A 60,948-nucleotide genomic window follows, 5' to 3' on the forward strand; every position below is an offset into this window, starting at 1 on the left:
CTTAATATTGACCACTTTGGGTTTCCGTACAAAAACGGATCTAAAAAGGATGATATCCAGCCCGTGGGATGTGTACTTCACAGTGTAGCCTGTGTAGAAAAATGTGCTATCTGGAGCATTCCCGCAGATACCAAAAGGGAAATGATTCCATCTCTGAATTCTGATATTTGATATCGGTGCCTCTGCAATGTTGCTCTCTAGTTTCATGCGCGCGTAAGAACACGGCATTGGAAATAAATTGAACCCACCGGTTGGGAGGGAGGCTTGCACTGAACGCCTGTCCTCGTAAGGTGAATTTTCCGGTTAAAACAGACACTATAAAGACGGGGGCATTTCAGACACGTTGTCCTTTCTAGTCATGTTCTCCACATGCCAACCGCACCTATTACGGTGATAATGAGACTTCTTCGTCGAGAACGATCTCATCACCGAGCTCGACTTGAAGTAGTCACGTCTTTCAAGTGTCGAGGAAAGACGCCTGTCAGCTCTGAGTGTGTGTGTGTGTGAGACAGAGAGAGAGGACAGGAAGGAAGTAAGTCATTCTATCCATGGTCTCCAGGGGATGCAAGGCAATTTGGGAAGCCGGTGACAGCACAGATTTTAAGTTTTATATCCGTCCCACCCACATCCCTCTTCTTCTGTCCTGTCCTCTCCCTCGTTCTCCTCTCCATGCGTCTGCATACGCTTTGATAAGCTTTGCTTTTAAAGCACTTTGTCCACCACAGAGTTCGTGACACAGGCTTTCACTCCAACACTTCCTCTCTCTCTCCCCGTCCATCTCTCCTTTTCTGCCTCTTTCCCCCCCCCCTGTTCTTTTTTTTTTTTTATCTCTGTCTGTCCCACTGAAGGTCCATCTCCATCACTCAGTCCGCCCTGCACACACACACACACACACACACACACACAAGCATACACACACTCAGACGCTTAAAAATTCTGTCCATGGTCCGCCACTTACAGACACAAAGGAGCATTGCGAGTGCTGGCAGGGGGGCTAAAAGCGTCCTCTTTGATAGGAAAAGCAATATGGATGGTACTGAGTGATGCAGACTGGTGCTACTTTTGTGCTCCACAAACACACACACACACACACACACCTTTAAATGCACAAATGGACATACTGATGCACACAGGTGCATAGACACAAAAACATCCAAGCACACGCTGAAATGTTGGCTAATATCAACCAAAAAAAAAAGCGCTCTCACACCATTAATGGACATCACTAGAGCGGACAGAATATGCTGGATCAAACCGAGAGATACCAAAGTAAAGCCAGCAGCACATATTCTGCCCACAGAACGCCTGTTGGCCTTCTCAAAGCTTCCAGCAGACGATGAGATGTTCAGCATTTCCAGTGGATCAAAAAAAAAAACCTCTGTTAGAGCACCTGAAGTCCTCACCGGGATCATGAAGCGGCGCCTAATCTAACGTGGAGCAGTCCGTCAGCGATCCACATCAACAAAATCACGGCAGACCACAAAATGACCAATTTTCCTCCAAGAGCCCACCGTTTTCATCGCTTACACTTTAACTGACAGTTCACTTGCTTTCAGTGCTTGTCAAATTACATTTCAACTCCTTTCGCCGCTCAGACATCAGCAGACTTTCAATTGATAATCCACCTGCTATCTCTTCAATTGTCCCTTCGCTTCAGCTACTTTCACTTTTAGCGCTGTGAAAGTGTTAAGCGGAGCAGAGAAGTGGAAGTGCGAGTGCGCTAAACGGACCAAAATAGCCCGGGACCTCTCAGGGTTTTAAATTACAAACTCAAATCTCAACTGCTTTCAGCGATCGCGCTTTAAATGTCCCCGACTCCTTTTAATGCTTACACTTTTGCAGACACTTCAACCCCTTTCAGTGTACATTTACAGTTGGAACCGGCAATTTTTCAGCATAAGCAACTCGTATTTTCTGGCTGGTTGTTTTGATGTGCGGCTAAAAAAACATAAAAGTGATGGGAGGGTTGGAGAATTCTTTTTTGACTCTAACCAATGGATTCCAGTGCATTCATACAGTCAGTGCAATATTTTCAGGTTTCAAAGAATGCGTCAACACCAAATTAAAAAGGTTTGAGCTTTTATAGCCACACTCCACAATTGCTGCAGGGGAAAAAAAAACAAAAAAACAACAAAACAAGAATTGTGTGACAGAATAACGCCTGCATTCAACATCACAAGACCCAATTCAACTGCGCTGGAGCTCCTCAGAGCAAAACACTCCCCGCAAAAAAACCTGAGCGAGAAATGTAAAAATACCGTTTCAGAACTGTTCTGTGGAGCCTCTGCTTTGATCTACAAGGAAAGCCTGTTTAAAAAATAACCACAACACAGACCCAGACTGTCTTTCAACTCTCTCCTGCCTCGTCTCCCATCTGGGTCTGCCTCTCTGTTCTGCACTCACCTGGGCAGGAATTTTTTTTTAATTTTTATTTTTTTTTTGGGGGGGGGGGTTCTTCCTGGCAAATGAAATGTCTGCCAATTCCACGGCAACTCATAACAGGCCAGGGACGGGCTCCGTCTGTTGAGCTGGCTCATTGATTGACTCCCATCCATTCATCCGTCTATCTACTCATACCTGCATGCACTGATTTGCTCATGTTTGTACTGTCAACTGGGCCGATGTCCCTAATCCAATCCAAGCCGAGGGACTGCGCCACCATTCCGGACATTTCCGACACGAGATGTCGAGCGTTTACACCGACAGCCGCTCTGCCGCCATGCGATGTTTCAATAAAGGCAACTTCAAGGCTCACAGCGACAGACGCTAAAGTCAACCCCGCGTGAGGAAAACGAGGCGAGGGGTGGAAAAATGTCTCATTTCATTCAAAAAAAAAAAAAAAAATGAGGCAACACTTTGCAACCGGTTAGCTTGCTGGCTAGCGCTTCCACTGGGATCGTTATCAAACCTCCTCGGGTGACAGAAAAGGGCGGCAGGGAAACCATTTTACCCCCCCCACCCCTGCCCCTGCCAGTGTAAGCAATGAATTCCTGGTGAAGAACAATGAGCAGGCATACATAGAGGGACACAGAGGCGTGACTGACTTGCCAACACTTCATTTGACTTTAACTTTAAACAGGTCTCAAAGCCGAAGCAGCCCAAACTGATGAAGACGCTGTCTATGTAGTGTGCGCAGTCATCACGTGAACGCTGTAAAATCGATTAAGATCCCCGAAGACAGCAGGACACAACAGGCTGTACAAATGCAGCGCAGCCCCCGTCCAGGCACACTTCTTCCTTCGCTCTCATCATCCTCACATCGTCTCAATAATACATGAATCGGCTCTGCTGGCGGAACAGCAGCTGGAGGACGGGGTGAAATGGCGTTTGTTGCTGCTTATTACTTGAAAAGACGATCAAGCACTTTGAATTGTGGGATATTTCACCGGGCTTTATATTTCCACCTCACGCCCTACTCCTCTAATTATCCATCTCTCTCACCCTCCTCTCGTCACCTCTGTCTGTCCACACACACACACACACACACACACACACAGAGTTATAAGAGTGTGTGATGTCACATAAACAGTCTCGCAGGATGAGGGGCCAGGTGATTTATCGAGGGCCTCAGCGCTGCCACAATAAGCTAGCTGTCAATACAATCACCGCTTCTGCCGGCGCGCGCACACACACACACACACACACACACACACACATACACACACACACACAGAGAGAGACGACCGCTAAGCTATTCATGGCTCTATCTCTTTCCATTGCTCTATTCGGCTGGCTAGACAGACACACACACACACACACACACACACACGCAGACTTCCATCCATCTGTTTTTCATTGCTCTATTCAGCCAGCTGGTCAGACAGTCCAGCGATGATAAACAAGAGGAAGGAATCCAAGCTCTCTCCCTCTTTCCAGCGTTTGCCCCTCTCACCCAAACACACACACACACACACACACTGTTGTAACCACAGATAGCATCAGCAGGAAGGAAGTGCACACACACACACACCACCTTGCACAGATGCGCACACCGCGGATTTTGCTGCTAACAAACACAACAGACTGTAATGCTATCATGATAAAGGGCGGCTCTTCCCTCCCAATTTTAAGCAGCCTGGCAATCGCTATGGTGATGCCGCATAACACACACACACACACACACACACACACACACAGACACACACACACACAACAAATGGTGTTAGCCACTAAAGGGATGTTTTGTATCTCCGTATCAAAGTTTCACACGGCTATTTCTCTTAGGCGTTATGGGGTTTCAATGACCGCAAGGGCTAATTTTGCAATCAACGATCAGTCAGCTCGGTCTCACTGCAGAACACTGGAGTATCACCTGGGGCTGGGAGCATTAGGCATGCATGTGTCGTGACATGTTCCTCCCGTAAACCCGTATAAAAAAAAAAAAGCGAATGCGCGGCGACACCTCATGCATATTTCAGGTCAGCGTGCACCGGTCGTGCATCTGGCCCTCTTTTTGTCCGGAGAGAGCTACGGCCGACACAACGGGAAGACTGCGGCGTGAGACGGAATCTGCACGACCCTGGATTGTGTGTCTGGTTACCTCTCCGTGGTTTAATGGCGGCGATATTGAGATATCATGGGTACAGGTGTACGTGAGGTTGCAAGGGCTCAGGGCTTTGACACAGTCTCCCTGATTGATGATTCAACCAGCGGGTGGACAGAGTAATGGGGTGAATGGCAGCAATGCACGGTGCTGTGTGAGGAAGGAATTATACTAATTACGGTGACTAGTACCGTTTATAGGGTGACATACTTGTTGCTCATTGGCCCAGAAAGGATTCAGGGATTTGATGACAATCCGGAAGTTTTCTTCACAGTTTTCTTGCTTTCAAGTTAGAAAGAAACCTTTCTTCCCTTTGTTTCATATCTCTCTCTCTCTCTCAACACACATAGTTTTAAGCATTGCTCGCTCAGCCACGGCGGGTCCCCCGGGATGTGACAGGGGCGTATTAGGCGGTGAGAGGTAGACCGCCAAGGGTGACAGGACAAGATTCATGCGCCGCAGTTTAACGGATGGCTGGATGCCGTCGTTTCCACCCCCCCCCCCCCACCCCCCCACACACACACACTCCCTCCATGTTACCGTGAGCTACCATAACCCACCAAACCAAGCATGACGAGCGAGCTCCGTCACCCAACAACAGCAACAGCAGACTCGACTAATCAATCCACAGGCAGAGAGCCAGGAGATAGAGAGATTATCCAAGACAATGGGAGAAAGAGAGAGAGAGAGAGTGAGGGTGAGGGTGGGACAAATAGCTAAAAAAATAAAATTAAAAAAAACCAAGAGAGGACCAAAATAGAACGAGATTCAGGTAGACAGACAGGTAGGAAAAGGGGGAAGAGAAAGCTGATGCAAGAGTGAGACAGAGGGAGAGAAAAAGGAGGAGAGGGAGAGGGGGTGAGGTTGTTGGGAGGGGGGGGGGGGGGGGGGCAGAGAGGGAGATTACGTCCGTCCTTGTCCAAAGAGGATAATGAGGTGAGTGGAGCTGAGCCGACCTAGTGTGGCAAATCCCAGCGCGCACCTGGTGCCTGGGAAGCGACGCACAGGACAAACACACACACACACAGCCTGACACACATTTGCCCGACCATCCTTGCGAGGACATACAGCCACAGGACATTCCTGGACGTGGAGGGGGTTCGATGGCTTATTCACGGACTCGTTGACCTCATGACCTCAGTTCAGGGGCTGCCATTTCACTAAAGTACATGTGTAAAAAACGGCCCCTTTCCGAGTGTTTCAGTATAATATGTTATTGGATTATTATCACCTACACCTTCACCAGCAAGCAGCATTTTAATGTGAACGAATTTATATGATAATAATATTATGTTACCACTTTGGTCCGGACTGAAATATCTTAAAAACCATTCACATGGATTGCCATGACATTTTTGGTGATTTGGGACAAGCACTCACGGTCCCCAGTTTGTATTCTAAAGAGGTTCACATTTGTGGTTTTGAGTGAAATGACTCAGACCATCAGAAAAGGGAAAGACTCCAGCATGTCACAACAAAACTGAACGAAAGAAAAGTACCTTGTAAATGTAATCACGCTGTTACTTTAGAACCACACCTCGGGGCAGGAACACCGGCTCAGAAAAAGGGGACGTTAAGCTAACTTACTGGCTAGTTAGCGACTGGCTAGGTACCCTTGGGCGAGAGTCCAGGGGGCTCACATTGTTTGAAATGAAATCACTCCTGAGCGGTGTTGGAAATGGTTTGTCAATTAGGAGGAGTCTATTTTGATGATGGCTGGTTAATTACTGTATCAAGCTGAAACGATAAACATTTGCTAACTCCAGTCTCTCAAATAGGAAGACGTGCAGCTTTTTTTTTGTCGTTTTATATTGACTTAAATTGAATATCTTTATGGTTTCTGACATTTGGTCAGGCGAAACAAGCGATTTTGAAGATGCGCCATGAGGTAATGAGAAACTGTGATGGCCATTTTACACACCTTACAGGTTAATCAGTAAATATTCCCTATCTGTCTAATGTGAATCCTGATGCACAGCAGTAGGACCTGGGCCGTGCTTGCTCTTCCTGGTAGAGATTCCACTCCGAATTTCCATTGTGCGATGGGCCTTTTAAAATGGCCGCTGTGGGAATATGGTTTGCCCGCCAACCTGCTGACCTCAGTTACTGCACCAACAGTGACTAATGGGCTAGAATCTCCCTTTAGCGCTTGATTATCATGAAATATTCTGGATGTTTCTATCACGCCGTGCTCACTGCCCCCGCTACCCCCCCCCCGGCCTCGAATCCGGGTCGTAAACCAACACTTGTGATGCACATGTGAGCTACAGCCGAGCAGAAGTAGATCGGAAGTTTTAACAGGCGGAATGACTTGAAGTGAAACATTTCCACTTCTTGTCAAAGCCTTCGCGCCAAAGCACACACACACACACACACACACACACACACACACACACTCACAGCATGCACTCACACAGGAGGTCGGGAAGGATATAATCAAAATGCAGCCTTCATAATAGCAGCTTCTATCCACCGGTGTAAAAAAAAAAACAGCAAAAGTGCCACATTTATTTAATAGGATAAATGTAAGATAACTGCCAGTTATACAGTACAAATGTTGGCCAACCAAATGCAGCTCAGTAAATGCACTAGCTTGACACACACACACACACACACACACACACACACACACACACACACACACACACACAGGGACTCAGGGACTGGGCCCAGCGCCTCTTGCTTCCCCTTTTTATTACGAGACGCTTGATCCATCATCCGGCATCAACTCCTGGATGTTACCGCGGGAGCGTGAAAGGGATCTTACATCTGTCTAAGAAGCCTCACCTAAAAACGGCCGGGCTCAGCTGGCGCTGGAGTGTCGCCGAAACCCCTCCACCGATCTGTGTTACATTTGCACTGACAGCCCTCCCCCCCCCCCAGGGGGGAGGGGGCTACAAAGACGGGAAGTATGTGTTGCTTGTTTACTGGTCACAGTTGGATCGCGGCCACGGGGCTACTGACGGGAGAGCCTCAGCTGCCCCGACAGCCGAGCACACCAGCCGGGGGTGAACCGATTGGCTAGTCGCTGCCTGATGGAAATATCACCACGCCGTTGCTATGATACTTCTGTGGGGACTTGAAGTACATATTTGTCTGAAATGCCATGTTAGTCCTCACCACTTTTGGATACTTTAAGGTGGTAATCCATCCAATTTTACAGTCATTTGACATAATTAATCTTTCTATCATCACTCCCAACAACTCATGTCCTCCGTTATGTATATCCCTCCAGTGCTCCAGTAAGAGAACCCTGGTTCTAGCTATGGACGGTTTCATGGTGTAGATCTTTTCTACCATTGTGAGTATTATGAGCTCATTTAAACATTGCGATAGAGAATCACGGCTCTGGTGCTTAATAGTGACTGGATGATGATTTTCCGATACTTAATGATTTCTCCTATAGTAAAAAACCACGGTTTCCCTGCTGGGACTTAAACGGTGTCCATGTCTCAGTGAGGTGTCTTTAAACTCGTTTACAGTCGCCTCATTTTACTTTATATTATTTCTGTCTCACGCTGTTTGGCACCAACACGCCTTGAGGGACTTACAGTGTGTGTGTGTGTGTGTGTGTGTGAACGGTGCTCGACGCTGGCTTTATAGCAGCCTCATGGTACTTTCATGTATTCTCACCTGCTTTGATACACCGGCCTATTATTACTATCTTATCCCTGTGGGGGTTACAGTAAACCTGTGCAGGGCTACAGTGAGTTTATGTGATCAAGCATCCTTTGTGCTGTTTCTCCATAACAAGGGATCACCGTAACGTTCCCAGTGGGCCCCGCCGCGCTGGGGCTTTTCAAAGTCTCCCTTCGTGTTTCTCAAAAGCTGCTGTAGTGGCTTCTGCTATTAACTGGCTGTCGGTCCAGGTCTGAGATTTTGGAAACTCATTTCTGTACAACAACAACAAAAAAAAGTAAACAACAACAACAAAACAGGTTGCTCGTAATGATTTCAGGATATGGAAGGGGTGGGGTGGGGGGGGGTGGGGTGCTCTTTGGTGGAAGAGTTTATTCATTCCAGTTCAACCTTTAATCTCTAAAAAGGGGAGTGAGCTGTCATTACCACGTGTAAAGGGTAAACAAAATGAGATTCTAAAAAAAAGGGGGGGGGGGGGGGTAGAAGCTGATAGTGTGGGCGAGACAGGACACGCGCGCGCACACACACACACACACACACTGGGTCTGAATGTCCCCAGTTGCTAAGGCCGCCCAGTCTCCACATTGAATTGAGTTTACTGGGGGGGGGGGGGGGCAGGAGAGAGAGAGAGAGAGCGAGAGAGAGAGACATGTGTTGCCAATACACCGATCAGGGGTCAGCTTGTGTCGATGACTCGCGCTGATCCAATCGCAGAGACACGCACGCAAACTGACGCACGCGCTAAATGCTGAGGAATGTCACGCCCCCCCCCCCCGACACACACACACACACACACACAACACACAACAGCACCACCCTGCCCGGTCGTAGTCACACGGAGTTTCTTCCTCAACAACACGAGGATGATGAGCAGCGGAGCGGGGGGGGGGGGGTTTAAAACTCTGCGCAGCACTGATCTCCTCCCGTCAGCAGTCGCGTGCGGCTGCTCTCGTGACAGGCACGTCGGCTGGACTTGTTTGACTAAAAGAAATTGCGCCCAACAACAACAGCAACAACAACAAAAAACCCCGCAAAAAACAAACAAAAAAAAACGCCAAGCGGGAGACTTAAAGTGTGCGGTGCGCATTCTCTTAACAGCCCCCCCCCCCCCTCCCCAGCCCTCTCTCCAGGGTCTTCTTACCTGACAACGTGCCATTCTAGCCGCTTGCCATCCCAGCTGCCTTTAATCCCGCCGAGCCGAGCCGAGCCGAGCCGGGCTGAGCTCCGTCGCGGCTGAACAGGTGAAACGCCTGGAGGTGTTTTCCTCCAAATTCCTCCAGAACCGTGCGTAACCGAGCCTCTGCTTATCCAGGTGAACGCGCAATCGCGGCGGATGTAGGTGCGTGTAGGTGCGTGTAGGTGCGTGTGTGTGCGTGTGTGTGCGTGTGTGTTAAAGCCGGACCGCGGAGGGCCACAGTGAAGAAGTGTGTGTCAGAGCGCTCCGGCCGTTTCTCCGCTCGCTGTCAATCACGAATAGTCCCGGTGATGTCCCCGGTGTTTGAGAGCCTCCCGGTGCCGCTTACAGAGCGGCCGAGACTCCTCCTCCTCCTCCTCCTCCTCCTCTCCTCCTCCGGCGGCGGCGCTCTCACCGTCTGGCTTGGTCCGGTGTATAACGGGCAAAGTCTCTCTCTCTCTCTCTCTCTCTCTCTCTCTCTCTCTGAGAGAATCTCATAAGAGCATCACAGGCTTACAAACTTAGACAAGCCCCTTCAGTGGTGGGGGGTGGGGGGTGGGGGGGGGGGTGAGAGTGTGAAACTCAGTACTGTACTGTAGTACCACACAGTGATGTACTGGAAGGTGAGTAAACTGCTGGATGGTGCGAGGATGATCCTGCATTCACTCATTCATTTTCCTTCAGTAAAAGCTGCAGTGCTGTAGCCAGGCCAACCATCCAAAGCCCCCCCCCCACCCCACCCCCCCAACTAACTAGACAACCCCAACTCCAACTAGACAACATTTTAGTTTTTATTGCGCATCTTCCAAAATCAAGTTATTTGCCTCAAACCAATTAGCGCACAGAAACACCTGCACAAGTACCTCAAAACTGTCCTTAAAGGGTCACCCCAGCTATTTTTGCGTTGCACCTCCACAAAGTTGGGGGACTCACAAGGGTCACATGGAAACATGAATGGTCAAAATCAAAGCAGCGCAGGCCGAGATATCCCGACTTTTAGACCCTCGAACGCTGGATCCTACAAATCCCACAATGCAACCCAACAGCCTTTGTCATTGGAACCTCCGCGACTGTTCAGGCCGAGGTGAAACGGCCTTTTTTGAGAGGATCTAACGTCCATATCGTGGCGTATTTTCGAGTGAAGGGTTTCGTCGACTTCAAGGCTCAACCTGAGATAACCCAAGCGACATCACCACGACATCATCGGGGGGGGGGGGCGTTATACAACCGTTTTCTCAGTCTGACCAGTGCTCCTTCACGACGAGTGAACTTGGCCGAGTACTTGAGTAAAAGAACGAGTAGCTGTCAACTGTAGCGGGGGAAAAAAGATACAATATTTCCCTCTGGAGTTTGGTGGGGGAAAAGCAGAAAGTAGCAGAAGATGGCAGGAGATAACCACCAAAACATTTATTCAGCACGACTTCCCAGCTTCTCGGCGACTTGATTAACAGGAATTTTGTCCCCCAGAAGAAGACAGCGAGAGGCGGTGAAAGCAGAGGATGCGGGCCCGCTCTGCACGGTGAGAAACCAGGAGCCGTTTCATCTCTCACCAAGCGTTAATGCTCCATCAATCAGCCTTATGGGCCTCTTCTGGACAGGATTTGATATCAAAAACATTCCAAACGCGGGCCCATCAGCTTGACTGATGATGCATTAACTTTAATGAAAAATTAAATGATTTCCAGTTCCTCCTTATCCCTTTTGGTTAATGCTTAGGGCGGTTTGTTAGTGATGGATCGCGCTCAAACGTATACGTGACTGCGTTATCTGAAGTAGTCGTATTTTGTAAATAACCGCCTTCACACCGCAAATGGCTTTAATAATCAGCCGCGGTTAGCTTTAGCTTCTCGCTCTGGGAGAGTGGGCGTGTGCGTGTTTTTTTTTTTAAAAAGACCACGGTCTCATTTTGAAATCAAGCCATCCATTTGATTGGAAGCGGGGGGGACAAATTGAAGCCCGACCCAACGCAAGCTGTTATTTTCACGGGCAGGCCAGCCCCCCCCCCCCCTTCGCTAAGTTCCTGATTCATGTGTTCGCTGTCGTCTATTGACTTTTAACCACGTCGCAGTCCCTCTGCGACGCAGCCCCGCGGCTTCCCGGCGCTCTGAAACATTCATCAAACCCAAACACTTGTAGCCCAGGTAAAATCACACAAAGCGGAGTTTGATTTTGGAATATCCAAATGAGATGAAACTTAAATGAGGGACAATTATTGAGCGCGAGGGTCGGCGCGAGGGGGGGGGGTGACTCGATCTCTGCTCCACTCCGCTAAGTGGATTTTTTTCTTCTCATGAATAGAATATCAGCTCATTTCCTGGGTCATCTGCTGCTCGGGTAATTGGCTAAAGGGCCGGGAGCACACTGAGCACATCCAACCTCCACGTCCAGGGCAACAACAAAAAAAAAGAGAAGAGGAAAGCGCTGTTTGAGTGTCACTTACGAGGCCTTTTTAAGCACATTTTCTTAGCGATGTCATGTAATTAGCATGATATTATGTGCTGTACTACAGTTACCCCACCTTTGATTACAATATTACCCACTTTTATTTCACATCTCGGGGGGGGGGGGGGGGTTCTCTTTCGCTGTCAGTTGTTAAGCTTTTGTTTTGTTTTAAGTGAAATTTATTCAGTCTCAATTTCGCTTGGATCAAGTGGATTCGCAGGAAACATCAGCCTCTCTGTTCACTGTCCACTCTCCAGATACAACTGTGTCAGGGCTGGATTAGTTTACTGCTAATGGTACACGTCCTGCTGCTGCCGCTGCTGCTAACCCTAACCCTAAAAGCATTTCACTGGCGAGGCGCGGCGTGGTTTTAATTGCGAAGGAGTCACGGAAAAACCAGTGAAAATCAGTTTTAAATACTGCGAGGAGGAACGGAGGAACAGCCATTTTTCTCCGCTGGACAATAATTTAAGGACGGGACGTACATTTTTCCCACTTTTCTGATACGTTTGGTGCTATAAAAATGGGGCGAAACGACATGATTGACAGATTGACCGTGGTGCGCTCACGATTGGGTCGGGCGGGCGTATGGGGCGGGACCTCGATAGTTTGGCATCACTTGTGCACAGTGGGAGGAAGTGGAGGCGCGTCGGCCATCTTTTTATATATACGGGTCTGCGAGTGACATGACGGACCAATGGACGATATGTGAGGAAAGTGGTGCGGCATGTTTTGCTCACGCCTCATTGCGAGCTGTAATTTTTTTTACCAACGAGAACACAATTTACAGCAATTCACACCTCCGGCATCATACTGGGCTTTGGGGGTTAAGCAGTTTAACAGCTGCTCTACAGTATAAGGCTTGTGCTGCCAAGTGTGTAGTTAATCATTGTTTTAAATTGCACTGCAAGACTCTTTATAATTAAAACAGTAAGGCAGTCTCATTTACTTTTTTCATTTGGCAGAATTAACAAGAGGAACTAAAAAAAAAAGAGGAGGGGGGGGGGGGGGGACCATTAGGAAAACATTAAAGGGAAAAACACCACTTGTATTTCTTTATTAGTTTTTCTTTGGTTTTAATTTAGAAAGATATTACAGTGGAAGGCGGGGGGGGGGGGTTGTTACTGTACGCATCACTGTTACTTTTCTTGGTAAACAATGCTCTGATTCCCAAGTGGAAACCTCAAGTCAAGTTGTAGGAATGAGCAGTCCCCCTATGGAGCTTTTTAAGCACCTCTCAGCTCTTTGTTTTGGTTCTCACGGCCCACACCTTCACTGTTTGGGTTCAGCCTCACAGCTCAGAACCAAGAGGACATGGGTTTACTGCCAGGTAGGCCTTCACAAACCAGGAATGTGCAATTCGTGAAGTTGAAAGGACATGCACAGTACAGTACCGTCTCTGGATCTGTATTCGGATAGAAGACTTGGAAGTGGGCGTGGTGGAGAAGTGTTTCCACATCCTCATACTGCACTTTTCATCTGTCTGTCTCTCTAGTAGAAGAAATATCCGTTTCCATCGCATTATTTGTGCTCACGAGGGACTCGAGATGAAAATCCACCCAACCACATCCCTACAATTCGGATCCTTCGCTCCCTTCGTCGGAAAAAAAAAAAAGGTCCAGGTCGCAATTATGTTTCACTCAAAATGCATTTGGCAAAACGAATGATTATTTCTGGGAGACAGGGTCACAATCATGTTTCGCCTATCAATAAACCGACAACGGGTAAATGAATAAATGCCCACTTCGCAAAAACAGTCATGATTTACATGAAATCCCACTGAATGACTCTACCGTTGCAGGCATTGCAGTGAAAACGCAATACATTTGAGTGAGGCATTATCCAGTCTCAGTCTTATCCAGTGGCGTAATAAACACTATATATTTAACACTGGGAATGAATATGGAATGAATACATTTGCATTCTGCCTATTAGACGATTGCTCCTCAGGTGATAAGAGAATGGGTGTTAATGCGTACCCTCCCTGTATCAGAGCGGCCATTATTCACAGACACGGCGATGAAGGCAGGGGAGACTGAAGCCGCTTGTCTGCAACGGGAATAAAGCGATCCGTCATATAAAACTAGTTCTGTCAGGTGCGGCCTTATCTATTCGACATTAAACTCCGCTGACAGGATAATGCACTGACTGGCGAGTCAGAAGTCATCGAGGGGAAAAATAAAAAAGTAAACAGCGGAGTTAGAAGGACTCCACGTGTCTGATAAGGGTTGTGTTGTTGTTGTTGACGGCGATGGCAAGGACAAAAGAAGGTTATGTTCTCGCAAATTCACACCTGGGAGCTGCCCAGTCACTCCAGTTCTGCTGGGCCGGGTGCTGAGTGTCCGGTGCTTTGGTCAAGGTTACCGAGGACAAAGTGTTTCTCTTTTACTGTTGCTGCCCAGATGTTCCCCGCTGACCTGACAGCAGTCCAGTAACAAGCGTGCTCGTGAAAAATAGTCTACTTTTGTCAAATGCTGTGCTTCAATACAATTTTACAGTATTTTTTTTTTTTTATTCTCCTCCACTGTATTTCTGAGGGAATAACACATTTATCTCATCATAATCATTATTCACATGTTTGTCTTGCAATTTAAAGCTGATAGATTTTTTTTTTTTCTGGCCGCTTGGGGTCAGCAGAACAAGCAGAAAACACCTTTAAAGTTGTTAAGGCAACATTAGCAGTTATGTTATGTTATGTTAATTGGAGACGTGTTTTGTGTCCGCCTGATGAATGTAAGTCCACTCTCCTTTCAGCTCAGAGAGCAATATCTGACTCTTTAGCCTCTAAATGCTCCCCGCTAGGTTCACCGGCTCGTCGCTAACTGTGTCTGTCTGCTGTTTGGTGCCGAGCAGGTAGCGCACAGTGGGTTAGCTGAAAACGGCTGCCTGTGTCCGGGGGGCCGTGGTAGGGCACCAAACCAGTGAAGCGGTGGGCCCGAAAACCAAAACAATGAGCGGAAAGGCACTGAATAGAGCTGAGAGGAATAATTCCCTGTGGGTTCATCACTGCAAATGATCCCATTCACATTACACGTAGTTCCGTGATCCATTGTCAACATCAAAAATATTGATTAGTGCAGCTTTAAGTAATTTTGAATCAAGGACTTTTGCTGGTAACCGAAGTATTCAGCTCCTTCACTGAAGTGAGTGAGTTGAGCATTTCTCCCCTTATGCAACCAGCTGCCACTTTATCAGATTTATAGTTACAATTAGAGGTACCTGTTTAAAAAAAAAAAAAAAAAATGTAGACCATTTTAGCATCCACAACTCTGTTGGATCTGCTGTCACCAGAAACATTCAGGATTTCAGGCTTTGAACTATCTCTTAATGAAATAGAAGGAGACAGGGGGGGGGGAGAGAGAGAAGAAAAAAAAAAAAAGGGGGGAGGTTGAACTTTAATAATCCCCACAGGGACACAGCAGTTCAAAACTGGTGGAATTAGTTGTTAAAAAACGGGAGGTGGGATTTCAGCGCCAGATTAGCAAAGTGAAAGGGCTGACGGCACCTCCCCAGAGTGGCTATTATTCATGCCAGAGAACATAAGGAGCTACTGTACAGGTATGTGTTTTAATGGTATATATACATACACACCTATATATATATATATATATATATGTACATAGAGTATAAGGTATGGAAATGGCACTGATAGAAACCAAACTTCCCCTATTGCTGCTTTCACATTTGACCTCCACTTTGCTGTAACACACTCTCAGAGAGGTTTTGTGTGTCGCCGCCTTAAATTCCTAGAAATCTGTTCAACACAGCAAAGAAATGAAATCCGAAAATCATTTTACCAACCGCACTGCTACTGTCTTTTCCAGCCCAGGTCTGGATTCAACTTGAAAAGCTTCTCTGACATGTATCTTAGATAGAGATTCGAAGCGAAAAAGACAAAAGACAGACAGTTCGCAAGTAGCAGACACCTGTCGTCCCACTGTGATTCAAGCCTCTTCAGTCAGTAAATGGAGGGTGAGGATGAAGACACACGTATGTGCACCTGTTACTGTGAATTTGAGTCGTTCTAGGAGACCTCCTGCGTTTGTAAAGCATCCGTTTCTCGGTTGGTGGGCTTGCTTTATGCGACGCGTTTGATCGTATTTGACATCGGTAACGTGGAGTGTTATATAGCCTCGGATATACGAAATAAAATGTGAAACCAACACATCACTGATGGCTTTATTACATCAAGGGTGCAGGGCTCTCATTCGTATTCTCAGTGTGTCACTGTGTGTCATGTCGCTCCGCAGTGACGCGATTGGCTGCATGACGGGGGGAAGCCGGGAGCCGGGCTGAAAAAAACGTGCCGAGTTTTGTTTAATGTCCTCCAGGAGACAGGTCAGCCCCCCCCCCCCCAGAAGTGGACAGGATTACTAATAACCGGAGGGCAGCTGGACTGATCTCTGGCGCTGCCTGGAGGCTGTATTCCAGCTGGGATCTGGGGACTGGAGAGTGTCTGTATTTTTTATTTTTTTTTCTCTCCATCTGCTGTGCCCGCCATGACGGCTGAGCGGCCCTGGAGCGGAAAAAAAAAGAAGCCCCCCCAAATTGTTCCGGCGGACCCCGCTCGCCGCTGTCTTCGATGAGATTCTCGTGTGTTCAGGGCTATCTTGCCTGGTGGGACGCTCCCAATGACAAATTCTGATTACCACGTGTCCAGTGACGCTCAGGATCCTCTGTGTTCCTGTGTAGTATTGTTCCTGCCGACCTGAAGTGGTTTTCCCTGACTGTACTGTAATTATCCCCCAGCAGACCTGGGAATATCATAACTCTGTTCTGGGCTCGCTTGCCTTTGCCAACTTCACGCCTGCCAAACCCGTAAGAGCAAAAACAAAATCCTACAACACGGTGCATCATCCCCCAGCAGCTGAGTGAGCCCGCCTACATGACACACAGCCCTCGAGTTGGCGCGTCCTCGGCTAGCAAACATATGCCTTTATTTACAGCGGTCACGAGCGCCGGTAAGTGTAGCCATTAGTCAGCCGGCGCAGGAAATGGCACGGATCTCGCCTGCTCATTGGCTGGGGGACCTCGTTAGGGGGTTTTGATTGGTTTGACGATGACCTCCCTGTGTGTGTGTGTGTGTGTGTGTGTGTGCGTTGGCGGGGTTGACAGATAGGAACACAGCCGGACCAGCTGGCTGAAAATCACCGCAATCTGCTTCCTAGTTTAGCTGGCACGGGTACACACACACACACACACACACACACATTCACACACAATGCACACGTACATTAGCTAAAGACTTAAGTACACTCAGTTATTTACTACACGTCATATGTAAAGAGCGGCAATTAAGCGCTTGAAACGAGACAAAACAGGAAAGACAAGAAGGAAAATAGAATATCACGCATGAAAAGTATCACCAGGCAACAAAAAAAAAAAAGATGAGTTAATAACATTTAAATCATATAAAGTAAATAAATACAAATTCGTTTTGGATTGGCAGGTCCATAAATGACCATGCAATACGGACGAACAGTCACTGGAAAGAGACAGACCGATCTGTGTAATTTGGCTCCGACAGTCCCTTTCCGTCCCCCGGTGAAGCCACTGATGTGTGTCCCACCCCCCCCACCCCCTCCGCAGAGAAGCAAAAAACCATTTGCAGGTCATTAAAATAATTTATTACAATTCTCAATATTCTCTTAATTAAAATTCACTTATCGCAGTTGGGGACTTGAGAGCAGGGCCATTAAGGAGACTGCTCTCTCTCGAGTGTACGTATAGGAAAAGTGTGCGCATACAGCAAGTGTGTGTTACAACACAAGCACCTGCGTGTGTGTGTGTGTGTGTGTGTGTGTGTGTGTGCGCACTGTATCGGCACCCATGTGTGCATGCATACCAAAGTTGGGCTCTTAATCACTGGCTTTCTTGATTAAACCATACTTTGAGGCAATTCATGAAATATTAAAGCGCGCCATCAGGCGGTGTCTTAACCCTTTAATCACCAGACAGACAAGGTCACCATGCTGCCATCATGAGTGGATATTTCAGTTCGTGAACTCGTAAAAACGAGTTTGAATACACACGTCGGGATTACAAAATCAGCCGACCACCATCAATTTCGTGAGCTGAAATGACGGATTTCATCAGCTGCCGCTCGATAGCATTAGCTAATGAACGGCAACGGCGCAGGTTGGTTGGAAACTCTCGTCTCTAGTTGACGTTTTGATGTTTTCAGCCGACTTTTTTGACAACGAGAACCATGTTAAAGAGTAAACACGCTACAGTGGCTACATAGATACAATGCTACAAGACTGAGGCTAAAGGGGAGCTATGAGCGGTAGCTCAGTCAGCCCTGGTATTATACTGCAGTATTATAAATAAAATGAAATGAAAATGTTATTTTCTCTAAGATAACCCTGTTGGATGCGTATAACAGAAAAACACACAAGCAATGCAGTTTCTTTGCAGTTAGCCAAACATGCTAACTTTTGTAGGGGTTTAGCAAACTTTGCTTGTTTTTTTATTTTTGATAAGCTTCCTTCTATTTAAATCATATTCCTTTAAATCTACCACGCTTGTAGTGGTGGCGTCGTATTTTTTTTATATTATATTTTATTTTTCACTTTATTTACTTGATTTCTGAGTTCAACGCTTGAATGTGTTTGTTGATTAAAGTGTTTGATATGAAAGTTTATTTTGGCTGTGTTTTGGTTGGGATGTGGTCCTATGGGAATATTCATTCACATCAAAACAAATGAAGAGCCTAAGTAAGAAGAGATCAAAGAATCCATGGGCAAATTATTCCGCCGTGTGTGTGTTTTATTCGTGGTAGTAAGGCTGGTCCAACTTTTGAAAAAATAAAACTTCACCCTCTGATCACACAACGCGATCAATACCCGACTTTAAAGCAACGATGTGGGGAATTTGACAATGTCTAACTTTGGTGCCCCCCTGCGGTTCTATCGACAATGTACGCCATATCACAGACTTGGCTGCTGTAGAAGTAGAGAGGGTACAAGACTGGGAACTCATTTCCCGGTTTAAAGCTCTTAAATCAAGACATGGCCTGATCGTGGGACTCCAACAGCCCCACTTCCTGTCTCATACACATAGACATACCTCGAGCTCAGCAGCTAGATGGAATGGCAATGGAATAAACTTGTACGCTGCCTGGGTATGCTGCTAACTCTAGGATCTTACTTACATGTGGACATATTATATGGACATATTTGCCATTAAGCCTTGCTAATGGAATGGAATGCTAATGGACCATTTCTTTGGGTCTATGTGAGACTTTGAGCCCGTTTGGTTTGGTTCACTTCATTTAGGCCGCTGTGAAAGCTGTCAGTTGAACTCTGGTATGGGTCGGGTTCTGCGGGTTCTACAAACCAGAACTAAAAAGACAACAGTGCACCATTTATATCGTTGGACCGAACAAACTTAACCGAACTACCGGAGTGATTTGATTTTGAAAGTAACCTTGGACCAGCGGTTCCCTACTTTTTTGGCTTGTGACCCTTTAAAATGACGCAAAGGCTCGTTGTGACAAAAGAAAAAAAAGCAATCTTTTTCTTTCAGATCTTCAGGTTTATGTTGTGACCTCTTAGGTTGGGAGAGGTGGAGCAGTTTTGCCAAGAGGCAGATATTGTATAACTACTGGTAAGAAAAGCTTCAAAAAGAGCAAACTTAACGAAAAAGAAACCCTGAAAACGGTATCTCAAGTCATCTCTTAAAAACTCAAACCTTCCGTCAATACTCCACGTCTCCCCGCTGAAGCATTTGTCATCTCTGTCCACTTTTCATCAGCATTATTGTTTCCACTGACACTGACGCTGTGTCACAAGCTTTTCCGCTCATTCTCTGTATAAACAGAGGCTGCGGCGAACAAAGAGACGCCGCGGGCAAAAGCGCTCAGCTGCAATCTCAATCATAAAAGCCCTAAACGGGGTTTGTGAGATACAACTGCTCAACAGTGGGGGCAGATACAGGGAGCCGGAATCTGATGCTCTCCTCTTTATCTCTCACACACACACACACACACACACACACACACTTTCCATCTGAACACACTCGGGACTTGCAGGGCGTGTGTGTGTGTGTGTGTGTACCACTGTAGCCATGTGTCAGCTCCAGCTGCCTTTAGGCTCACTGGGAGTTTTTGGGGAAGCGCCCGGGTTGCCAAGGAGCTCGGGCGCTCGACTGTATTGTATCCCGGCTACAGTTGCTATGGCATCGGTATTGTTGCACTGCCAGCGGCGGGAAATGTATGCGTGTTTCCCGCGGAGAGCCATCCCGCGGAGGGCGGAGTCATTAGCTTAACGAGCGCTGCTCAAATGACAGCGTGCGCACACACACACACACACACGCATAGAAAGACACACACATTCAAGTGTGCGCAGGGGGGACACACATCCAAAAATATTCAAACACACACTTTCACACTGGTATGTTGTAATTACCACCTCTTTACTGCTGGCAGCATGATAAACAGTTAAGTCAACGACAGCGTTCTTTTTATGCTCCAGTGTGTGTGTGTGTGTGTGTGTGTGATCCTGTGTGCATTTTTTGTGTGTGTGTGTGTGTGTGTGTGCAGTCCTGCTGCGAGTTCATGTGTGTAAGGGAGAGCTTACTGTAGATGCAGTGTCAAGGCCCCAGTAATCCACTCTGCTGATGTTTGATTAAAGTAACCAGCCAGGGGAGTCCAGATCACTGTCAGCTCGGAAACGTTCCCAAGTCGATCAACCAAATATACCCAAAGCCCGCTCGAATCCATCCCCGCGAGTCCGGCAGCCTGCGAGCTAATCCAATCTTTCAATTTGTTGACTTATTAAAAGACTTTTACAATCCCGCCCCGAGTGAAATAATCCCACGGTTAATTCAATTGTGGGTTTTGTTTACTTATTAAGAGCAGTCTCCCCCCCCCCCAACACACACACAGCGAGCAAGCAATTAACCCTGCTTGAGATTCGTACGACAGCCTCAAGTCAAGCAAACCGCACTGCAATCATTTCCCCGGTATCGCGTGTCTCAGGGATCATTTTTGAGAACACTGACGTGCTCCTCTGTAGCAACGTGATAACTGGAATTATTATTATTACAGAAAACCAGTCCACCAGCGAGGTGCCTCTGCCATTTAGTTAGTTCAATTAGCACGTGCCTGGATTCACGCTCCCCGGTGAGCTCACTTAAAACAAATTCTAGGACTTAGGACTGGAACCGCGATGCGTGCCAAAATGCTGCGTCAGATTTGTATTCTTTATTCAACGCCGGCGAATTGAGCAGTTTGCGATGTTTTGGTCGAACGAGCAAAAGGGTTAATGCATGTTCATCTTCGCCACCAGAATGAATAATAAAACGCGGCCGACTGAGCAGCAGCGTCACCCTGCTCAGCTCTGTTCCCTGCAGCAGGTGGAAGATACCAAGTATACTGTACAACAGTATTACATATATATTCTGGATTGGTGTGTTAAACTGTAGAAAGTTTACACATTTTTGCTCAATGTGACATGAATAAAGTTCATTCAGATGTTCTTTTAGAACGAGCCTCTGCTAACATTTACTACATGTACCAAAGACAAAACTTCCAAGACGACTTTGTTTTTGTTTTTTTCTTCCTCTCTTTCCTTGCTGATCAAAGACAGAATACTCAAAGTGGGTTTTGAAATTATGTTACAAAAGCATACAATGGATTCAAACAACCGGAGGGCTAATTAAATTGTTTAGCTTGTCTCACATTTAGGATTACTTTATCCTCTGAAATGTGCCCGCCGCCCTGGTTGATTAAGCAGGGGGGCTTAAAGCTGGCTTTAATCAGAGACACAACAGCAAGAGGACGTCTATCACTGCTGGGAAACATGTAAAGAATGAAAATGATTTGAATAAGTAATCATATTAAAGCTGAGCATAATAAAGAAATACAATTCTGATTTAAAGGAATAGCGTGACATTTTGGGGAAATACACTTCTTTGTTTTCTTGGCCAGAGTTAGATGAGACGATTGATACCACTCTGTCCATTAAAGCTGCTCTACTTAAATATTTTTATGATGCCAATGGGCCAAATGATATATAATGTCGCTCGTAGCGACGGATACACCTTGAGTTATCACCCGATTCTGCGTTTCCCCTTAGCTTTATGGAGCGTTTTGGCGTCTTTCAGCTGATCGTTTTGGTTTTACGGCCCGCAGCATTACTGTTTTGATTCGTTCTCACGGCTCTGATTTAAGGCGCAGCAGGAAGCTCTGAAAAAGTTGGAGTTAAAGCAGAGCAAAAAAGCTAAAGAGTGAATATTGGACTTACATTCAACAGGTGCACACAAAAAGAACTCCAAACGAATGCTAATGTTGCTGTAATGAGCCGTTATTTGCTAACATCTTCGCCACAAGCTAATAATGTGTCACTTTTGTATTCCCAGCATGTCGGGGGCAAAAAAAAATCAGCGAATGCAGGTCTAATTATGAAGCAAGAGGCTGAGACGATGATAAGCTTAGCATAGCATAAAGACTGGAAGCGGGGGGCAGCTAGCATGCTGGCTAGCTCCACAGTTCATAAATACGCCTACTGACTTCATGCTTAACGGACAGACATGAGAGTGGTATGAATCTTCTTATCTAACTCTCGGGCAAGAATAAGCGAATAAAGCTTATTTCCCAAAATGTTGAATTATTTTTATGGTTTGCTCTCCAGTTTTGTTTCTAGCGTGTGCTCCACTTTGTGCCACTGTGACTTGTTGTGATTCACTTTCTGCAGGAAAGTCGCCAGGACAGATTTCTGTGTATCTGGGAGATTAGGCAATACTGATTCCCAACACTCCAAGACGACTCACAGTAAGTGCATTCAACCACGTGGATACAACCAAACACGTCTTAAGAAGCGTGCAAGTACATTGACTTCATCAGACATGCTGAACTGCCTCAAGTGCTACGTTTTGTAGGAATGATTTTGTTGAGTAGTCCCCTCGTAGCGGACGGGCTGAGGGTGTGTGGTTTGACCATGTCCTGGACGCAGCATGGTAGGCAAGTACCGGGGTCTTGAATCGGATTTGAGCAGCCACCGGTAGCCAGGAGGAGCGTTGAAGTGTGGGACAACTTGGCATCTGTTGGCCAAACATGGCACAGAGCTGAAGGCAATAATTTCCATTACAACAGCTGATTCGAAACACCTGGATTCCGTCGTTGGCCTAAGAATTGTGTTGGAAAGCTGTTGGACGACAAAATGGTCCCTCCCCCTCCTGTGCATCCTTGTGTCCAAAAGCAACACACATAACCGCTCACGCTTACAAGCGCTTGAGCAACTGTGGCATCGAGTCCAAAGCCCTTAATGAATTTAATTCTAGCTTAAGGGCTTGTAAACAAGTCAACTAACAGACTACCTGGCCCTGCGGCTAGAAAGTGAGACTGGCTCATTAAGACAGAAAGTCTGACGGATCTGCACCTCTGCCCGGGTCAAATTAAATCTAATGGAGTAAACCGAGCAAGGCACCCACCGCACTTGCATTCGACGGCCTCTAGTTAAGCTCAAACTGCTCTGCAGCGAAAACATTTGCGCCAAACTGTTGCATCTGATGATTTCGACAACGGCGCCCCAGACGGTGATTCGATGTGTGGGGTCTCCGCGTCAGAGCTGAATACAAAACGAGCGCAGGCTGCCGTTCAGCTCCCCGTCCACGGCCTCTTCTTGACTTTCATCAAGCTCGTAAACGTTATTTAAATGAACTGATGATCGAAGACAACAGATGGCGAGTGTCAGTTTTCCCAAAGCCACGAAGCTCGATCACCCTCATGCTGCATTTCCTAAACTGTACGTCAGAATCCCCCCCCCAAAAGAAGGGGGGTTGCTGTTGGAAATGTGCCACATGGCAACAGCACCTCGCCACGTCTCAGTGACGGGACATAATGTGGTTGTAAGCAGGTATGTGATGCTGATATGCCAGCGATAACCACCCAATAATATCCATCCACCGATGTATTTATCTGGCCGGCCCAAAAACTAGAGCTCCGTTCAGTGATTTTGCTCTCAAATTGTAAACTGTGTCAGAGCTGGCGTTGACGCTACAACACGTGCAAAAACCCGACGAGGCCGAGAAGAAATAGGTTGTGGAGGGGACAAAGATATCACACAGGCACATATAATTAAGCAGAGGAAGGCAAGTTATTTATATGGTGTTATCTGGCTCCCTGTCTCTCCTCTCAGTCTTATGTAAGTTGAAGAAGAAGTCCCTGTCTGGTTCGGAGGCGTGGAAAGTGCAGCGGAGGTTCTGGAATATAATCTATTTGCTAATTATAAACCACGGCTAAAGCACGACCAAGCCGCCGCTCCGCTGGGCTCAGGGCTATACCCAAAGGCTGGGCAAGAATTAGCATAGCCTGCGCACACACAAACGCACACACACGCACACACACATGCACAGAGCCTCGGAGTGATTAGACCCGCCCTGGATGTGAACAGCAATTAACTGCAATCAGAGCCCTGTCCCTCTCCTCCCCCAGCCCTCCCACCTTCTCTCCCGGTGTCTCTCATCCCTCGCTCTTTCATCTGCATGTCGGCCCTTTCGCTTGTTTTTGTCTTGATTATTCTTAATGGGGATCCCTCGACATTTTGGGGTTTGACTTCCTCTTTATCGCGTGGCCGCCGGAGAAGAAGGCGGTTGAAAAAATGGGTCCTCCGGGTTCTCGAGACGCTAGCTGGAAAAATCACTGCTATTTAAAACTATGAAAGTCTCCATGTTTGCTGCCTTACGCCCTGGTGACGCCAGAAAGTGGTGCAGCGAAATGGATCCGTGCATCTTGGTGACATAGTAACTATAATCATAGGGCTAATTTGTGAACTGCTGTAGCTGGCAAGCTAACGGCTAACTCAGTAGCTCCTGGACATTCTCTCCATTTTCTCTCTACTGTTCTGTTTACTCCCCCCCACCCCAGTAGTTTGTTCACCATTGTACACCATTTCTTCAATAACAGTTATTCAAGAGGAAAAACGAAGCTCTCCAAGCTAATGGTCAGTTAGCAAAGTTTGTAGCTCATTAGCTTAACTTGGGCGCTAACAGGACAATAAGTTCACGCAGTTTGTACAAATTGACGTCGGCTCCTGCGTCACAATTTGTCTGAAAGCTCTGTTGTGGAGCAGTTCCTGAATAAAAGTAAATAGTGCATCACAGCCAGTAAGCTAACGATAGCCCTCCTCCATTTTGGGCTCCCCGGTTCTTCGTCCCCCTCAAACGTCATGCAGCGTCAAGGCGGCTTGCCAACGGTCAACGCCACAAATTCACAGGTCAAAGTTCACCACAGTTGAACTTGACACAGTGATCTCCAATAATCATGGCGATTCCGTCGGAATGAGCGGAAGTCGTCGCAAAAGTTTAGCAGCTTTAAGTGCTGGTGTGAACAGGCTTTTAGGCTGAAAAGTCATCTCTTTAAGAGACAACTAAAACGGCAGCCTCTCTCCACGAATTCAGAAACAAAAATCCCCATTTTTGTTCCCCATTTCCTTTACATGCGTTCCCCCTCGTCCATGATCCTGTCACGCTCACAGGGATATTCTCATGTCACAGCGGCTCTGATCCTCAGACTCCTTATTACAGGATGCTTGTAACGCTGACGATGGGAGCCGAAGCTTATTCTACCGTAACATTCAGTCAGTCGCTCCGGTTTGTATCAGCTAAACGCAGAGAAGGTAAATAAAAATTAAAGAGTGACAGGAAAAAAAAAAAAAGGCCGAGATACAGGGAGGGAAATGGGATGGAGCATTGGGTGGGTGTGGAAACTGGGGGCACAGTTGCAGCACTGATCCACCAAGACTCCCTGCAGCCCTTTAATGAAACCCAGCAACATTAAGCCCGTGCTTGGGGGAAGCGTTGGTCATGGCGAGTGCAAGACCAGCAACAAACAGCATTTTAAAAAGAGGTCCGCATTGTAAAGAGATTTGGTTTTCAGCACAACGTTCCGGTTCACTCACAAAAACACGGGAAAAAAATGAGAATTCACACTCGGCATCAGACAGATTGGGCTACATTTCAGCATGCTTTAAAGATAAGGTTAAGCACACAGATCCTGGTGCTCCTACTGTCCAATAAAACATCAAACATTAAAACATCAAAAGCACTCATTAAAAACAGACTCGGCCACTCTGATGTGCAACAGTTTGCACTAATTTCATCGCTATGGTTACCTGACTTAGAAAGGATAATCTTGTTGATCTCAGATATTAAAGTCTATTTTCAACTCTCTCAGTTCTGTTTCTGGCACTAATATTCCTGGTAATAATCACCTTATCACAAGGTGTACCGTTCTACACTTCAGACCGCGTCAACCTGCTAAAGTCGGGACTTTCCACGAAAGTCTGGCAGACCTGACAATCAGTGTGTAGTATAGGTGAAAAAGGCTGGCTTGATTGGATTTCTTAAGCCAATCAGAATATTCAAGTGCTGGCCCGAAGGTGAAGAAACTTGAGTGTTTTGTTGAAGGCTAATTAAGCTCACGCCAGATCGAGGCTAGAAAAGGCGCCCATGTTTCATTTTCTTACAGTCACGCAATAGGGAATTTATGATCAAAACAATCATAAGTCCTTCCACCATCTTTAAAGAAAATGGTTGTCACCATAGACTGTATATAAAGATGGACGATGTGGCAGCCCCCCCACCCCAAAAGTGGAGCAGCCAAAATGTCTTGATCGCCCCCTGGTGGCTGGTTGCAGTATGGGTCATAAGCCCAGTCCACGTCAAATACATTTTCCCCAAAAATGGTTTTAGATAGTTCTTATCACGCTCAAGTGTGTTTGATGATTGACAGCTGTGATCGCCTGTGGTGTGCTCGCGATTGGGTCAGACGGGTGTATGGGCGGGGCCTCGACACCGATATTTTTCATGCTAATGTTACTTTTCGGAGGTGGTAGCAGGCCTCTGTGATTTTAAGCCACGCTGCCCGTTGACGCTCTGGGACACTATCCCTTCATCTAAAATCCTCCCGCAAACTTGCCCTCCCAAACCTCTGGCCCCCTTGCATTTCATTTCATTTCATTTTTTGTTGGTTTTGTTTTGCTTTACACCTCCCCCATTCCTCCCATCTTCCCCCTTCCTATCATCCACTCCAACCCTTTAAACCTATCCCCTGGCCATCCGTCTCCATTTCTCTGAATTTTTCTTTTCCCCCCTCATCTGTATTTTCGAAAACCATCTCTCCCATTCCATCTTTCAACCTTGTGACACCATTTCAGGCAGCGAAAATGGAGAACATTGCTGACTATTTCATAAAAAAAAATAGAGAGAGGGAGAGAGAACGGCGTGGGGAATAGTGTGTGTGTGTGTGTGTGTGTGTGTGTCTAGACGAATGAGAGGATGAAACAACAAAATAGCGATACAAGAGGAGGAGAGAGATACTGAAAGAGACATGGGGACAGTGACAGAGCAAACAAGAGAAGGGGAGCAAATAGAGGAGGAGAGCAAAGGCCAGATTAAAAAGTGCTCGGCAGAAACTGAACCAGGCCAACTGTACATCTGCTACGCTGCGAGAACGCTGCGAGAACACATATAAAAAGAACTGTACTCACTGAGCTGACACACACACACACACACACACACACACACACCCACTTAGACATGCACACTTGGCTGAAAAGGAGCACATGCACACGGTCAGTCAAATTCAAATGAAAGCAGCTCTGACCAGTGTTTTTCTATAATTCACGATGCATTAAATGACAACGCGGATCAAAATTAGATATCAGGTTCATGAATACAAGAAGGTTTTCACATCCAAGACAACTGGTATTTTGATGCTCAACAACAGGAAATAAAGAAGATATGAAGCTAATTGCTAATAACTATTATAAAAAAAATATGTTTTTAGGACGAAAGAACCATTGAGACAGTTTTGGAGACTGTACGTTAATGGGGGGGGGGGGGGGCGCGATCGACTTCACGGCGGAGCGAATGACGCGACTTCTGCCCCCTCGTGGTGGCGGTGTAGAAGTGCGCCATCATTGTCTCGGGGATAGTTGCATCCTCTGCTGAGCCTTCTTGGTGGTGGAGCTGTTGAGGTTCTGGGTGAAGACAGGGGGGGGCAGGAAGCGGGGAGGACTGGCCGACGAGCATTTTTTTCACAGCGTTCTGACATTCTACAGGTCAGCTGGCGATGAAAACACTCATGAGTCGCTGGAAAACACAAGGCCTGCATCCACATCGACCTCACACATTTTTTCTGCAACTGACAGATGGAGGAAAAGAGCGAGGATTCCAGCTTTCCAACGCAGAATTCATTAAGATGAGAGGAAGGAGGCCTTATTTAAGCACTCGGGCGCAGACACACACACACACACACACACACACACACACACACACACACACACACGCGCGCGTGGCTAAAAGTATTCTGAGAGGCGCCAAAGCATTTTCAACTCTTGGAAAGAAACCACGGCAGGCTTCGAGTCAAACGTTGAAGGATGCACTTGGAAAAAGGAAAGACGCAGCAGGAGTGCAGATGGAAGGTGATATCACTCTTTTAAATTAAACTTGCCCCCCCCTCAATTTTATATAATTTATATAACTTAGCTTGTTATTTCCACGCAGGGTACACAGTGTGAAGTGAATAATCTGAGAAGGGAGATGCACTACTTTCAGGTTTTCTACCTCTTCCTACCGCTTCTAAGACTTTCTGTGACGGATAAACAAACACATGGAAAGTCTCTTATAACATATATTTCACCAAACACCAAACTTTTACTTCTGTACACATTTTGGCATTATTTTGTCTCTTCTCTACATTTTTGGCTCTTTTATTTGCGTTATGTGACCTTTAACCCCGATTGGCACTGATATTTGACTGATATTTGATGGTAGTAGATGGACAAACGGTTACTTTTCAGACATATTATCGTCTTTCGTACACACACACACACACACACACACACACACAGCCGTTGGCCCACTTCCATGAGAATGGGGTACAACCTGATGCTGGAACGCTTTCCCTGACTCCCCCTAACCCAGAAAGGGTTTTTTTTTTGTATGAGCAGATGTGTATGTGTGTACGTGTGTGTGAGTGTGCGCGTCTGATTGAGCAGGGGGGGGGGGGGGGGGGGGGGTCCTCTGGGATCCTCGACTCGCCAGACTCATTACAACATCCGCACACTCTCAAGCCCTCCACCTCCTCCTCCTCCTCCTCCTCTGGTCGGTAGTGACCCAGAAACTCCATATGGGTCAGATCATACACTGAACCCTGCACTCCATCCTGACTGAGAGACAGAGTGTGTGTGTGTGTGTGTGTGTGTTCATATCCATCACCATTCAAGTCATTTATTGTACCCATCCTTTTCTTCCCTCAAGAAAACAACAGCTGCCATTCTTCTTCCACCGTCTTTCTTGTTTTGTATTTGTTTTCCCCTCCACCCTCTCTCTCTCTCTCTCTCTCTCTCAACCTGTCTCTCTCGCTCTCATACAGAGCCAGACTCAAATCTCCCAAGAACAGGCGGATCTGTTCCCACACATTCATCTTCATTGCCAGCACCTCGCACACGTCTCCCCGAGGACAGTCACAGAGCCAGCGGCTGCCTCTGCCGCCATCTTCTGTCCATAAATGTCATTACTTACATCACACAGAGCCACTGACGCACGGCTGGGAGCTTACTGTCATATTATGTCGTCTAGGGGAGGACTGAGGGGTCTATTCCTGCTTTCTACTTATACCTGCTGCCTGCAGAGTTTGGTGCCTCGGCGCCTTGGCAAAACCATGGTCCAGTGCTGGATCAACTACTCCAAGAGCTGTTCACCATTTAATATTTACCAGGAAGAAAAAGACACATCTACTTCTGAGCTGCAACTGATTCTGAGTTCGCTCTGTTAGCATTATGAAGCCCCCCCCCGGCCAACTGGTCCGAGAGGCTGGCAGACCGTTCACCTCCTGACATCACAAACCCCAGCCGGCCTCGGAGCAGCTGCACCATCGCTTGCAGCAGATTGGAGCGAACCAAACTTTATAAACTTAAGCAAAGGAAAAATACATCACACAAGTCTTCTGCGCTGACCACAGGCCCGCTGAAGAACCCTGTTTTCGGGGGTTGTTCCCAGTGTTTTGCTTGTCACACAGGGGTCCTCAGGGTGCGGCTGTCCACAGTAACGCCTGAATCGACCTGCCTGTCTGCTTCCATCAGGAAGGTCTGTGCCTAGGCAAGGCATGATGGGTAACGAGCGAGGTGGTTATGGACCTGGAGGGTGTGATAACGAGGCAGACACGGCCACACGTGCACAAACACACACGCATGTAGATGCCTGTACACACACACACACACACACACACACATATATTCCCAGTCTCCCACACCCGATGAAAGGTTGTCAATGTTGATAAATTCCATAATTTTAAAAAGCAATCTGCAAAATAACACAGGCCCTCCTGTGGCTTCACACACACACACACACACACACACACACACACACACACTCACATTTACATTCATGCACACACACACACAGCCTAGAGTAGGGATAAATCAAGTGGGCAACATGTCATCGGCTGCATACTTTTGTGTTGCTAGAGGCGGTATATTAGACCAAATTGCCAATCATACTGAAAAAAACGCAGGACTGTCTCTATCTATCTGTCCGTCTATCAATTGCAAATAAACATCACGATGAAAAACAAAAGAAAGTTAAAGGTAACTTTACCCAGAATACATGCAGAACCGTCGCATTTCTGCAAACATGTTCACGGCTCAGTTGCACTATTTGCACACATTTCCTATTCACTCACAGCAAGTTCAAAAGCAGCGACAGAAGATCTTTTTTTTTTTACGACACATTTTGGGAAATTCTGTCGCATTGCACAATGAAGTCTCGAAAACATAAGGCAGTGAAGTCACTGAAGTGCCGACGGTGCGCGGGAACCTCCGTGAACGTCACTATTTACAGCCAAAGTAAAATCAAAATCAATATTTGGGACTGTTGGTCGGACAATGTGAGACATTTGAGGACATCACTTTGGACTGAAGGAAATTTGACATTTTTCACTATTTTCTGACACTTTATACGTCAAGAATAGTCGAGAATGTCATGAAAGATACTGTTTGTTGCATGTGGTTCATGACAATGGAACATTACCATCGTCGATTTATCATTTTTTTAATTTCCAAATCATTTCTTTATGGTTTCCTGGAGGAAACTGGTACTGGTACTAATCAGAGGGGAAATAAAGACAATGTACCAAGAGAGTCCGTTTAAAAGGTAAATATTCATTCATCGTTCTCAACATATGTATTGAATTGGAGGCTTGTTTGTTTTGTTTTTTTTTGCTTTGTATGATATCAAACTGGGAAATTGTTTGTGGAATTGGGATCGTTTCGCACCATCCTATGGACCAAAACCAAGAAAAGAATCAACAGATTAATGGAGAATGAAACTTATGATGGGCATTAGCATAGCATGATTAGCTGACATGCTAAACTGACTCTGGCTAGCTTTGCAATCTTCATTGGAATTCATTATTAGATGTGTTCGAATTGAACACATTTCACCAATAATTACCCAGTTCTTTGCTGGAAACTTTTATATGAGGAACATATATATATATATATATATATATATATACATAGAACATATTATGAGGAATTTATTAAGATGCTAATAGGATACATGGATACGTTATACCACACAGTGTGTGGTATGTTAGATATCTGGCCTGTACAGCATGGAGACAGACAGCTGGATTTAGCCACTGACAAGACAGTACAGTCATACAGTGGAGAACAACTTGGGTGGTCAAATGTGACACAGGGCACATAAAAAGAGCGAGAACCCCCCCCCCCCCCCCCACCACAAAAAAAAAGAATGTGGATGATTCACTGAGAAAGGAAGCAGAACAAGGGAGAGAAGAAGAACCTGATATTAGGGAGCGAAGGGAATATAGAGGGAGATGTAATTAGACTGGAAGACAGAGGGAGGGTGTGGAAAAACTGAAAGCAATGGAGGAGGAAAAGAGGGAAGTGGGAAAGGGGAGAGTGAGAGAGGAGGGAGGGGCATGGCAACCTCCCAGCGTAGGCTATCTGACACCGCACACCAGCCGTCCGTCAGGCCAGCTGACCGCTATTTCCAGCATGAGATGACCCACCAGCTGTACCGTGGGGGGGGGGGGGGGCACACACGGAGACAAGAGAAAGTGTGTGAGAGAGAGAGAGAGAGGGAAAAGGGCTTTATTTAAGCAGGCAGGTCAGTTGAGGGAAAAAAGTTATTTACACAGACGGACAGAGAACAGGAAATTCACATCCTGACGAAGCGAGGCGGAGGGGGGGGGGGGGGGGGGCTGTTTGTACCCTTACTGTCCACCTGTCTGTCTCACCCAGTATTTACAAGAGCTATAACGGGCGACGAAACCTCGTCCCAGCACACCGAGCGGGTGTCATGGCCACACACCACACAAACAACGCGCTCAACAGCACCACCACACAAACCGCTTCAGAAAACAAGACCACCGCCGTTCATATTTCAAATAACTGCTCGAGGCCTGGAGAGGTCAAACTAGGAAAACACACACACACACACAAAAAGTCCAGACAATTTATGTACATTTGCGCATCAGAACTTTTGATTTCCCGTTAATCCTCTCACAACCCCTCACATTTATCTTGAGACCCTTTGCAGGGGGCCCGACCCCTGTGTTGGGAGCCACTGGACTGACTGAACTACCTGACTGCATATAAAAGCACCAGGGAAATGCTTCCAATCTAAGAATACGGTAGAACGAGCACTTTTGCTTTGAAGTGACGTGAACTTTGCTTAAGTTTTTGCAAAAAACAATGTGACTTACCTTAAGGTACCTTAAAGTCTTACTACTTTCACCTTACATTATTATTTCATTTGCTCTTATTTTCGCTTGTTCTCCTGATGTCAAGCACTTTGCGTGACAGAAGATTACCATATTGTCCTCAACGAGATCTCTCGAGCTCTGGAGAAAACAACTCTGGGTGTGTCATGGTGATGTCACCGGGGTCACCTTATACTTATCTCTCACCTCAAACTTTACTTGTGATGTGACGTTTAACCTTGGAGTGTTTTAACCCGTCTGGTTGGACAAAAGAAGGCAATTTGAAGGCGTGTGACGAGCGTTTTTCATTTTTAATGAAAATAATCGGGAGTTGCAGCCCGAGTATATAGTGTAGAAAAAAAGTTAATACAAGTCAGCTTTTTGACTTAATCGCTAATAATTCCCAAATACATAAAAAAAAAATGGTATATCAAACTAGGATGAAACAATGTGGAATAACACAAACAGACACACTCGCCTCCCTTCAGCCTGTGTAATCACACTTTATCATGATTGTACAATTTCCCCCCCGGGGATCAGTAAAGTATTTCTGATTCTGATTCTGATTGCACACACACACACACACACACACACACTTGAACCAGCTCCTCCATCACATCTGCACCAGCCAACAGTCTAGATGGAGCCATGAAGACTTCAGCCAGTCCTCTGGAAGAAGTTTGGGGTTGTTATCTGGGGTGCTGTCAGTGGGATATTTTGGCACCAGTGGGCAGAGGGGGTCTTCAATATTACATACACAAGCATATGGTCTCTCTCGGGTGCGCACATCGATATAGAGCAGCACACACACACACACACACACACACGCACACACATTAGGGAAGCTTTGATGTCCTACCGGAGCGACACTTGATGATCTCTCCAAACTCGTCCTCCACCGGCTCGTCGCAGTAGTCCTCGGGGCGCACACCCTCCGCCATCGATAACAGGGCACCGGGTGTGAAGAGTTATACGTGTTGGGGGGGGAGGGTGACTGTTCGGACAGGTTAAATCCACCAGGAAGGGGGTTGGGGGAAGAGATCCAAAAGTACAAGTCCAGAGCCAAAGGCAAGAGAACAAGAGCACAAGAGCTCCGGTGAAGACGGGGAGGACGAAGGCAGGAGGAGGAGGAGGAGGAGGAGGAGGACCGGGCCGGTCTGTCAGACTGGGACAGACGGAGCGGAGCAGGTGTGTAAGGAGGGGGGGGGGGGCAGCTGGGTGTCGGAGCATTCCCACCTCTAAATAGTAGGATGCAAGGAGCTGGCTCTCCGGCTCTCCGCCCCCCCCCCCCCTCTCCCCCCTCATCCCCAGTGCGTAAAACCGGACACCAAGCGGACGCGTATTTCCGCATTGGGACGATGACGCAAAATATAAAAAGGTGAGTCAATCGTGGAGCCCCCAACTTTGACCTCCGGTGGGTGGCGGTCACGCGACACGCCCCCAACCACCGCGAGCACATTCCTATTTGAGCGCCACGGTTCCCCCTCGTGAACCACTCGTGAATCTGATCGACCCGAATGAGTTCAGTGGGTTACTTGCTCGCTTTGATGCGCGTGGATGTGGGTCGCATGCTGGAATCAACGCAGTGTTGATCTCGGAGGGGGGGGGGGGGGAGTAGAGATGGGCGCGCTGTGGGTACATGGCAGCGCCGTGACAGGCCCCCTAATATTAGGCCTGCGGATAGACGGATATGCCCTCTTTGGATACCGTACTGGCTCCATTACGCACGGCGCGCCGCGCATTTATGAGCCTGAGAGTTGCTATTATTAGACGTGATGGTGATAGATCCAGGCGCTGCTCCGGGCCGCAGTCTCCCGGATACTCGGGAGTATACAGAAAACCTGCGGGGGGGGGGGGGGGGTTGCTGTAAGTGAGCTGTTCCAAAAACAGCAACCTCGCCAGTGGCTGGCATCCCAGGCGGCCGCCGGCTGGAGCCCGGGACTGCTGTCTGGACATGGAGGGGTGGGGGTGGGGGGGTTCGGGGAGGGGGGGGTTATGTCTCTCAGCTGCTCCACTTGCTGATGTTGAGATGAAGTCAACTTGTGTTTTGTTGACATTGGCTTGTTTTTGAGCCCTAAAAAAAAAAAAAAGTGTCCCATCTGTTGAACCTGCATCCACAAGTTGAACCACAGGCGGTCAGGGACATTTCCAGGGCGTGTTGATGAGTTACTCTTTAAATCTGTATATTTCTTTTCTTCTGAACTAATTAAACCCTAGAAAAGCAGCCTATTGAGGTGGCGATTCTCCTCCTGGCCACAAACCGAGCGTGCACATTTGGATGAAGGGGACCGGACGCAGGCCCACATGAACACACAGGCTACTGTCCAATCATATGAAAAGTCATGGCGTTTAACAATGTTTTACGGCCGGGATCTCTGACATCTGTCGTATCTTTAGGCAAGTCCCTGATAAAACAATGTTAAGCATGTTTTGGAGGACCCAGGTGTCTCCCAAGACCTCAAGCAGAACATTTAGACCTGAGGGTTAAAGCCTCACAGAGCCGCTAACGTGGCGCTTATTTCTCTTGTATGTAATGGAATGTAAGTATGTATGATGTATATATATATATATATATATATATATATATATATATATAGTTGGTTGGGGTGCTGTTTAATAAAGGTTTTATTTTCCATTTCTTGTTTTTGCTACTTGTTGCATGTCCCAGTGTACTTGTATCCCGACGATGCCGTTTTGTTTCTGCATCATGTGAGCATGTGGTGCCACAACACTCTCCCACAGGGACTCACAGCAGGTGCCATACATGTGCGTTCCTCGCCACCGAGAGAGGCAAATCCACGCACGCACATTGTTACCCGCAGCGATAGCCATTAGACAGAACGCGAGATGGGAAACAGAGCTTTTCAGGCTTGGAAGCAGAGCGCTTGTCATGCTACTAAAAGGCCATTTTTATGTAACAGAACTCAGGCCCTATTTTCCTCACAAAACTCCCTTTCACATTAGCCTTGCTGTGGCCCAAATCCCACACTACATACTAACTGAATACAGTATGTGCTATATACAAATCCACGTATCTTTGACATCAATCAAACTTAAAGTTTAATTTTTTTTTTTGCCCCTTTAAGGATTCAGTATCTCATCGCATTGCATTGTTTTAGTGTTTTACGAGAGCGTCTCTATGCTCTTTAGCCTGCATGCTGACATTTTTGATTATACTTAGTTTTTGTCATTTTTTCGAGCGTGAACAGACGACATACTGAAAACCAGCCGAGAGGTAGTCATGGCAGAATCTGGGCAGCAGGGGGCAGTGTAAGCACAGGTTAGGGGAGTACAGTGTGAATCTCTACTGTAAACTAGGCCAGTGAGTCTTGGAAAGATGTTTTCTGAGGATGTCTCCCCCCCCCAGGGGGGCTGAGTAAACAACAAAGGAGCCGCGGTTGATTCTTAAAAACTAAACGGAGCATGAGAAGTAGAAATGATCCGGTGTAGTATTATATATTGTTGTCAGATCATTCAGACGCTCCCTGATTGAGCGTGTGTGTGTGTGTGTGTGTTCCAGGCTAAATGACAGAGATGTTGAGTGTGGCAGACGTTAGGTGTACTTACTGCGCTGATGGGAGCTAATCCAGGCTGACAAGGCGTGCTGCTCCTCACCCGACCCCCGACGCTCCTGGAGGGTTTTGGCAGCAGCAGGAGTGGCGGAGAAATCATTCCTCAGCTGGAGCCAGACTTTCCACTTTATCAGCTGCGCTATAAAAAAAAACCTCTCTCACTCCACTCCAATAATTGTGCTGGATTTGCTTTTTTTTTGTCACCGTTTGTTTTTTTAATCATCATAAAAACACTCAAAATGTCTTTTGTCAGGTGACAAGAGCAATACATGTCCCACTATGACGTTACAGGCTCCTGGAAAAAGGGCCTCCAGGGAGCCACCGCCACATTAAAACCAACCGTGACGTAACTTTATGAGATCTCCCCTCCTGCAGAGATCTTGATGTTCCTGGCAGTGAAGTGTACCTGTCACAGCAGCCGCCACAAACCACCTCACTTCCCAACAACACATCTCGGGCTGTTTTTGTCACTCGGGGCCTGTTTGCAGTCGCCTCCTTGGCCAACAATTTTTTTTTTTTAAATCCAGGCCTCTGCGGGAATAAATGGTGAAATTATGTTAATGTGTTTGGGTTTTTTCCCCCCCGCTGGAGACAGTAACTGTTGCTTTGGCCTTTCCGTATGTTGGTAATTGGCAGAGCAACTCTTTATTGGCAGGAGGAGTGTTAGTTAACAGGCAGCCTTGAGAGCAAACTAGTCAAAAATTGGCAACAGATATAATCTGTAATGAGCTCATTCAGACAACGAGGGGAAAGTAGTCCTCTTCCTGGAGGAATCTGGGTTCCTCTGAATTCACCCTTGGTATATTGATATAAGGAATTAAGCTTTTATTGACTTAACTCAGAGCATTCAGGGCAAGAACTGTCACTGAGAACACAATGCTTAAGTCAAACCTAGCTAGTTAAACTTCACTTATTTTAAGTCTGATCAGAGGACACATAACAATGTCGGTAAGTGGAACTAGAACCAACCGTCCTAGTTCAGAGTTGGTACAAGGAACTTTTAAAGTGAACTTACCGTGTGAAATCTTGTTTTTGCTGACCTGACTTAACTTTGCTGCAGTGATGCACAGGTGTACACCAGGGCTTGTCAGTACGCCGTGACATCACAAAATGCGTTTCCGTCCGCCTGTTGTTGTGCACATTTTCAATTTGTCGAACGGCCAGAAATTCCGGGAAAAAGGTCGAAATACAGCAATTTTTACGGCTGAGGTGGGAAAAAAATGTATGTAACAATTAAAACAAAGCGAAAACAGACTTAGCGAAGTATCAGCAGCTTAGTGTTTATTGTGCTGAATTCAGCTAACATCATGTCTGGGCCTATGAGATAATACTGAAAGTGAATTTAGCACGACAGTAATCACTTCAGAGCTGAATAAAGATGACTAAAGAAAGGAGACGTGACAACAAAATGAGACGGAGAGTAAGACGGAGACATTCTGTTCAGTGCTTTAATGTGCCAACGTACAAAGAGATAAATGCTGATTACTGACATCTCTACAATGGCATCTAAAACATGCCAACACACACACACACACGCACACACGCACTCTTTCTCTTTCTGTCAAACACACTTCCTCTGTCATTCACACACACACGCACACACACACACACCTCCTAAATCCCTATGCACATCATTAGACAGAGTTTCTCTCGAGTCTACAGGGAGATGATGCATAAAACAGAGCTATCTCTGTTTGCGAGCCTCTACTTTTCATAAAATTTATAACCAAATAAATGCTAATAACTACGAGTCAGACCTGGGTTAAAACATACAAGGAGCCAGCACGGGTCAGACGCCCCCAGGGGGCCACAAATAAAGTACAAGTACAAAGTACAACCGATTAAAGGGCAGTTGTGTTTTTGCAGAGTGTAGTTCCCCGTAGAAATTACACTGAGGGGCCTAACACAAATATTCTTATTTACCCAGAACCACATTGAAGTGCTTCATTAAAAATCAAAGCATGTAGGTCATTTTTTGAAACTGGTGCAAACATATTTGCATTGTCATTTAGAATCAGAGGCTCATAATTACGGCTGACGTGACGTTGGCTTCAGCTCCCAATTAAGGAATCAAAACAAGCGGCAGCCTTAACCGCATCTGCTTGCTCCTGAATGCAGCACCAACGAGAAGTTAGGGGGCGTTTGTTTTTCTGCGCTACAAATTAGAGGATGTGGTATTGTCACTTTATTTCGTCGGGTAGTTTTATCCAAGATTCAAAGCAGTAAGTCTTTGATCTGAGACTATCTGGCATGGGATTTATCTCCTTTGGAGAGTGTTTATGTGTTTGGCAGGTAAATTAAGAATAAGGGTGCTGTAATACCAGACTACCATTGTAAATCAACAGAATTTTCAGGACATCAAATATTTTAGTTTCACAGTTGCTGCTGACAAATGTTCTGCACAAAACACATACAAACCAAAGTTTGTTTGTTATTTAGTCCTTCCATTAATATATAGGAGGATATTTGAAATGATTCTTGTGTATTTTAACCCAGGTCTGTTACAGTATTAGTGCCTAAGGCTCCTCTACTCCACCAAAGCACACAGACGTTTCTAGGTAGCAAAAACATCCTCACTAAGCTGTGATCATACAGTATTAAATACAGTAGCGGCCATATTAAATATCATACTGGTGGCGATGATCTCCGTTGCAGCACTTCCTCCTTGTGTCCGCTTCACTCTGCTCGGGTGAAGTAGCAACACAACAAACCGAGCCAGGTGACACAGAGTGCTTCGTCCGTGACCCGACAAGAGAATCCGGTGATCCAACAAAGCTAAACACTGATTCACTGGGCGCCCCACCACTGAACACGGTGACGCAGTGACATCTTTCAAACTGAAGAGCAGGGTCACATGCTGAGAAGCACCCGCTGACCCATATAGCTGGTATGACTAATGGAATAATGGCTGTGACAGTGAGCGCTGTTTCTGTTTTTACTCAGTGCTAAACAAAAAAGATGGGTCAGCTGTGACATCCAGCCACTACATGTAAAAAATAAAATAAAAATAAAATCCACATAAAAGCATTGAAGTTTAGGATTTTCTTGGCTCCTCAGAAGGCCGTACGTTCATGTAACATCCATCAGTTCAATACTACTTACTAGAATATACACAGTGAATTTACATGATGAGGTTTATGTCAGCCTGAGGAGGCTCGTAAAGTGAGATTAAGTGGCTTTAGTCTCCACCACATCCTGCCATGCCCACAGGTTTGTTCTTTAGTATTGCTTTACATCACAGCTCGCAAGTTACAGTGTAAATATTTTGAACATACAAGGGTACCAGTGACCTAGTAAGGGGTAAAGCACATGGAATAAGTGGATAACAAATTGGTGTTAAGGGGTTATCTGGAAAAAAAAAAATATTTTGAAAGCACTTTCAATTACATTTAAGTACATTTTAAACTGTAGTCGATTGTTTTTAGCCATTTAGGGGCTACAACACTGACATTATAATCTATCACCTTATAAGTTATAAGTAAGTATTGCCTAAGTCCACGATTCACTCTCCTTTTAGCTCTGTTTTTGGTTCCCGCGAAGGAAATATCTGGCTCTTTAGTTGCTAAATGCTCCACTATACATGTTCACCAGCTACTCTCTAACTGTGTCTGCCTGTTGTTTTAGCGTGCTGAGCGGGTTAGCGTGCAGTGGATTTATCAGAGCTCATCCCGCTGTACCGTAGGTGCTGGAAACAAAGCTGACAAAGAGTGGTGAGAGTGAGCCGAAACAATGAGCTGAAAGACAATGAAAAAGCTCCGTAGAGCGGAGGCGAACTGCAGGTGGTACTTTATAGATACCCTGTATATACTAAATGTTTACGCCGTAATCTAAAGCGGCACCGATATCTTCTTCCAGCAGCGTCAGATCTCAGTCATGAATGAGCAGATTTTAGAAGCACTGCTGTTGTAGTGACAGGCAGAACTGCCGAAAACAACAACAGAGGAAAACTGTTTTTTTGTCTGTGGTAAACATCATCGTGTCAGTTTATACAAAATATATGGACTTCTGTCAGCTGCATGATTCATGTGGCAGCTGCACAGCTCTACAGTTGTTAAGGTGGCGAGGGAGGCCGCCTGGATCCATGTCTGTGGGTGATGGTTCGCTTGACAGCTCCACGGTGAATATGCGGCAATGGAGACTACAGACAAGACGCCGCTCGTATCTCCGGAGCGTCAGCCGGAGAATTCTTATCTTGCATTTGGCTCCCTCTGCGGTTTTTGAAATTACAGGATGTGTTTTGAAGGGAGAATGGAGCAAACCTGCTTTATCGGCCCAATCTAGCATTTAAAATCAGTATAGAATTTACGATATCTGCCTCTCAATCCGTCTTTACATCCAGACATTGCACTGGATCCATGGCTACCACACAACTGATGATTGGAGCCAAAACCCTGAGGGCAGGGGAAACAGCGGAAGCGAGATCTTGTGTCAATTCAAATCAGCCCGTTGGGACATGAAAGCAGTGGTTATCAGATGGTGTTTTCTGTCAGGTGGTGCCGCTTTGATGTGAGATGCAATCCTACTTTTTGTCTACAGTATATGTGTCCCAGCGTCTGTCAATACTGGCATTTGACACTGGCTGATATTGACATTTAGTTTTCCTGCACCAACAGATGTACGCCCGGCTTCTTTTCCACCAAATTCTACACACACACACGCACACACACTGGGTGCCGGGCCCGATCCCCGACATTTACCGTAGACAAGGAGACAGCAGTTTGTTGTCAGTGAAATGTGGCCTGAATCAGTAGATACACTGATCCGGTTTATAAATAGTCGGCCTCGGTGGCCACGTTTACATGCACACGATGATGCGTCGCTCCTCCTCATACTGGGAGTTAGGCAACTGTCTAACTAATTGTGTCCATGACAGTAATCCTGTTATTATGAGTTACTTACAAGTTGACTTGTCTCTTACCAACACATGTAATGCAAATTCCAAATGCCTAAAAACACTCAACAGGATACTGTATTAGTATGCATAATCACACTATTACACTCAGGATGCAGATCCTAACTGATGTGGATGTAAACATGCCCACTGAGAGACTGTATCTGTCTGGGGTGTGTATATGTGTGTAGCAGACACCCCCGTCCACAAACAGGATGCGGAGCTGGACCAGGAGGAGGAAGGACGCTCCGAACGTCACAGCGCAGAGAAACTCGGCTCGAGAGGGAATTGAAATTTAGCGGACCCTCGGAGGCAGCAGAGCGCGGTCCTGTCTCACACCTCCGACCATGGCTAATCAATCATGACAGCTGCATGTGCGCGCCCCGTGGTTGTCGCGGTAACAGACAAGTGGGTCGATAACAGAATATTGAGCGGCCGCCTATATTTTATACCCCCCTCTTTTACCTACCCCCGTGAGGAATCTATCTGACTTATGAAAAGTTACGAAGCGTCTGATCCTCTTCCATGTCCTTGTGAAAGTTTAAGAGCTCCGGAGGACTCTGAAAAATAAAATACCACAAGCACTGATGATGATGCGCTGATGGAGCAGGACACCGGGGAGTGGATTTTTGAAAGATGTCCAGCCCGAGGATTTGATGTTCACAGGTGAAGATACACGTTCCTTTGCATGTGCATGCGTGCGTAAACGTGCGGTAAAAGCCTCCCAGTCTGACATCCTGTTTCCTAAGTAACAGAGTCGATAAGTCGGGTTGTTACTAGTGACACAAGAAGCAGTTCTTGCAGTTTAGTTTATAGGGAAATAAGGACGGAGGTGGCATCATCACTGTATACCTCCATCCTTTGTTAATGCAGGGCTGTCAGTTCTACCAGGTGTGTCACAAGTCCTAGGAATACACTAGACTCCTTCCCACCCCATGACCCCTCCCCAGGACCAACCTGGTGATGGTAGGGCTGTAAATTCAAAAACCCAACAGCCTCAGAGCTCACATTTTTGTTGACTAAGGCAAGAAAAGAAATCCCCAGATCGACAGCTGAATTCCCCAGGAGGGGAAGCTTGTGGCGATACAGTTCTTGGCTCAGATAGGGTGTATAGTATTCCTTATAGTTCTTAGGAATTGAGCCGTTAAAGGAAAATATCCCCAAACCCCCTTGAATACCTCTCCCGGCATGTGACTGTACGGTCCTCGGCTTGAAGCGGAGCTAGTAATACTCCTCGTAGTTCTTGGGGTTGAGGCAGTAGAGGATTCCCCCGCCAAAGGAGAAGATGGTTCCCCCCCAGGCCAGGCCGTAGCCCCAGTTGAACTCGTGGTAGATCCTCAGGTTGATGCTCTCGATGAACTTGATGGGGTAGAGGACCAAGCTGCAAGCCTGGAGGACAACTGGAGGAGATATGCAGACGGTGAATACAAGGCAACGTATCATGAGCATGCAGTGAGTTTAAAACAAAGCAGAGTAGCTGTGAGTAGCTGTGAGTAACTGTGAGCTGGTCAGAGCCAAGAGATTTCCATCAACTTGAGGTGGCCAGGAAGGAAAGTTTTGGAAATGTGAGTGCCACACACAAATTCCCCTCCGAAAAAGTATTTTCACGGGTTTCCAGCGGGTTGCTTTTTTAGCTATGCTAGCAGCGTGGCTCTGGGGGTGGCAATGCGGGACAGTCGATCCACCACTTTGGTCCTGACTGACATTTCTCAGAATCTATTGGATGAATTGCCATCATATCCACGGTCCCCAGAGGATAAAGTGACTTTGGTGATCACCTGACTTTTCATTTCACGCCACCACGAGGTTGACGTTTGTAGTTTATGAGCTAAATGTGTCAACGACTGTTGCCAATTGCCATGATATTTGGTAGACATTCATTCCAGTTATGTCCAGTACTTTGGTTTATGACAAAACACCAGCAAAACTAATGACATTCAGCTTCAGCTGTATTTTGTGTTTTGTGCTAATTAGCAAATGTTAGCATGCTAAACTGCGTGAACATGGTCAACATTGCACATGCTTAACATAATGTGAGAATATTAGCATGTTGATGCTGGCATATAGCTCAAAACACCACTGTGAAATAGCGAAAATGTCCATGTACAAGCTATCATGACACTGTAACAATATGCTTTCTACCCCGACTTGATGCACATCTACGATTACAAGTGGGAAACCTGTCTATAGTCGGCAAAGAAGCTAGAATTTATAGATCGTGCAGAAAATGAAGTGGATGATGAGGAAGGAAGGTTAGAAGAAATACATGTTTTTTAAATATACTGTAGACAGCAGCTGTATTTAGTGTAGCTATTACAACAAGATAGCAGCCTGGGTGCCAGCTGGAAGAGGCAGAAGGGTTGTAAACGTTGAAAATATTTATGGTGTGCGTAATCTATCAATTCTAAAACAACAGCTGTACATTAGTACAAATATGTGAGTCAACATGGAAGACAGATATTTGTACTCAAAACTTCAAAATGGTAGATTACACAGTAGGGGGGTCAATATTTTATTTTTTTATTCGTTATTTATTAATGAATCAAAAGTAGATTCTGAGCAAACTTCCTCTGAAGTAAAGTTGAATGAGGTTTGGTTCATGGGATTTGGTCACACACCCTTTTTGTCTCCTACATTCTTTAGCAGTCACGTACAAAACAGTTTAGAAATACGAGAAAAATAGCCGAAATTAGCATCGACTGGGTCGAGAAGAGAGTCGTTTGCCCGGTGGGGATGTCATTTAGCTCTGTTTAGTTCATTTAGCACATTGTAGAAAAACAAAATAAATCAAACTTGATCAGGCGAGAGGGAAGGAGAGGGGAGAAAAGGGGAAAAAAAGAGGAGAGAGGGTGGATGGAGGACCTGGAAGAATGCGACGGAGGAGGAGGATCAGAGTTGGCCCATAGGGTCAAAGGAAACAGAACCAGTTTAGGGAGGAATGGAGGGATGAGGGGAGGTGAAGGGAGCACGGGGGAGAGGAAGGGGGGAGAACAGGCAGAGAGAGAGAGAGATGTTTAAAAAGGGAAGGGGGAGAGAGATGGATGGCAGCGGAACAAAGGCGACCACATCAATCGTTATTTCTTCAAAGGGAATTCATCTTGTGGGAACATGAACCAGCTCTGGCACTTTCCTGCACGCAAAAAAAATGCATAATATCCAAAAACAAGCAAATATTAACACAGATGGTGTGAAAAACAAGCCTTAAAGAAGTACTTGGCTTTTAAGAAGCGTGTATGGGATCTATCATTCCCTGAATGTCCCTTTGTAGTCCACCAGAAAACACTTTGCCTCTGTGCTCGGCTTTTAAGATATCGTGTAGAGAGGCTGTTTGTGCCCAATCACAGGGAAAACAAGTACATTTAGACAGCGAGTGGTTTTTGTTTGTATGTTAAATATTCATAGATTACTGTTCTATGTTTTTTCCAAGCACTAGAATGATACATTACGTCATTATCTTTGAGTCAAAGCAGTGCATTTGGACTTTTTGCAAAGCAAAATGCTTCTCAAAAGTTTAATGAGTGTGCGGGCACATTTTGTTCAGGTTCCAACTCATGGTGCTGAAAATGACAAACAACGTAATCCAGTTTTAATAACTTGCTGCACTTTCTTTATGGTAAGAATCAGCCTCACGAGAAAAACTTGTTTTCTCAGCAGGTTTTGATCCCTGCTAACTTACATTTGCGTTGCTATCTTCATCTTTTAAAGTCACTTCCATTGTTAATATTTTAAAGCCACTATGCGTAGAATTTTTTTAGCATAGGAAAATTAGCATTAGTGCATTGCTGTCTGCCACTGTATCTTTATTATACTACCACTAGTGCTGCGCTAAAGTTGGAAACTTTTGAATTCAACATACAATGGATTTAACATCTCAAAAGCCAGGATTTCCACAGACTAAACTGCTGGATTTATCTGTTATATACTGTGTGTGGCTGTGGTCAGAAGTGTGCGCCTGTAACCACGCCCAACAGTGATGTCACGGTGCACTGACAAATCCCGGAGTGCACTTCTACATCACTACATCAAGGTGAGCAGTGAAACAACTGTGGGGTAGCAAAAGCAGCAGCTTTTGAAGCGAACTAAACGGCTAATCGGTGGAAGCTGAAGTTTGTCTTTTTAGAAACCAAATAATACGTTTGGTTTTAATCAGTTCACTCTCAGATTAGAGGTCAGTTCTGAATGATTTGCAACAGCAAACCATTTTGAATTTGCTTTCTGATGCGCACCTCTGACTGGATTCTTTTGTACAATAATGGCAGCAGAAGCTTAGTATTCTAAACCGTCTGCCATGCCAAACCTGATGGAAAAAAAACACGATTTCTCAGAAATTGAAATCAGCCATTACATAAACTATAGCGTCATTACATTGTCCAGGAGACTTGCTAATGCTAAAGGCATTGAGAATATCTTAAGGAAAAGGTTGAAATGAGAATTTACAGTGGGGAGAAATACTTCTGGAACCATATGTCTTCAAGCTTGAAATGTCACACCGTCTGTTTCTTTTGATGAGGCTGAAGACAGAAAAGCCTCTCAATCATTACAGCATGCAAAATGACTCTATTTGAATGAGCAGTCAAATGTCAATCCAAACATAATAAGGATGTTTAATTCCAATCCGTTCATGAATTTTCCTCTCTCGTGCACGCTTTGGAAGTATTTTTCAGGATGTGAAGACTCCCAGTTCAGGAGAAATCACACAGCTTCTGTAAATCTCTACAGTGTCCCTTAAAGTTAAGAAGATTTCCTCTTTGCTGCCGTATCGCATTGAGAAAAAAACGTCCGACAGGCAACACATCCAGCTTTGCAAAATGAAACATTTCACGCCTAAAAAAAAAAAAAAATGAAATTTTTCCAATTATTCCGGAAGGGTGAGAACGGGGGAAAGTGTGGAAACTTGACAGTTGTCCAACTTGAGATTGCGGGCTGGCTGGGGAAATTAAACAGACAGGCGTGACACTCCACTCCGACCCTGCTGGGCCCGAATAATAAAAATAAGATTTTCTCTAAATGAGTTTGAGGGAGAGAGGGATTGTGTGTGTGTCAAGCGTGAATGTAAAAATGTGTGTGTGTGTGTGTGTGCAGTCTGTGCGCCTATTTAATGAGTAAGTAAGGATTATCATTTAAATGCATGTCAGTTTTCAATGTGATTGCCCTGCAACCTTCCAGTTACCTTGTTTAAATTGGCTAATTAAGTGTGTGTGTGTGTGCGTGTGTCATTAGGCGTGTGTATTTTAGCACATAATGAGTGTGTGGCCTTCGACCCAGGACTGGTGTGATTGCGTATGGACTACAGTTAATTGTGTGTGTGTGTGTGCGCATGTGTGCGCTGACCTGCAGCGAAGAGCATGAAGGCAACGGGTGCGTAGAATCGCCGTCTCGTGCCGATGCACACGGCGACCAGAGCGACCAGGAATGACATCAGCACCAGGGCTCCACCCCCTAGCAACAGGGCCAGCGTAGCAACCTGCCAATCTGGAGAGGGGAGGTGGGAGGGGGTGAGGGAGGAAGAACAGGTGGGGGAGTAATAGAGAGAAAGTGGTGAGGAGAGAGAGAACGTTCATGAATAAATGCAATATAGTCAACGCATACCACAGCTCGGCCTAGGAGGAGAAGAAGAGCCTTTTACCACCAACATGTGTGTTGAGTAAAGGGGGTACAAGGGAGGGGGGTAAGGACGTAAGGAAGAAAGGATGTGGGGTAAGAAGGAGGGAAGGAAGACGGAGCACATGGAAGAGAGAAAGGGATGGGAAGTGGAAGGAAAGACACATTGATGAAGAATGGTGGTGAAATTAAGGAAGCATGAACAAATAAAAGAGTGAAGGAAAAATAAGGAAGCAAGGAGGAAATGGAGGGAAGAGGATATAGAACAAATGATATAGAAGGAAAGAAGGGAGGCAAGTGGACAGGATGAGAAAAATGAAAGGGAGTTGGATGGAAAGTTAAGAAAAAGGTAGGAAGGCAGGGGATGAAAAAAGAATGAAATATGTTGGAAAGAAAAGGAGGAACCAAGAAAGGGGAAGCTGGGGAGAAGGGAAAGGGGATGGGGAGGAAAAGTGATGTCATTAAGGGAGCAGAAAGAGAGCAAAGGGGTTGGGAAGGGAAAAGTGGTGGGAAGAAGGAAGCAAGAGGGAAATGGGGTAAGGAAAGAGGTAAAAAAGGTAAGGCAGGCACATTGAGGAAGAAAAGAATGGGAAGTGAAAGGGAAGTAAGTGGATAAATCAAGGGAGGACAAAGGAAAGGAAGAGATAGATGGAGGAAGGTAGGATAAGGCGGAAGGGAGACGAGGGTGGACGAAGTTTAGGAAATGATAACGAAATGAATGAAATAAAAACAATGAAAAGAAATAAGTCAGGACAGGTGAAAAGACAGGAGGAAAGAAGGCCAATGAGGAAGGTAGAGGGAAGGAAATAAACGAGGAAGGAATAGTGGTGCAATTAAGGATGCATGAACAGACGGATGAGAGTAAAGAAGGGGAGAGAAGGGATGGGAATAAGGAAGCAAGGGGAGATGAGGAAAAGAGAGAATAAAGGAAGTAAGGAAAGCAACGTATGTAAGGACGATGGGATGACTCAAGGTATATAGAGGGAAAGAATCAAGGGAAGAAGCAAGGAAAGGAAGAGGCAGATGAAGGAAGGGAGAAGAGGATGGGAATCAATGAAAACAAGGAAGCGAGAAAAGATAGTTAAAAGAAAGGGGGAATAAAGAAAGAGGGGGGATGAGGGAGGACGCAGGGGAAGACGGAGAGAAGGAAGGAGTGAAGGAGGGAGGGATCAAGACAAGGGATGGGAAGAAGGAAGTAAGGAAGGAAAGAATACTGGAAGGGAAAAGAAAGAGAGGTAGGAGGCAGATGGAAGGAAGAAAGGGATGGAAGGTGAAGAAAGGAAAGCACAAAAGAAAATGGAGCGGCAAGTTCAAGTGAGATGAAGAGAGGTTTGGTGGCGACGAGGAGGTGAGCGTCTCCGCGAGGGTGATGGGCGATAAACTGGGGGGGGGGGGCACCGGCATAATCTTACAAGGACACGGAGAGGGCAGCATGAAAAGAAATGCCAAAAGGAGGCAGGGTGGTGAAGGTGGAGGGGGAGGAAAGGGAAGAGGAGGTGAGGATGGCGTGAAGGGGCTGGGGGACAGAGCAGCGGCGGGTGAAAGTAATGAAGAGGGAGAGCACTTAGTATACCTGAGCTGACAAAAAGCCTCGGCTAAAAAGCTTTGCTGGCACGTTATCAAAAATCTGTCCGCATTTATGTACAGGGAGGGCTGTGGCTCGATGCACACTGAAATAGCACACACACGCACACACACACACACACACACACACACACACACAGATACAGATACATGGCCACATACGAAGACACACCCAAACTTGGTGCCATGTATCACTCAAGATTTGTGAGTATTCTGCTGCAGCTACTTTCTTTTTTTCCCCCTCCTGCTAGAATCCTAGAAGGCGAGGTGGATTTTAGATGCAAGTGTGATTTGCACACATGGCCGATAAAAGACATATTTGGACATGAACTCACCTGCGGCAGCGTAAACTAAAGGTTGAAAACGTTTTAACTGCTTGGACCAAAGGCCCATTTGTCCGAAAATACAAACCAGGGCTGCCCCCTGAAAGGTTTGAATCATCAGTCGGACAACCCCTCAGTCGACTGAGATTCTTCAAGTCGTGCTTTTGGGGACATCTCGGCCCCCAGAAGTAGCGCCCCTCACTTTCACGCTGCTCTCCGGGGTACCATCTTCCCACCACGTCAAGCCATCCCGTCTGCCCGGTGAAGAAGATGTCTGTGATGGGTAAGGGCAGCTGTCGTTGCGCATTTGTGATCTGTCGTTAGCGCGGTTAGCTCGCATTAGCTGGGAGGGCCAGCTCGGCTTGTATGCTGTATTACTGAACTGTCACCCTGAACGTCCCGCTGAACCCCGTTGGAAAATCTGGGAGTTCGATAAAGCGTTGCTCGATGGTTCATATGAAAAAAAAAGAAAAGAGGAATGAATAATGAACAGAATTCTGAGTCAGGTACAGCCTGAATACACACTCCCCCCCTGCAGTTGTAACCTAACCCTGACCCCTACCCTAACCTAACCCTTGAAACAGCCAAGACGACAAAGAGACCGGATTTGACCGTTTCTCTCACCCTTTATTCCACCTGTCTGCCTTCACACTGTGATCGGATCGTGATGGCGTCAAATTAGCCGGGCTCATGTAAGCTGCTGTAAAACCTGTTTCTGTACCCCACCCCCAAACGAGGAAGTGCTATATTACCAAAAAAGAAAACCCATAAATAAATAAATACAATAATCTGTGCTCCTTGAGGACATACAGTAGCTCTTAAAAGGCAAACTTCAAGCTGGATGGTTCTGGATGAAACATCAGTGAGCTGCGACTGACGCAGAAATGTAGCTGTCAGTGCAGATGCAAAGCCAATGCACAGTAGCTGGCATCAACAGTAGGCTGCAGGGCTATTTAAGGGGATTTATTCTTTATTTAACGGCTATTTAAGTGGCCTAAATACGGGCGATGCCTAAATTTACTCACGTGGTGAAAAAAACAAAAAAAAGCTTATGAAAGATGGATGGTGGAGGTGAGAGATAAGGGAAGATGAGAGATTTGGAGGCGGAGGGGGAGACGGAGATAGAGGTGAAAGATGAGATGCAGGGGTGGATAGAGGGAGGCAGACGGGGGGTGGGGGGGGATTAAAGATAGGAGAGAGAGCAGAAAGAGGAGGGGAGAGATAAAAAGATAGATCTTTGGTACAATCAGAGGCATCTTGTATTACAAATGCAGAGCATCTAAAAAGAGGTTATTTTCAGTTTGAGCGATGCTGCTGATGAGGAAGGTGACGGCGTCGGCCATTTTTCTTTTTCCGGGACAAACGCCCACCCAGCTCTCCCAAGATGTTTCCTTTGACTCTGATCTGCCCATCTGTTTTGACAGCTCAAGCACACTCACATGGGGGCATCAATGTGCGTGCAGCCCTGGGAGGCACCTGGATCAAACTCAGGTGTTGGGGGAGTATTGGCTTTAAGATTATTTTGGGAGAGAGGCGGGAAACGCGCACATTAGTCGTGCTTAACAAATTGAATGGCATGTTGTGGCCAGCATGCAACTGTTTTGTCCCGTACGCGGAATAGTCGACTGTCTCTTTCTCTTCATTCGCTCTGTTTTTTGCGGCGTTTTAGAAACTGTACCAAATGCGCATCGGTCACGATCCCGATCCTCTTAATGAGGTCAGTGTCGGCCATCCCTATATTGAGGGTGTTTTTCCTCATTTCAAGTTGTGTTTTCTATTTCGGTTTGGCATGACACATCGACAGTGTACCTTGGACCCTGGACTTGCTGTATGCTAACGTTAAGGATGCATACAGCTCCTCTCCCCTCCCCCCCGCTCTGGGTAGGTCAGACCACAACCTAGTGCACCTCAACCCCTGTTATGTGCCTCTAGTCAAGAGCCAGCCTGCAACCACGAGGACAGTGAGGAGATGGTCAGAGGAGGCTTATGAGACACTTCAGGGATGTTTTGAGGTGACTGACTGGCAGGCGCTCTGTGAGCCGCATGGAGAGGACATTGATGGGCTCACAGAGTGCATCACGGACTACATCAACTTCTGTGTGGACTCCACTGTCCCAGCAAGGACTGTCCATTGTTATTCAAATAACAAGCCATGGGTGACATAGGACATCAAGGCCATACTGAACAAAAAGAAGAGGGCCTTCAGAGCTGGCAACAGGGAGGAGGTGAGAACGATCCTGGGGGAACTGAAGGTGAAGATCAGGGAGGCCGAGGAGAAGTACAGGAGGAAGCTGGAGTGGAAACTCCAGCAGAACAACACCAGAGAGGTCTGGAGTGGAATGAGGACCATCACGGGTTACAGGCCGACCAACAACAGAGGAGCCGAAGGCAGCGTGGACCGGGCCAACGAACTGAATCTGTTTTTCAACAGATTTGACTCTGTGGGCCCTGCTCAACCCCCCCATGACTCTTCTGCTGTCTGCCTCCAGCCTCCACCTATTCCACTCCCCCCACCCCCCTGTGAGAGCTTTCCTCACACCTCGTTCAGCCTGACGACACCACCCCTCCCCCACCGGTCATCTCTACAGTGTGCTTCACTGCCGACCATGTTAGAAGACAGCTGACGAGACTCCACTCCAGCAAGGCTGCAGGGTGCTTAAAGCCTGTGCCCCCCAGCTATGTGGAGTACTTCACCACGTCTTCAACATGATCCTGAGTCTTCAGAGGGTCCCCGTGCTGTGGAAGACGTCCTGCCTCGTTCCTGTGCCGAAGACGCCGCGTCCCGGTGGCTCCAAGGACTACAGACCCGTGGCACTGACCTCCCACATCATGAAGACCCTGGAGAGACTCGTCCTGGAGCAGCTCCGGCCCTTGGTCAAGCCACACTTGGACCCCCTTCAGTTCGCCTACCAGCCCCGACTTGGAGTGGAGGATGCCATCATCTACCTGCTCAACCGCGTCTACGCCCACCTGGATAAGCCGGCGAGCGCTGTGAGAGTCGTGTTCTTTGACTTCTCCAGTGCGTTCAACACCATCCGTCCGGCTCTACTGGGTGAGAAGCTGACGGAGATGCAGGTGGATGTTGCTGTTGCATGCTGGGGCAGCAGGCTGAGGGTGGCGGACTCCAACAGACTAAACAAACTGATCCGCAAGGCCAGTGACGTTGTGGGGGTGGAGCTGGACTCTCTGACGATGGTGTCAGAGAGGAGGATGCTGTCTAAGCTGCGGGGCATCTTGGACAATGTTTCACGTCCTCTCCATGACGTACTGGTCGGACACAAGAGCAGCTTCAGTGGGAGACTCATTGCTCCCAAATGTACAACAGAGCGCCACAGGAAATCATTCCTGCCTGTGGCCATCAGACTGTTCAACTCCTCCCTCTGAGTGTCAGACACTCAGGAAGAGACTGGAAATCTGTATCTACTTCACCTGTTCATATACTACCTCACTATTTATTCTTAAATGTTTAAGTGCAATAGATATATAGTCATACACTTCAGTGCAACACATACATACATATACATTGTTATTGTATATATTTTTTTTTACCTCATTGTTCACTTAAATACTGTAAATGTGTATATTTTTTATTTTCTATTTTCTATATTTTTTTTTAATATTTTGTACATACTTTTAGTTCTAAACTATGCTACTTTACTCTTAAATGGGAGCACCGGTACTGTACAATTTCCCCCCGGGGATCAATAAAGTATTTCTGATTCTGATACACCTGTTGCAAATATCCCGCCCCCTCTTTCTCTCTCTCCCATTCACACACACACACACACACAAAATGGTAGCTTTAACTGTGAAACTCCCTTTGCTGTTTTATCTTTCATACACATAAAATATACAAAGCCTCCCTTCTCTCTCTCTCTATAACTCTCACACATACTTTTACAGATTAAAATTTTTCAAAATTGCACCATGGACACTGGAACACATATAGGCAACTGTATAATTTGCTACATGTACCATATAAATCCTCCCTCTTTCTCTCTCATGCACTCACACACTGGTCGGTGTGTAACTTGAAAATGAAAATGCACCAGTTTCTCACACACGGACACACACTGTGCTGCGCCGTGCTGCGCACCTCCCTTTCTGTCTCACTCTCACACACACAGACATACTGTACTTCTTGCTGTGATGTGACCGTTTGCCATGTGACAGGATTACCGCACTGCACTGTCACATTTTTTTTCTTTACCGGAACGCCACTCCAAGCTGTCACGCTCGAATAGCTGCTGTAGCACTCTGCAATCCAAAACAGAGCCCGCCCCAATTAAACGTGATATAAGACCCGAGCAGGTCCAGTTTGCAGACCCCTACCCTCAAGGCTCAGCACCAGAAACCACAATTACCTCGGAATCAATACCAGACGCAACGGGTAAAAATACATCTTTAAAAAAAGGCTCCGAGGTGGCTGCTGACAAAAGCTCAGGGCTTCAGGGTACTGTGGGGGCACACAACTGCCGCAAGAAATAAATAAATGATATATATATATATATGTATAAAAAAACAAAACAATGCAGAGATCTGTGCAGATAGCGGCGGCAGAAGCACCCTTGATGTTTCCATCTGCTCGGATCAACTTGTTGGCAGAGGATCACACTAAGAATCCTGCGCAGTTTTACGCACAGCTGGCAAACTGCGGAGGCCTTCCGTGAATTGCTGGCGCCAGGATGCAACGTGACTGACCTTTCCCGGCTTTGCTGCACGCTGCTGAGCGTCACGGTTTATGCAGTTGGATGGATTATTTGGAGTCGGAGTTTGTGTTTGTTTGGTGATGCTGTGGACCGCTTAGAGAGGCACTGCACACTGTACGTAAAGATGATGACACACAGACTGTATATAAAGATGGACGACATGACAGCTCCCCGAAAGTGAAGCCGCTGCAGTATGGGTCATAAGCCCCGCCCCCTCCATGTTAGCGGATGGGACACGGGCCAAACCTTCACGCCTATTTAACCAAATACCGGCAGCTGTACTTTGTGTTTCGTGCTGATAAGCTAATGTTAGCATGCTAACAGGCTAAACGAAAGGGGCGGACATGCGGCGAGCATGTTGACGTTAACATTTAGCTCGAGGCGCTTTCCCTTATCATGTTTCGATTAGCTCCCTCGTGTTCACTGTCACCTATCAAGATCGAATTAAAGCATCACTACAACTACTGATCATGATCAATTCAACGTCTTATTTTGCCTGACCATCTGTACAAAACCCCATTATTCAGTTGACAATATCAAAATGACGTTTCGGCTCAAAAACAAATTTTACAACAAATAGAAAATAATCAGCTAGAATTCTGAGACCCCAGGAATGAGTGCTTGGTGTTAATGAATTGGACCAAAACTCCCTGTATTTCCCACAGATTTAAAACGTTTGTCTCTTTTTAAATGCTTAAATTTAATCAAAGACCAGTTTAACAAGCAAAATATGACAAAAAAACATGGCAGATGAAAGTTTAAAAACAAGAGGTTTAATTAAAAAAACTACAATAATTGCGAGTTAATACCAGAGGAATAACTGTGTTTAAGACAATTTTGTTCTTTTATGTCCATAGATAAGACTTTTACTGGCGTTTTTTTATGTGCTCCCACATGCTGCTGCTGTGATACTGTAAATGCTTTGAAGAAAGCTTGATTTGCATCCACCAAAAGGATTATGTGTGTTTAGGCACATGCACCCCCCACCCCCCCCCACCAGCCCCGAAGTGGGAGCTGCAGGTTCCTGGCTATTCCCCTGTCTGTCTGCCTGCCACAGAGCTGAATGCCACATCATTTCCCATTCCTCGTTCAGCCGCTACAAATAGAACGGGCGTCTCTGGGGGCTCAGCTCACTGAGAGGAGAGACGGAGTCAGAGGAGGAGGAGGGGGAGGGAAGGGAAGGAGGGGGCAAGAGAGGAGGAGAGGAGGAGGGGGAAGGAAAAGGGGGAGAGCCTTGACCCTGGGGAAAACGAAAAGGAGAGATGGAGATGGAGGGGAGAGACAGCTGAGGAGGAGGGAGGATGGTGAAATTACAAGGGAAGAATGATTAACATTAGAAATGTAACAATGAAGCCCTCGGGGGAGGAGAGAGGGACAGGGAGGAGGGAAGAGAGGAAGAAAACAGAGACGAAAGGGAACGAGGAGCAAACAAAAAGGAGAAAGATAAAATAAGAAATGGGAGGAGGATTAAGAAAAAGACAATTCATTTAAGAGTACAGATGAAAAGGCCGGGGGGTAAAAGCAACGGATGGATCGATGGACTGATAGAGAAAGATGAGAAGGGCTGAGTGGTGAGAGTGTGGGTCAGAACAGGAAACCACTTCCCACTAAATTTGTTTCAAAATCACATCTGCGTGCAAAATGTGTTAATGTTCACGCGGCAAAATTGGCTAATAAGCCGAAAAAAAAGCCCGCCTCTTTTCAAAACTCCAAACAACCAAATGCTGCGTGAGAAAGGGAGAAATCATTGTCTGCCTTCCTCACTTTCACAGTAATGGTATCTGTAACCAAATCCAACAGTGAGCCTGGGAAATCTTCCCTCAAGGTCAGGTAAATGACAAACCCAGTGGTAGCAACAGCACATCTTTTGTTCTCAGCAATTTATTGTGCTTTGGTTTCATTTTGAAGCTGTTGGTGTTGCATTTTTTTGTTTGGACTGAAAAACGATATATAAAGATGTGATAAAGATATATTTGTTTACTTGACGTTTGAGTTTAAAGCGTGGAATCTAAGGCATGTAAGAAGGGGAAAAAAGGTTTGAGGGGAGGGGGGGGGGGGGTGGGGGGCAAGGAGGAAGATAGAACAGGAAGGATGAATGACTGTAGAAGAGGAGGTGGTGGTGACAGGAGGATGCAAGCAGGGAAGAGAAGGAGTAACTGCGAGGCAGAGAGAGAATAGAGAGAGGAAGAAAGTAGACTGGGTTCAAACATCTTTCAGCAGAGCATAGAGTGAGTGTGAGTGTGTGTGTGTGTGTGTGTGTCTGACAGGTAGAGATTCCCCTGATGTCTGCCTATAAGGCCAAACGCCCACTATAAGATTTTTCATCTGAAGCCTCGTCCCATTTGCCAAACAGGTGGGAATTCAGCTCCTGGAATTTCTGTGTTGCAGGCGCTGACTTGATCTCACGCGCCGGTTGGTGGTCGGCTATTGAAGTTTGACTGACGTTCCAGTGCGTAAAAGTTGGCCACGGCTTTATTCCAGGAGCCACAATGTGCGAGGGGATGTTCGGCATCTGGTACGCGAGAGGGAAGCGGGCGACAAGTACTGGAAAATAATGAAATGCAGGAAGAAAAAAAACTGTTTCTGATCTCTCGGCCCCCCCTTCTCACAGTTTCATCATTTATCAGACAATTGTGCTGCCTGTTTTCTAATGTCTGACAAGTGCACAAGAATAGAATGACAGGGTGTTGACAAGACGCACACGTGCAAACATTCACATATTTAGAAGCTGAAACTTCTTAGCATTCAGTTGGCTATTTACACCTCCGGCAGATCCGGAGTAACATTAGCATTCACTCGGAGTCGTGTTTGTGTTCGCCTGATGGGTGTAAGACCAATATTCGCTCTACTTTTAGCTCTGTTTTTTTTTTTGTCTCACACAACTCCTGAGGGAAATGTCTGTCTCTTTAGCTGCTAAACGCTCCCCGCTATGTTCAGCAGCGAGTCGCTAAGTGTCTCTGTCTGCTGTTTGGTGCTGGGCAGGTAGTGTACGGTGAGTTTTTAAGAGTTGTTTTTTTATTGAAAACCTGGAACCTGCTGGAAACAAGGCCATGAGAGCGGTGAGAGTGAACCAAAACAGGAAAGTCGCGGGCCCTCAAACCAAAACAATGAGCTGAAAGATGCTAAAACACGCCGTAGAGCTGAGGGGAACTTCAGTCGGTTGGTAATTCTCTGTGGATTCGTCACTACAAATGACACCTTTCACATTACACACAGTAATTCCATCCGTCGTTAACATAAGAATATTGATTATAGCAGCTTTAAGTTGTGACTGTCATTTAATTCCTATTTGCTCACTTGCTGTTTTTTTTGTTTTTGCTTGATATTCATAATTCCATCCATGCAGTTGACATGAATACATTCCTTTTTGGCCAAACACCGCAAGGGGAAAGAAATATAGACTGATCTGACATGAGAAGAAGGTCCTCAACAACGTAAAAGGGAAGGCGCACTGGTGGCCAAGGTTTTATGCCATGTTCACGTCACATCGGCGTTATCCATCTTGTGAAAGAGCGCTCACGCCGACATCCAAATTGTAATTACGACAGGGATTTTTGTGAAAGCTCCAAATGATCCGACTTGGCACTTAATAATACGGAGGAGCCGGAAAGCCAGCCAAACATGGATGCCTCGCATCCGCCAAAGCCTGTCGTTCAGTGTAATTAGATTTAATTTAACCCCCACGCGACCAAATCTGTAATCGCACAAGCGTCTTGGGTTGTCTGATGATGCAAACACTTGCAAGTTGTTAACATATGGGGATTGGTTCCATCTCTACCATCCGTCCCACGTGACGTGAGCGTGGGACTGGGGACCTTTGTCGTATGTCATTCCCCCTCTCTCTCTTATCTCGTCATCTCTCTGCTGTCAAATCTGTAATAAACGGCAGAAAAACACCCCATATTACTACGTCTGACTGAGTACAATTTCTGTTGGGACTTTTATATAGGTACATGTCTGAAAGGGGCTTTAGATAACTATATGACAACACACACTATAATTGTACCTGTGTCAGTAAACAAGGACACTCGTATTCCAATTACTACAGCTGGTCTTTTCACAACAGTTCTGTTTTATTCTGCAAAGTGAGATCCTTCCTTTAAGCCTTTGTTTTCCCATCTCAGTCTAATTAATTAGCAGCTATGCTGTGCATGTTGTGAACGAAAGATTTCTTACTCTGATTGAGGTATTACACGATCCGTCTCTGCACACATTACAGCATTTTGCTTGCTGTTGGGGGCGAGGGCAGTCGCATAGACAGCGTATTTGTCTGGAGCTGGCGGACGGATGGTTCCCACGTCAATTTAACCTTTAAATGCATACCCTGGGTCTTCAGAGGCCCAGTGTCACATTACACCTGCTCAAATCCCTTCAATTTACTCAATTAAGCCCTCAAGTCCCTAGTTTTAATGATTTTTCTGGTGTCAAAAATGAATGTATACATTGTTACATATTAATGCCTATAAATGTGATTTTGTATTGTTCTTAATATCTGTAGCTCCCTACATCTGTCATCTCTTCTCAGTACGGCGGGCCACCAGGTTCAAACCTCCCTATGCTGAAGTGCCCACGAGCAAGCCAATGAATAACTGCCAACTTCAGCAAGGGCTGCAAATGTTGTGGCTCTGCTTTCTTACGCAGGGGAAGCCGCAGGAAAAGACAATTCTCCTGTGGCGATCAATGCAGTTTCCCATTACTACAGAAAGAAATTCACCACGATGAATGAAAAGGACAAGCTAAATTAACAGAAACTGCTGCTTTGGTCTGTCCCGGGTGTTGGAGCAAGCCAAGGGAGTGATTCATATTTTAAGATCAATGTCTGTGTGTGTGTGTGTGTGTGTGTGTGTGTGTGTGTGTGTGTGTGTGTGTTGGTAAGGCTCACACACTTATGAGCCGACACAAACATGTCATGCCAAGACACGTAATTAGGGAGTCCTGGTCTGGAGTCCGGATGTGTGTGAGAAGGAAAGAAAGAAAGGGAGGAACTGCGGAAAGTTGTGGTCACAAAGTGTGTCAGTGAATGTGTGTGTGTGTGTGTGTGTGTGTGTGCACAGGTCCTCAGGAGAGGAGGTGTGGAGATGCAACAACAGAGAAATCAGAGTGTGACATGAAATATTCAGCTGGGCTTCAGAGGAGACTGTCCAGAAATAGGTCAGCTCAACGTGGTAGCCTCTTATTGGCACACACACACACACACACACAGTAACACACCAATTTACACGCTGACATACAGACACCCAGACTCCCTACTTTACTAGCATAGAGTTACAGACACACACTGTGCAGTTGCTACAAATACACACACACACACACACACACACACACACACACACACAATCATGATCCCGTCCCACCCACAGAGAGAGCAGCAGAGACATGGATTGGTCACATATTTGCTCTGCAGGTAGACAGAGAGAGTGTGTGTGTGTGTGTGTGTCTCAAAAAGCAAGTGTGTGACATAAATAGATAGATGGTGTGTGTCACAGTGTCTGACAGCTTAAACACCTTTTAAATGGTTCCTCTTTAATGCCCCCATGTGTAATTAGCACCAGTCTGCTCCCACTGTCACAGTGGTCGTAAATAAAGCCACTTTCACCTGAACTCTTGTTTCCCTGGAAACCAATCCAACATCCAAGATCAAACCCCGCCTCTCTGCTGCCCAAAACTGCAAGACCTCTCCCGGGCGCGACAACAACAAGGCAGCTTTCTAGACAACAAAAGAAGGGGGAGGATAATAATAAAATAAATAAACAAATAAATAAGCCCAAGCCAGCACTTTCTTTTTCTCCCTCCCTTCCTTCTCCTATTATTAAGTGGATGAATTAGGCGCAGGTAAGCGGCAACACCCAGGAGATTTGGCGTTATTTACCGAGAAGGTGGTGGCAGTTTTGCAGTGTTAATAATCAAGGTGGTGACTATTATGAAAAACAGGCAGAAAGCGCATGACATAGCTCCTGAGCAGCATTTATTTTAGTTGTATTTCCCTAGAATAGAAATAGTGTGTTCAGGGGTATTGTAGTGTATAGTCTGACAAATGGGAGAAAATCGTAATCACCCTCTATCAGATCCTTTTTCCATGAATGAAACTTAAAATTGCATTTTTGTCCTGCAAGTTACTTTATATTCATGACTTTCATATTAAATATAATCTGCCAATTATTACCAGTCCCAGTCACCTGACACCCCCCCACCCACCTGCTCACCTGTACCTGCCTGTAAGCCTTCATTTCTCAATAAATCACTGAAATGATCCTGCTGCCACGACCGTCTACATTTGGGCCCCCCCACGTCTGCTGCTCTTTTGAGTAGAAGAAGAGGAGGGCTGAGCAGGACTGCAAGGGGATGTCACTGGCAATAGAAGCCTGTGGTGCAGGCATAACAAACTGCATCAGTGTCAGTCTGCAACATCGTATTATTGATCCATTTTTTGCCTTCACAGTCTTCAAAGCTGACATCGAAAGACCCGGAAATCATTTTTGAGTGTGATTCTATTTTAAGCGGCGGCAGAATCCCTTCATTTCACCTCCACAATAATTAATGTGGAGATCCCAGTGGAGTCACAGGTTGACAGGGACTGTCAGGATGAGGCTTTGTTATGGTTGGATAGAGACAGCGGGGAGTCGCAGTATTGGTCTGGGACAATACCTTCCCACAGCTTCTAGAGTCAACAGATTATTGTCTGTGGGCACTTTCTTCTAGGAATGCCCTTCCAGAGGTGAGGAAGCATCTCTCCATCATCATGAGCACAGCTCGCAGTCATTCAGAACAACTCCTTGTTCTAAAAAGCTCCTGTTAATGCATGACACAGGGTATCTACCTTCTATCCTGACGGGACAGATTAAGCAGGTTATGATTTTATGAGCCCATAGCCTACATTGTGACTTTCCTGCCACCCCCCTCTCATTACCTGAGCCCAGCGTGCTGTTGCACTGCCAGTTCTCGGTGCTCGCCGGCTTCCAGCAGGACTCCCACAGGGACAGGTAGTACTGGTCGTCGGCAGTCACCCACGCCGGGCTCATCACGGCTCCCACATCCAGGCAGAGCGCCAGGAAGACGCACACCAGCCCGACCAGCTTCAGCGGCGTCAGCGGGGAGCTGCGCGCCGACTCCTCCGTCTCGGTGACAGCAGACGACATTGGCGGGGCTATAGAGGCGAAAAGAGGGACCGGTTCAAAACCCGGGGAGAATGTCGATGTGTGTGTTGGTGTATCCCTTCCAGACGGTGTGTGAGTGTATGCGAGAGTCGGACGGGGAAGTGTGAGCTGAGAGTTGCTGCTGCTGCTGCTGGTGCCGCCGCAGCCGCCTGCGTTGCGCGCTGGACGGACGCTGAGCCTGTGAGCGCCGCCGCCGCCGCCGCGCACCGGAGACCTCCACCGTTTACAGCGCTGACGTCAAGGCTTCGAGGTGCCACAGGGTCCTAGAGGCAGAGAGAAGGGAAGAAAGAAACAGGGCCGTAGCCACGATTAGAGAAACACAGAGGTCCCGAGCCCAAGTCCCGCAAATTCAAAGGCATCTTGACCAGCCACCAACCAAACTCTGTACATTTTTTGGCTAATTAAAAACAACTTCACGTTTAATTTGGCCTATTTATGGCTGTTCCATGAGTTATATTTTCTGTACACCTCATCTCCATACCTCCCGGTAGGCCTAACTCTGGTGGGAAATTACTTTTACTTATTTAGTTTTTGTTGTAGGCCTATTTGCCTGAAACAACCACATTTCAAGATCTAAAAATA

The 60,948-nt window shown here is 46.4% G+C and overlaps 1 protein-coding gene across 1 annotated transcript; it reads right to left on the reverse strand.

The window, feature by feature from the left end:
- Window positions 1–42,216: 42,216 nt before the first annotated feature.
- On the reverse strand, window positions 42,217–60,348 carry LOC139306863 (transmembrane protein 47-like). Its single transcript, XM_070930824.1, has 3 exons — window positions 60,120–60,348; window positions 46,327–46,467; window positions 42,217–42,395 (listed from the first exon to the last, which is right to left on the reverse strand). Exons 1-3 carry the CDS (start codon window positions 60,346–60,348, stop codon window positions 42,217–42,219), a joined length of 549 nt encoding a protein of 182 aa, XP_070786925.1.
- Between the last annotated feature and the right edge of the window lie 600 nt (window positions 60,349–60,948).

This window comes from Enoplosus armatus, chromosome 24 (genome assembly GCF_043641665.1).
Source record: "Enoplosus armatus isolate fEnoArm2 chromosome 24, fEnoArm2.hap1, whole genome shotgun sequence".
NCBI classification, from domain to species: domain Eukaryota; kingdom Metazoa; phylum Chordata; class Actinopteri; order Centrarchiformes; family Enoplosidae; genus Enoplosus; species Enoplosus armatus.

Excerpts from the sequence above, each read along its gene's own strand:
- LOC139306863 (XM_070930824.1), bottom strand. The coding sequence starts at position 60,348 with ATGTCGTCTGCTGTCACCGAGACGGAGGAGTCGGCGCGCAGCTCCCCG. Across the intron at positions 46,468-60,119 it reads CAACAGCACGCTGGGCTCAG|ATTGGCAGGTTGCTACGCTG; the intron begins GTAATGAGAGGG and ends TCCCCTCTCCAG. Across the intron at positions 42,396-46,326 it reads CTTCATGCTCTTCGCTGCAG|TTGTCCTCCAGGCTTGCAGC; the intron begins GTCAGCGCACAC and ends TATCTCCTCCAG.